Source organism: Oncorhynchus nerka, linkage group LG28 (genome assembly GCF_034236695.1).
Source record: "Oncorhynchus nerka isolate Pitt River linkage group LG28, Oner_Uvic_2.0, whole genome shotgun sequence".
NCBI classification, from domain to species: domain Eukaryota; kingdom Metazoa; phylum Chordata; class Actinopteri; order Salmoniformes; family Salmonidae; genus Oncorhynchus; species Oncorhynchus nerka.
In genome coordinates this window covers 39530990-39603078 of record NC_088423.1, presented here as the reverse complement: position 1 = coordinate 39603078, position 72089 = coordinate 39530990, and the positions used below count along the sequence as shown (strand labels likewise).

The 72089-nt window shown below is 41.2% G+C and overlaps 1 protein-coding gene and 1 long non-coding RNA gene across 4 annotated transcripts; both read left to right on the top strand.

Moving 5' to 3' along the window:
- Positions 1–17317: 17317 nt before the first annotated feature.
- Positions 17318–53713, top strand: LOC115113222 (phosphatidylinositol 3,4,5-trisphosphate 3-phosphatase and dual-specificity protein phosphatase PTEN-like). Of its 2 annotated transcripts, XM_029640617.2 has the most exons (10): positions 17318–18332; positions 39656–39740; positions 39969–40013; positions 40112–40155; positions 40275–40513; positions 40744–40885; positions 42688–42756; positions 43271–43437; positions 47483–47767; positions 47883–53713. In XM_029640617.2, exons 1-10 carry the CDS (start codon positions 18254–18256, stop codon positions 48066–48068), a joined length of 1341 nt encoding a protein of 446 aa, XP_029496477.2. In that variant the 5' UTR covers positions 17318–18253; the 3' UTR covers positions 48069–53713. The 2 variants fall into 2 exon arrangements, with proteins under 2 accessions (XP_029496477.2, XP_029496478.2); XM_029640618.2 differs by lacking the exon at positions 42688–42756.
- A 10504-nt stretch (positions 53714–64217) lies between these two features.
- LOC115112694 (uncharacterized) lies at positions 64218–71858 on the top strand. Of its 2 annotated transcripts, XR_003861000.2 has the most exons (3): positions 64221–69901; positions 70310–70554; positions 70661–71858. It is a non-coding gene; the product is annotated as an uncharacterized LOC115112694 (long non-coding RNA). The 2 variants fall into 2 exon arrangements; XR_003860999.2 differs by having other exon boundaries at positions 64218–70554.
- Positions 71859–72089: the final 231 nt, after the last annotated feature.

The following is a 72089-nucleotide window of genomic DNA, read 5'->3' as shown; positions in this document are numbered from 1 at the left end:
GCGAAGCTGCTGGATATTGGAAGGAACTGGAACACACTGTCGTACACTTCGATCCAGAGCATCCCTAACATGCTCAATGGGTGACATGTCTGGTGAGTATGCAGGCCATGGAAGAACTGGGACACTTTCAGCTTTGTGTACAGAACTCTGTACAGATCCTTGCGACATGGGGCTGCGCATTATCATGCTGAAACATGAGGTGATTTCAGTCGATGAATGGCACGACAATGGGCTTCAGGACCTCGTCAAGGTATCTCTGTGCATTCAAATTGCCATCGATAAAATGCAATTGTGTTCGTTGTCCGTAGCTTATGCCTGCCCAACTCCACACCCCACCATGGTGCACTCTGTTCACAACATCAGCAAACCGCTGGCCCACACAACACCAAACACGTGGTCTGCGGTTGTGAGGCCGGTTGGACGTACTGCCAAATTCTCTACCACGACATTGGAGATAGCTTAAAGTAGAGAAATGAACAGTCAAATTCTCTGGCAACAGCTCTGTGGCATTGTGTTCTGTGACAAAACTGCACATTTTAGAGTGGCATTTTATTGTCCCCAGCACAAGGTGTACCTGTGTAATGATCATGCTGTTTAATCAGCTTCTTGATATGCCACACCTGGATGAAATACAAATTTGTGCACAAAATTGAAGAGAAACAATGTTTTTATTATAGAACATTTCTGGGATCTTTTATTTAAGCTCGTGAAACATGGAGCCAGCACTTTATATGCTTTGCATTTATTTGTTTGTTCAGCATATATTCTTATTACTATAACATCATATAATATAAAATACAGGGACCGAATTAATGCTAGGCTAAGACTTACTTGGGCCCCCGAGTGGTGCAGCGGTCTAAGGCACTGCATCGCAGTGCTAGCTGCGTTACTACAGATCCTGGTTCGATACCAGGCTTTGTCGAAGCCGGCTGCACCTGGGAGACCCATAAGGCGACGCACAATTGCACAGCGTCGTCCGGGTTAGAGGAGGGTTTGGCCGGCCGGGATGTCCATGTCCCATTGCGCTGTAGTGGCGAGCCGGGCGCATGTACGCTGACACGGTCGCCAGGTGTACAGTGTTTCCTTTGACACATTGGTGCGCCTAACTTCCAGGTTAAGTGTGCATTGTGTCAAGATGCAGTGCAGCTTGGCGGGGTTGTGTTTTGGAGGGTGCACGGACTTGGGACTCTCCCGAGTCCGTACGAGAGTTGCAACGATGGGACCAGACTGTAACTACCAATTGGATATGACGAAAAAGGGGTTGAAAAATATATGTTAAAAAAACGAATAGTTATTTGGCAACTTTAGTTGTGAATGATACAAACCTTAAAATGTCTTAGAAATCATAACAAATATGGGTTGCATGATGACACTAGGCCAGTGGTCACCAACCGGTCTATCTTCAAGGCATTCTTAGTCAACGATAAAGGCATAAAGGCTTGTTCTACTTTGTTTCCCCCTGTGTTGCGAGGTTGTTGGTACATGTACAATGATGGAAAAAAGTATTTGATCCCCTGCTGATTTTGTATGTTTGCCCACTGACAAAGAAATGATCAGTCTATAATTTTAATGGTAGATTTATTTGAACAGTGAGAGACAGCATAACAAAAAAAATCCAGAAAAAAGCATGTCAAAAATGTTATAAATTGATTTGCATTTTAATGAGGGAAATAAGTATTTGACCCCCTCTCAATCAGAAATATTTCTGGCTCCCAGGTGTCTTTTATACAGGTAACGAGCTGAGATTAGGAGCTCCTAATCTCAGTTTGTTACCTGTATAAAAGACACCTGCCCACAGAAATAATCAATCAATCAGATTCCAAACTCTCCACCATGACCAAGACCAAAGAACTCTCCAAGGATGTCAGGGACAAGATTGTAGACCTACACAAGGCTGGAATGGGCTACAAGACCATTGCCAAGCAGCTTGGTGAGAAGGTGACAACAGTTGGTGCGATTATTCGCAAATGGAAGAAACACAAAATAACTGTCAATCTCACTCAGCCTGAGGCTCGATGCAAGATCTCACCTCGTGGAGTTGAAATGATCATGAGAACGGTGAGGAATCATCCCAGAACTACTGGCTTCTCTACACTTCCACTCGTGCTGCAGCTATAATGAATGAGTAGCCAAGTGTTTTGAAAGCCTTGTGTTTTTATTATTATTAGGAGCTAGTCAAGTCTATTTTAATATCGAGGAGTATTTCACTTTCTCTGGTCATAGAATATGTTGGTGTAGCACTTGTGAGGCACAGCTGAGCCTAAATTCAAATAATTAGCTTTTTTTATTTTACTGGACTGATGGTACCTGCATCTGATGGTCATGGTGCTTTCAAGACAACTGGGAACTCTGAAAAAACGAGGTCAAATCACGATGTCAGTGAACATCAGGTCGGAAAGTCGGAGCTTTGGAAAGATGTCTGAGTTTCAGAGTTGGGTGACAGCCCCCCCCCCCAAAAAAATAAATTAGTTTTCGTTTTTTCCCCTGAGTTCCCAGTTGTCTTGAACTCACTGAAGTCGTAGATTTCCCGAGTTCCCAGTTGTTTTAAAGATGGTATTAGTCTCAACGAAGGGAGCGAGACAGCAGTAGAGGGTCAGCCACTCATGGTCCCTGCTCTCTCCTTTCTTCCCTCCGGTGAGACTGACCAGAGAGAAAGGACACAGTCTTCTAACCTACCTGTCCTCCAGGACACCTATAGTACCCGATGTCACAGGAATGCAAAAAAGATCCAAGACAACAAACACCCGAGTCACTGCCTGCTCACACCCCCACCACCCAGAAGGTGAGGTCAGTACAGGGGCATCAAAGCTGGGACTGAGAGACAGAAGCTGTTCTTCATTCTCAAGGCCATCAGACTGCTAAACAGCAATCACTAACTCAGAGAGGATGCTGCCTACATGGAGACCAATCACTGGCCACTTTAACAAATGGATCACTACTCACTTTAAACAATGACATTTTAAATAATGCCACTTTAATAATGTTCACATATCTTCTATTACTCATATCATATGTATATACTGTATGTTAAACCATCTCTTGCACCTTGCCTATGCCGTCCGGCCATCGCTCATCCATATATTTATATGTACATATTCTCATTCACCCCTTTTATATTTGTGTGTATTAGGTAGTTGTTGGGGAATTGTTAGATTACTTGTTAGATATTACTGCACTGTCAGAAGCACAAGCATTTCACTACACTCACATTAACATCTGCTAACCATGTGTATGTGACAAATAAATGTTTATTTGAAACCAAATTGTTATCAGTAAAAACACAAACTAATTGGTAGGTCTAGGGCTGTGGCGGTCATGACATTCCAAATCACTGCCAGTCTCACAGTAATGGACCGTTAAATAAGAAACATGTTTAGCAATTTAAAATATAGTCTAATAAATCCATTTAATACACACCAAAATAAATCCATTATTTATTTTAGGCAGGTCTAAAGAAACATTATGATCTCAAGAAAATGAACCGAATAGGAGTCGGCCTACTGGACGTTATTTGGCTATGCGCCATGCCATAGGCTATAGGCTAGTGTATTTAGCAGACAAGATATGCTTATATGTCCCATGCCATAATTTTATATGATTTTATATTAAGAAAAATATAATTGAACTTAGTTGAATAAACATGCGCATATGAAGTGGCTATGTTGAGCGTAAACATGATCATTTGAAGCCTATACACTAGATTTAAAGTTATTAGGCTGATTTAGTTGTGAATTATACAAACCTTAGAATGTCTTAGAAATCAAAACATATATGGGCTGCATGATGCGGCTATAGGCTACTGATGATTTGAAAAAAAGTTGCAAAAAAATCTTGCGCTCTGTTCCTTGCACACCTGTTGCACACCTGTTCTCTCATCAAGTGATCATATTTTCACCCATCAGACTATTCTCAATTTAATCTTATCTTTACTATTATGTTACATTCGTTTCAATTTAGAATGGCCTATTATGAAATGGTACTAACAGGGAAAAATGAATGCACTCGAATAGCGGATGGAGGCCGCTTGCACTCAACTCTGTATGCAATAGGCTCCCAAACCATGTTCCTGCAGCTAACCAGTGCTTAATTTGGGAAACCAAGTGAAATATGTACATAGATAGTTTTCACAACTAAACATAGTATTTAATTAAATTGTTGACAGCCCCTTTCTCTGTGTGCTTGAGAAAGGAATGAAGGAGAGAGAGGAGATGGAAACGCACAGTGATGAGATATTCTGTAGCTAAAGGTAATGTGCCTATTATACGGAACAAAATATAAACGCAACATGTAAAGTGTTGGTCTCCATGTTTCATGAGCCAAAATAAAAAATCCCACAAATGTTCCATTCTCACAAAAAGCTAATTTCTCTCAAATGTTGTGCACACAAATTTGTGTTAGTGAGCATTTCTCATTTGCCAAGATAATCCATCCACTTGACAGGTGTGGCATATCAAGAAGCTGATTAAACAGCATGATCATTACACAGATGCACCTTGTGCTGGGGACAAAAGGCCACTCTAAAATGTGCAGTTTTGTCACACAACACAATGCCACAGATGTCTCAAGTTTTGAGGGAGCGTGCAATTCAAATCAAATTTATTTATATAGCCCTTCGTACATCAGCTGATATCTCAAAGTGCTGTACAGAAACCCAGCCTAAAACCCCAAACAGCAAGCAAAACTCCCTAGAAAGCCCAAAACCTAGGAAGATATCTAGAGAGGAACCAGGCTATGAGGGGTGGCCAGTCCTCTTCTGGCTATGCCGGGTGGAGATTATAACAGAACATGGTCAAGATGTTCAAATGTAGAAGCACGGTGGCTCGGAAAAACTCCCTAGAAAGGCCAAAACCTAGGAAGAAATCTAGAGAGGAACCAGGCTATGAGGGGGGGCCAGTCCTCTTCTGGCTATGCCGGGTGGAGATTATAACAGAACATGGTCAAATGTTCAAATGTAGAAGCACGGTGGCTCGGAAAAACTCCCTAGAAAGGCCAAAACCTAGGAAGAAATCTAGAGAGGAACCAGGCTATGAGGGGTGGCCAGTCCTCTTCTGGTTATGCCGGGTGGAGATTATAACAGAACATGGTCAAGATGTTCAAATGTTCATAAATGACCAGCATGGTCAAATAATAATAATCACAGTAGTTGTCGAGGGTGCAGCACCTCAGGAGTAAATGTCAGTTGGCTTTTCATAGCCGATCATTAAGAGTATCTCTACCACTCCTGCTGTCTCTAGAGAGTTGAAAACAGCAGGTCTGGGACAGGTAGCACGTCCGGTGAACAGGTCAAGATTCCATAGCCGCAGGCAGAACAGTTGAAACTGGAGCAGCAGCACGGCCAGGTGGACTGGGGACAGCAAGGAGTCATCATGCCAGGTAGTCCTGAGGCATGGTCCTAGGGCTCAGGTCCTCCTCCGAGAGAGAGAAAGAAAGAGAGAAAGAGAGAATTAGAGAGAGCATACTTAAATTCACACAGGACACCGGATAAGACAGGAGAAGTACACTAGATATAACAAACTGACCCTAGCCTCCCGACACATAAACTACTGCAGCATAAATACTGGAGGCTGAGACAGGAGAGGTCAGGAGACACTGTGGCCCCATCCGATGATACCCCCGGGCAGGGCCAAACAGGAAGGATATAACCCCACCCACTTTGCCAAAGCACAGCCCCCACTCTCTGTTATGTCCAAGTTTAAAAATAGAAAGTTTGCAGCCATCCACTTCCTTATGTCTTAAAACACAGGCTTCTAGCGAGGGCAATTTTGGGGCATCACCATGTTTCATTGAAATGTACAGCTGTGTGTCATCCGCATAGCAGTGAAAGTTAACATTATATTTTCGAATGACATCCCCAAGAGGTAAAATATATAGTGAAAACAATAGTGGTCCTAAAACGTAACCTTGAGGAACACCGAAATTTACAGTTGATTTGTCAGAGGACAAACCATTCACAGAGACAAACTGATATCTTTCCGACAGATAAGAAACCAGGCCAGAACTTGTCCGTGTAGACCAATTTGGGTTTCCAACCTCTCCAAAAGAATGTGGTGATCAATGGTATCAAAAGCAGCACTAAGGTCTAAGAGCACGAGGACAGATGCAGAGCCTCGGTCTGATGCCATTAAAAGGTCATTTACCACCTTCACAAGTGCAGTCTCAGTGCTACGATGGGGTCTAAAACCAGACTGAAGCATTTCGTATACATTGTTTTTCTTCAGGAACGCATTGAATTGCTGCTTAACAACTTTTTCTAACATTTTTGAGAGGAATGGAAGATTCGATATATGCCGATAGTTTTTTTTTTCTGGGTCAAGGTTTGGCTTTTTCAAGAGAGGCTTTATTACTGCCACTTTTAGTGAGTTTGGTACACATCCGGTGAATAGAGAGACGTTTATTATGTTCAACATAGGAGGGCCAAGCACAGGAAGCAGCTCTTTCAGTAGTTTTGTTGGAATAGGGTCCAGTATGCAGCTTGAAGGTTTAGAGGCCATGATTATTTTCATCATTGTGCCAAGAGATATAGTACAAAAACACTTGAGTGTCTCTCTTGATCCAAGGTCCTGGCAGAGTTGTGCAGACTCAGGACAATTGAGCTTTGAAGGAATACGCAGATACGTAATTTGCTTTCTAATAATCATGATCTTTTCCTCAAAGAAGTTCATGAATTTATTGCTGCTGAAGTGAAAGTCATCCTCACTTGGGGAATGCTGCTTTTTAGTTAGCTTTGCAACATTATCGAAAATAAATTTCGGATTATTCTTATTTTCCTCAATTAAGTTGGAAAAAAGGATGATCGAGCAGCAGTGAAGGCTCTTCGATACTGCACGGTACTGTCTTTCCAAGCTAGTCGGAAGACTTCCAGTTTGGTGTGGCTCCATTTCCGTTCAAATTTTCTGGAAGCTTGCTTCAGAGCTCGGGTATTTTCTGTATACCAGGGAGCTAGTTTCTTATGACAAATGTTTTTGTTTTTAGGGGTGCAACTGCATCTAGGGTATTGCGAAAGGTTAAATTGAGTTCCTCAGTTAGGTGGTTAACTGATTTTTGTCCTCTGACGTCCTTGGGTAGGCAGAGGGAGTCTGGAAGGACATCAAGGAATTGTGTTGTCTGTGAATTTATAGCACAACTTTTGATGCATGCAATTGGCATGCTGAACGCAGGAATGTCCCCCAGAGCTGTGGCCAGAATGTAATGTTCATTTTTCTACCATAAGCCGTCTCCAACATCATTTTAGAGAAGTTGTCAGTATGTCCAACCGGCCTCACAACCACAGACCACGTGTAACCATGCCAGCCCAGGATCTCCACATCCGGCTTAATCATCTGCGGGATCGTCTGAGACCAGCTACCCGGAGAACTGGTGAAATTGAGAACCATTTCTGTCTGTAAAAAAGCCCCTTTGAGGGGAAAAACTGATTCTGATTGTCTGGGCCTGGCTTCCCAGTGGGTGGGCCTGGCTCCCAAGTGGATGGGCCTATGCCCTTCCAGGCCCACCCATGGCTGCGCCCCTGCCCAGTCATGTGAAATCCATAGATTAGGGCCTAATTTATTGATTACAATTGACTGGTTTCCTTATATGAACTGTAACTCATTAAATAATTGAAATTACTACATGTTTTGTTTATTTTTTTGATCAGCATATATGTACAGTTGAAGTCAGAAGTTTACATACACTTAGGTTGGAGTCACCACTCCACACATTTCTTCTTAACAAACTATAGTTTTGGCAAGTCAGTAAGGACATCTACTTTGTGCATGACACGAGTAATTTTTCCAACAATTGATTACAGACAGATTATTTCATTTATAATTCACTGTATCACAATTCCAGTGGGTCAGAAGTTTACATACTGTGCCTTTAAACAGCTTGGAAAATTCCAGAAAATGATGTCATGGCTTTAGAAGCTTCTGATAGGCTAATTGACATAATTTGAGTCAATTGGAGGTGTACCTGTGGATGTATTTCAAGGCCTACCTTCAAACTAGTGCCTTTTTGCTTGACATCATGGGAAAATCTAAAAGAAATCAGCCAAGACCTCAGAAAAATAATTGTAGATCTCCACAAGTCTGGTTCATCCTTGGGAGCAATTTCCAAATGCCTGCGGGTAGCACGTTCATCTGTACAAACAATAGTACGCAAGTATGAACACCATGGGACCACGCAGCCGTCATACCACTCAGGAAGGAGACGCGTTCTGTCTCTTAGAGATGAACATACTTTGGTGCGAAAAGTGGAAATCAACCCCAGAACAACAGCAAAGGACCTTGTGAAGATGCTGGAGGAAGCGGATACAAAAGTATCTGTATCCACAGTGAAACGAGTCCTATATCGACAGCTCAGCAAGGAAGAAGCCACTGCTCCAAAACCGCCATAAAAAAAGCCCGACTACGGTTTGTAACTGCACATGGGGACAAAGATCGTACTTTGTGGAGAAATGTCCTCTGGTCTGATGAAACAAAAATAGAACTGCTTGGTCATAATGACCATCATTATGTTTGGAGGAAAACGGGGGTGGCTTGCAAGCCGAAGAACACCATCCCAACTGTGAAGCACGGGGTGGCAGCATCATGTTGTGGGGATGCTTTGCTACAGGAGGGACTGATGCACTTCAGAGAATAGATGGCTTCATGAGGGAGGAAAATTATGTCAATATATTGAAGCAACATCTCAAGACATCAGTCAGGAAGTTAAAGCTTGGTGGCAAATGGGTCTTCCAAATGGACATTGACCCCAAGCATACTTCCAAAGTTGTGGCAAAATGGCTTAATTATGGACAACAAAGTCAAGGTATTGGAGTGGCCATCACAAAGCCCTGACCTCAATCCTATAGAAAATGTGTGGGCAGAACTGTAAAAGCGTGTGAAAGCAAGGAGGCCTACAAACCTGACTCAGTTACACCAGCCCTGTCAGGAGGAATGGGCCAAAAATCACCCAACTTATTGTGGGAAGCTTGTGGAAGGCTACCCGAAACGTTTGACCCTATTTAAACAATTTAAAGGCACTGCTACCAAATACTAATTGAGTGGATGTAAACTTCTGACCCACTGGGAATGTGATGAAATAAATCATTCTCTCTACTATTATTCTGACATTTCATATTCTTATGAAATGAAGTGGTGATCCTAACGGACCTAAGACAGGGAATTTTTACATTGATTAAATGTCAGGAATTGTGAAAAACTGAGTTTAAATGTATTTGGCTAAGGTGTATGTAATCTTCCGACTTCAACTTTATACACACAGTGCATTTGAAAAGTATTTAGACCCCTGAATTCTTCCACATTTACGTTACAGTCTTATTTTAAACGTGATTCAATTCATTGTTGAATTTTTTCCAAATGTATTAAAAACAAAAAAACTGTAATATCACATTTACATAAGTATTCAGACCCTTTACTCAGTATTTTACTGAATCACCTTTGGCAGCAATTACAGCCTTGAGTCTTCTTAGGTATGACGTTACAAACGTGGCACACTTGTGTTTCGGGAGTTTCTCCCATTCTTCTCTTCAGATCCTCTCAAGCTCTGTCAGGTTGGATGGGGTCTATCCAGAGATGTTCGATTGGGTTCAAATTTAGTCTCTGGCTGGGCCACTCAAGGACATTCATTCTCCCATCTCCACAGAGGAACTCTGGAGCTCTGTCAGAGTGACCATTGGGTTCTTGGTCACCTCCCTGACCAAGGCCCTTCTCCCGCAATTGCTAAGTTTGGCCGGGCAGCCAGCTCTAGGAATTGTCTTGGTGGTTCCAAACTTCTTCCATTTAAGAATGATGGAGGCCACTGTGTTCTTTGGGACCTTCAATGCTGCAGATTGATCAGAAAAATTTATAATTTAATAGATTTTAGAATAAGGCTATAACGAAACAAAATGTGGAAAAAGGTCAGTGGGTCTGAATACTTTCCGAATACACTGTATGGGTAATACAGGAAGGCACAATTTTATATTCCAATATTTACAAGTTCTGGGGATGGGGGATTGGGGGGGAAGTGTTTAAATTGTGCAGTACTGTACTGTACTGTGTGTGTGTGTGTGTGTGTGTGTGTGTGTGTGCGCGCGTGCGTGCGTGCGTGCGTGCGTGCGTGCGTGCGTGCGTGTGTGAATGTGTGCTAAGTTGGTTTTTCCAGTGCAGGTGGTCAGACCAGTTCAAGTGTTCAGCAGTCTGATGGCTTGTAGATATAATCTGTATCTGAGAGTGTTAGCATCAGACTTCATGCTCCGATACGGTCTGTCCGATGTTAACTTGGTGTCAGGGGGCAGTATTTTCACATCCGGATGAAATGCATGCCCAAATTCAACTGCCTGCTACTCATCCCTAGAAGATAAGATATGCATAGTATTAGTAGATTTGGATAGAAAACACTCTGAAGTTTCTAAAACTGTTTGAATCATGTTTGGGAGTATAATAGAACTTATGTAGCAAGCGAAACCCTGGGGAAAAACCATTCAGATTTTCTTTTTTGAGGTCACTCTCTTTTCAATGGATTTTCATTGGGAATCCAGATTTCGAAGGGACCTTCTTGCAGTTCCTACCGCTTCCACTGGATGTCACCAGTCTTTAGAAATTGGTTGAGGTTTTTCCTTTGTGTAATGAAGAAGTAGCCTTGTTCAAAACGAGGGTCACTTCAAGTGTATTATTTGTTAGATGCGCGTGACCAGAAAGGTATCATCAGTTTGTTTTCTTCCTGTATTGAACACAGATGATCCCGTCTTCAATTGTATTGATTATTTACTTTAAAAAATACCTAAAGTTGAATTACAAAAGTAGTTTGAAATGTTTTGGTAAAGTTTACAGGTAACTTTTGAAATATTTTGTAGTCACGTTGCGCAAGTTGGAAACTGTGTTTTTCTGGATCAAACGCGCTAAATAAATTGACATTCTGGATATATATCGACGGAGTTAATCGAACAAAAGGACAATTTTTTATGTTTATGGGACATAATGGAGTGCCAACAGAAGAAGCTCATCAAAGGCAAGGCATGATTTACATTTTTATTTCTGCGTTTTGTGTCGCGTCTGCAGGGTTGGAATATGGTTTCTCTCTTTGTTTACGGAGGTGCTACTCTCAGATAATAGCATCGTTTGCTTTCGCCGAAAAGCCTTTTTGAAATGTGACATGTTTGCTGGATTCACAACACGTGTAGCTTTAATTTGGTATCTTACTTGTGTGATTTCATGAAAGTTTGATTTTTATAGTAATTTATTTGAATTTGGTGCTCTGCATTTTCTCTGGCTTTTGGCCAGGTGGGACACTAGCGTCCCACATATCCCAGAGAGGTTTTTAAAGGAGTGAACAGCTCGTGGCTGGAGTGTGTGGAGTCCTTGATGATGCTGCAGGACTTCCTCAGCTACCGTTTCAAGAAGATATCCTAGATGGGTGGGAAAACGTCCCCATTGATGTACTGGGACATTTTCACCACATGCTGGAGGGCCATGCCGCTGTGGATTGAACAATTCCCATACCAGGCTGATGCAACCGGTCAAGACGCCCTCAATGGTGCAGCGGTAGTATTTGGAAAGGACCCAGGGTGGCATGCCAAATTTCTTGGGGTGAATTTTCATTTAATTTTTTAAGGACTGAGAAGCTCAGTTCTGGTGACTTTTCAAAAGGACATTCTACTCCAAAATGAATGAAAATATAATTTCTACCTCCAGAAATGACCCCAAAAATGGTAAAATTATTTATACATATTGGACCATAAATATAGCTTATCCATAGGCTGGCCATGGTCCACATTGCCAGGTATGCTATTATCAATAAGCATTATCACCTGTAGCCCAACTGTTGCATCATAGTTGCTATAAATAAATAGGGGTGAGGTTGCCTCTGTGAGGACAGACGCTGGGAGACGAGAAGCAAGTACAGGGAGTGAATGTTTAATAAATAACCGACATGAAACAAAACAAGGACAGCGTCTGGACAGGGGGAACAAAATCAACATTAACGCTGGCACAGGGATGAAACTAAGGAATAGACAGATATAGGATAGGCAATCAATAAGTGATGGAGTCTAGGTGAGTCCGATGAAACGCTGATGCTCATAACGATGGTGACAGGTGTGTGTAACGATGGGCCGCCTGGCACCCTCAAGAGCCAAAGAAGGGGAGTGAAGGCAGGCGTGACAGTACCCCTACTCTAGGGGAACCACCCCTGACGTCCCAGCCCGACGAGTTGGCTGAGGCGTGGGAGCCCGATGAACCGACTGAGGTGTGGGAGCCCGATGAGACGGCTGAGGTATGACTTGGGATGGGAGCCTGCCGAGCCAACCGAGGCAAGAAAACCTCTCGAGCCAGTTAAGGCATGGAAGCCTGTCGAGCCAGCTGAGGAATCCCCGGTTCCTTCGGCAGAGGGACCCGAATCTGACGTCACCAACAAAAAACTCCCTGATGCTTCCAATATTGTGATGTCAGCATTCTGTGAGGACAGACGCTGGGAGACGAGAAGCAAGTACAGGGAGTAAATATTTAATAAATAACTGGCGTGAAACAAAACAAGGACAGCGTCTGGACGGGGAACATAAACGACATTAATGCTGACTCAGGGATTAAACTGAGGAATATACAGATACTGTATAGGGGAGGCAATCAATAAGTGATGGAGTCCAGACGAGTCCAATGAAGCACTGACGCGCGTAACGATGGTGACAGGTGTGCGTAATGTTGGGCTGGAGCAGGAGCAAGTGTGACTGCATTTACACTATTGTGTTAATCATTAGCTAGAGTCCAAATGTAATATTTTAACTAGTTAGCATTCTATTGATGAAATATACAGTACCAGTCAAAAGTTTGGACACACCTACTCATTCAAGGGTTGTTCTTTATTTTTGCTATTTTCTACATTGTAGAATAATAGCAAAGACATCAAAACTATGAAATAACACATATACATTAATGTGGTAACCAAAAGATGTTTAAACAAATCAAAATACATTTTAAATTGTAGATTATTCAAAGTAGCCACCCTTTGCCTTGACAGCTTTGCACACTCTTGGCATTCTCTCAACCAGTTTCATGAGGTAGTCAACTGGAATGCATTTAAATTAACAGGCAAATCCAGGGTGGCCCTAACGCTTAATCGCAACAGTAGAGGATAGACACGCATAATCCACTGAGAAACCTTTGACTGGACATAATGTCAGTTTTTTTTGGTACTGCAGGCCCATTCTATAAGATGATTTCCAGTTAGCATTATAGATGGATCAGATTGTTTCATCTGCTATGTCCCAGGTAACTCCATTTAGATCTGATAACTGTACCGTCAGTATTTTGTAGGACTTCCAACAGGGGAACTGCACATCAAAATGTATATATCATGTCCAGTCTAAAGGAGAACTATAGCCCACCACAGCACATCCTCCAGACCAGCTGTCAGCAATGATTGGGTTGCTTGTTGAAATCCTATATATTGTGTCACACCCTGATCTGTTTCACCCATCCTTGTGATTGTCTCCACCCATCCAGGTGTCGCTTATTTCCACCAGTGTATTTATCGATGTGTTTCTTGTCTCTCTGTGCCAGTTCATCTTGTCTGTTTCAAGTCAATCAGCGTGTTTTTCCTGTGCTCCTGCTTTTGCTATTCTCTCTTTTTCTAGTCCTCCCGGTTTTGACCCTTGACCCGTACCCGCCTGCCTGCCCTGACCTCGAGCCTGCCTTAGTACCTCCTGGACTCTGGTTTTGACCTTTTGCCTGTCTGCGACTATTCTCCTGCCTACCCCTTTTGGAACTAATAAATATCAAACACTCAAACCATCTGCCTCCCGTGTCTGCATCTGGGTCTGGCCCTGAGCCCTTTTAACATGCTGTACTGCAGGGTTTTGTTCACAAGCCAGAAGGATTTGGAATATGTGACGACCCTCCCACTCTGTCTGCCGAATTCTTTCTCTTTGCTCTTGTTTTCCTTAATACGATGTCGGTGGGCGGAGCTGGGAGGGTCGTCAGCGAAATGGGACACACCTGGGCTCGGGTGTGTCCCGGGGTGAATACACCTTTTCCCCATTCATTGAGGAGACTCTCTCCATGCAGACACACTGTCAATTTTGGTTGTGGCATTTTTGTGTCCGTTTTGTTTGTCTGCGTTGGCACCTTTCAACACTCCTCAATATCACATCTACTGTATGCACGCAACCACTCACGTATACTACTGATTACTGACTACACACACCTTTGTTAATTGTATTTAAGTTGCTTCAGTTAATAAATATATTGTTGTTATTCCTTATCTCCACATTGTCTCCCTTTTTGTTACGGAATTCGAGGCGGTTCGTGACAAATGTTCCACAATGGTTTTTGATAACCGATGGTTGATCAGCCACAGTTTCAGTTTTAAGGGTGTAACACCAAAATGCATACAAATTTGAGAAATTATGGTTTACAAGTTGCAACAGGGATAAAGCATCTAGCACAGAATCAGAGAAAATGCCAAATTGCCTTCTAAGCAGGCCCTTTTATCCTAACCTGAAAACACTGCTGTTCTATCATCAACAAATGGTTATAGAAACTTAGAGGAAATACAAATGAGGTAGTGACCTTCATCACCCGCTACAAAGTTATAAACATCAGCTGTTACATAGTTATAAAACTGTAATAAAGGAATGACAGAAATCAAAGGATCATTGTTTCTCAATCACATCAAACAGTAGTATTCAAATCAAACAGTAGGCCTAAACTTATCAACTAAAAATAGGGCTAACATATCGTTTTCTCCTTTCAATGGGAAAACACGTGTTGGTGTCTACCTGCTCCTACTCACACCAGACACCTACTCACACCGGGCTCACAAATGGTTCACAGTATATGATCAATGGAATACAACAGTGAAAATAATCTGAACTCAAATACAGAAAACCAAGTGCGTAATGCACCCCATAAATCTTAGGGGGCACAAAAGACATAAGGATAGCTAGGGGGTGGCCTGGAGAGGGGCCTAGGTAAGATCATTTTTTTCATTTTCCAAACACCTGAAACAGCTTTTTCCTGCAATCTATAGCTTTAATCAATATGCTTAATTATATGCCAAAAATGTCTATTTTTCTGAATATCTAAGCATACCTCTTGAGCTGTCTGTATCCTCCTGATTGGTGGTTCTTATTTTAAAGGAACTAAATATGGTACTTTGAATCTCTGCTAAAATCTGGGTAAAGGATTGAATGGAATATGAGTCTTATTCAGTACATCTTGTTATTGTTTGCTCTTCTAGTTTACCAAACCTGCCAGCAGGTATGCCAGCTAAAATAGTTAGACAAGCTAGCTACTCTAACTTGATTCATAGCCTGAAATGGCTTATTGGGAGCTAGTTATGAGGTTGGGAGATCGGGAACCTGTCTGGGTTAGCCAAAGCCAACTTCATAACATTGCTAGGTGGCTAGCAGTATTAGAGAGAAACAACAACACAAACATTAAAAAAGACAAATATGAGGGGGCATGACGCCGCTGCAGAAAATAATTAACACAATTATTTTCCACTTGCCTACCACCTGAGATTGACTCATTTAATTTCCAAAGTGATGTGGCCTAATTGCTACAGTCACAGTTGTGATAACATTTATTCCCACATACACATATTACAGATTTCTTCTTAAAGTGTGAATCATTGTTCCTTTGCCACATTTCTGGTGGCCAAACATATATCCAAAAATACACACGGCCATAGATAACCTCATTTCACTTCCAGGTTCCAAATCCTCACCTCTGCCATCTGCTTCTCTTTAACATACAGAAGAATAAGAAACCAGATGTGAAGTGCATTGAGTGTCATGAGAAAAAGCAGTATTTACATTTAATAGAACTTCATAGGTTTAATTTAAAACATGTGTAGTTTATTCTAACTGAACACATTCACTGTGCCTTACTCAAAAGTATGTTTATTTATTTATTTTATTTAACCTTTATTTAACCAGGTAGGCTCGTTGAGAACAAGTTCTCATTTGCAACTGCGACCTGGCCAAGATAAAGCAAAGCAGTGTGACACAGACAAGTTACACATGGAGTAAACAATAAACAAGCCAATAACACAAACAAGTCAATGACAGTAGAAAAAAATCAACTCTATATACAGTGTGTGCAAAAGGCATGAGGAGGTAGGCAATAAATAGGCCATAGGAGCGAATAATTACAATTTAGTAGATTAACACTGGAGTGATAAATGAGCAGATGATGTGCAAGTAGAGATACTGGTGTGAAAAATAGCAGAAAAGTAAATAAAATAAAAACAGCATGGGGATGAGGTAGGTAGATTGGGTGGGCTATTTACAGATGGACTATGTACAGCTGCAGTGATCGGTTAGCTGCTCAGATAGTTGATGTTTATAGTAGGTGAGGGAAATAAAAGTCTCCAACTTCAGTGATTTTTGCAATTTGTTCCAGTCATTGGCAGCAGAGAACTGGAAAGAAAGGCGGCCAAATGAGGTGTTGGCTTTTGGGATGATCAGTGAGATATACCTGCTGGAACGTGTGCTACGGGTGGGTGTTGTTATCGTGACCAGTGAACTGAGATAAGGCGGAGCTTTACCTAGCATAGATGGCCTGGAGCCAGTGGGCGAAAAACATTTAGCAAGGGCCAGCCGCCTACAACATACAGGTCGCAGTGGTGGGTGTCTATGTCCAAAAAGGAAAACGGGATAAAATGTGGATTGTAATGTCTTGTCAATGGCTATGTGGGTAAAACTTATGCAAAGTATGTCTGGGTCAAAGTTATCACCTCAGAAGTGGAGACATTTCAATTCAAGGGCACCGTTTCTTCTGAGACACCACCAAAATCTGAACCAAACCATGTCTAAAAACGTATAAACATCAAATATAAGTCATCATCATCCCCATTGTAAACATCAGGTGAACAGTTTGTACCATTTGATCCAGTCAAATTGAGACACTGGTGAGTGACAATATGTTGTTTTGAAATAATTAAAATTGCACTGTAGGCCTATCATTCTAGTCCTGACACTCCCATGAGACTGGGTGGAAGCGGAGGACGTTTCCCCTCAAGTTTTCACCATCAGAACAGTTTTTCTACCTATCAGTTGGCCTTTCATCCTAAACTTCAGGCAGGGAGAGTTGGTCTAAGCCTTTGAATTGAGCAGATAATATGTTTGCCGTTATTTGTATCTAGGAATACAACTGATAGACACCCCTACTTCCACACCCCACTCTAGTCACACACACACACACAAACAGAGATATCCCCCCTGTCAATTCAAGGACTCAATTGGCCCACATGGATAAATGCAATAAGGTACACTAGAAGCGAAAAAATGACATGTTGGAAACGTTCATAATTACAAAAACACGTGATCACTTTGACAGAGGAGAGACTTGCATGAGCTCTGATGTGTCCTTCCGCTGCCAACAAAAGCACTAGCTAGCCGACTACAAAAAAACGGCAATCGGAAAAACGTACACTGTAAATCTTCTGCAATGAAACAGCTTTTCTAAGAATTCACATGTATTTATTTAATAGAAACTTTTTTATTTCTAGATCTATATATTTGTGGCGGTAGGATATATATATTCTAAACCTCTACATATATATATTTTTCCTCCGTTGGAAGCCATGATGGAAGCGTGAGAGAAACGCAAAAAGAAGATGCTTCCCGGGACATATGTCAAACGAGTCTGTGCAAATAGTTGGTCTTTGTATAGCCATTATACATGCACATTGGAGCCTGACACTTTTTCGCGTGTATTTTGGCAATCCATCGGCGAAGATGTTGATTCGCTAGGTTTTTGGATTTTTTAAAAAGTGGGTAGCTATTGCAGCTCGCTAGATGGCTAGCTAAGTCTGAGTGGATACGGTAACTAATTACTCCTGGGCTTTCCAAGGGCCGGTAGTCTTCAAATTCGAGCGAGCGCCGGAGAGTTATCTCCTCGCTGGTCGGTCAATCACGGCAGCTTCGGTAGATCAAGAGATTCCGACCGTCTTATGCCTTACGGTTAGGCGGGAGGATTATTGTATGTATTTTTCAAGGGGGAGTTGCAAGACAAATTCCAGTATTGGGAAAGTTTGGCCTGCGCGGAAGAGCAGAGCAAGGCCCGTCTCTATGATCCAGAGAAAAAGCCATTCTAGCTAGCTAACGCGTTAATCCTACTCACGACGACGACCACTGCTGGCTTGTCTCACTGCGAGGAAGGAGCTGCAAAATCAAAAAAGCAAAGGGCGATCGAGAGGCAAAGCCATTGCAAACCGAAGCAACGGCAGCTAGCTAACTTTTCATAATTTGAAACCCACAGACTCCTATCACTAGCCAGCAAGCTAGTTAGCTACAATGGCTGCGATAATAAAAGAAATGGTCAGCCGGAACAAAAGGAGATACCAGGAGGATGGGTTCGACTTGGACTTAACATGTATCCTTTTCTTAAATAACTAACGTTATCATACAGTAAACTAGCTAACTAGCCACGTTAGTACACCTACTGTTGTCAATGGAATATCGTTTATTGCTAACTAACGTTAAGGTAGCTAGTTGGCTAATGTTTGCTAATTTATTGATACGACAGAATAGAAAGCATGTTTGAAAGGTGGTGTGGAGCTGTCAAATGTCACGAGGTTAAGTTACTACACATCTTTATAGGGTTAATGTTCCCACACAGCCATATCCCCATGTTACAGTACTTGTTTACATTAGACAGACGGACATAGCCTAGGCGGCCTCCTTTTTACATTTAGCTAGCCAAGTTAGCTATGTAGTGTGCAAGAAACTGGTAAGGAAGTGTATTTCCTCAACTGGAGGCACACGTAGTGTATGGATCTGTGCAACACTTTAGCAGTTTAAAAAAATCTATATTTCTCGCACACATGAAAGATAAGGGGCATATCAGCGTCTTTCGAAAGTTTTTTTAGGAAGCGATGATTATTGATGAATCTAAACGTTGGAAGAGTGTCGGAATTGTAGTTCACATGGAGCCAACCGTGGGCGAATGCAACCGCTGAAAACCCTACATACAGAGAAGGGTTTAAGAGCTTGGTTCCGATTAGCAGCCAGTCAATATTACATAACTTTATTGGTTACAAATAGTCCATCTCTAGACATGACTACTTTTCCATTAGGTAGCTACTGTAGCTTGCTAAAGTAAAACGTGGTTTCTTATTTGACAGTGCAGGGAAGATGGTTGGCTGCGTTATTAATTTGACAGTGCAGGGAAGATGGTTGGCTGCGTTATTAATGTTTTCTTATCTAGCTATGAGGCATCAAACTAACTAGTGAACCTAGCTATTGATCAGCTAACTAATAACACATAGAGGCTGCATTTACACAGGCAGCCCAATTTTGATATTTTGCCCAATTATGAGCAATGGGTCAAAATTTGGCTAGTGTGTAAATGTAGCCTGATAGTTCTGGCACTATGGCCCAGAGGCCAATTTTATCATGGATTTAATTATTTGGCATGTTGGGAAGCAATCAATTGAATGTTTAAGACCATGCAATGCACCTTTCAAATGTCCTGCTATCCTGATTGAAAGATACAAAATATGGTCTCATGAATTGGTCAATCTTGTGCCATGTGCTGCTAGCTGTCAAATGTGATCTAAATTAGGGTAGTGGTAATTTATCTGGCATCCTTGGTTAAAAAATATTTGAACACTAGCGAATTCCAAAAGGGCCTCAATGCAGTTCTTTATGCACATGTTATAGCTGAGAAGATCTTAACCCAACCCCCTCCAAAAGACACACCTACATATACAGGTTGTGGGGGGGTTAAGTGTCTTGCTCAAGGGCACAACGGTAGGCAATGGCATCTAGGATTTGATACTAGCAAACCTCCGGTTGCAAGCTCACTTCACTAAATATTTTTCCAGTCGGACCCGGAATCCAATAGGCAACATCCCGGACGCTGGCTCTCCTCTCCAACCGCTAAGCTACCTGCCGCCCCACATTCACACTAATCATTTCTAGAGGTTAACTTCAGAACATGCGCATATATACTGTCAAGTGAAGTTTGTGATCTAGACCTATATCCATTTTGTTAACCCATAGGATGGTAGTCCCTTGCAGCACATCTCAAACCTGGCCAACCTGGCCCTGATATTGAAGACCAGTTCAAGCGAGTGCACTGAATGGGCGTGTGCTTGGAATCAGCTCGGTATGGTAAAATACCTTGGCAGGGGAAATGCTGGAGCAACGACAGAAGACTGTCTTACAAGCTGACATCAAAGGTCAAGTTGTGACATCTTCTACCTGGCTGTTTTTTAAAATGTATATTTTAATGTGTTTTGACACTTGAGTTCATGTTGGAAATCAGGGGAGACAGGCAAATGGGTGAGACAGTGGGAAGGGTGGACACGGATTGAACCCTGATCAAACGACTGAAGTATTGCATTCATTTCATAGTTTTCTCTGTTGACATGGATAATTTGGAGAATGGTGATGCCTTTCAGAACAACTTACGCTGAACAAAAGTATAAAAACAATATGTGAAGTGTTAGATGTTTCATGAGCTGAAATAAAATATCCCAGAAATGTTCCATATGCACAAAAGGCTTATTTCTCTAAAATGTTGTGCACAAATTTGTTTACATCTGTTAGTGAGCATTTCTCCATTGCCAAGATAATCCACCCACCTGACAGGTGTGGCATATCAAGAAGCTAATTAAACAGCATGATCATTATACAGGTGCACCTTGTCCTGGGGACAATAAAAGGCCACTAAAATGTGCGGTTTTGTCAAGCAACTCAATGCCACAGATGTCTCAAGTTTTGAGGCAGTGTGCAATTGCCATGCCGGCTGAAGGAATGTCCACCAGAGCTGTTGCCAGAGAATGTTAATTTCTCTACGATAATCGTTTTAGAGAATTTGGCGGTGTGTCCAACCGGTCTCACAACAACAGACCAGGTGTATGGCGTGTATTTGCTGATATCAACGTTGTGATCTGGTATGTGGTTATGGTATGGGCAGGCATAAGCTACAGACAATGAACCGATTGCATTTTATTGATGGCAAAATGAATGCACAGAGATACTGTGACAAAGTCCTGAGGCCAATTGCCATGCCATTCATCTGCCGCCGTTACCTTATGTTTCAGCATGATAATGCATGGCTCTGTCGCAAGGATCTGTACAGAATTCCTGGAAGTTGAAAATGTCCCAGTTCTTCCATAGCCTGCATATTTACCAGACATGTCACCCATTGAGCAAGTTTGGGATGCTCTGGATGAACATGTACAACAATGTGTTCCTGTTCCCAGCAACTTCGCACAGTCATTGAAGAGGAGTGGGACAACATTCCACCGGCCACAATCAACAGCATGATGAACTCTATGCACAGGAGATATGTTGTGCTGCATGAGGCAAATGGTTGTCACACCAGACACGGACTTGTTTTCTGATCTATCCCCTACTTATCTTTTAAGGTATCTGTAACCAACAGATCCATATCTGTATTCCTAGTCACATGAAATCCATGAATTAGGGCCTAATGAAAAATATTTAATTTGACTGATTTCCTTATGAACTTGTAACTCAGTAACATCTTTGAGATTGTTTCATATTGCGTTTTATATTTTTGTTCAGTTTAGTTCTGAGGCTAATGGCAGTCCCTACAGGATTTCAGTGTCTCTTTGATATTTGCGGGTAAAAATGCTTGATATTTCTGTAGCAATTCAGACATTTTCAATAGCAATTTGGGACGATTGTGTCCATTTTGTCACGTGCTGATGGGGGAGGGCAGTTTGGCTTGACTGAACCATTCATTTTCTGCAGTAAAAGTTCATTGGTTAAAGGCCCTCTTTTTGTAATGCTACGATCAGACAGTTTTATGCGGTAATATGGCAGTGATTACTGTTGTATGCCATAATAGTAATGATGCACCGATATGACATTTTTGGCCAATAGTGATATCCAATATTTTCCTTGCCAAAAAAAACAATACCGTTAACTGATAATTAAAATTTTAGTGGCCTTTTAAGTACAGCCTTTTAAGTTCTAGTACAGTTAAATGGTTAACACACACACATGAAAGCATCGGTTTAAGGCACTGCATCACAGTGCAAGAGGCGTCACTACAGTCCCTGGTTCGAATCCATGCTGTATCACATTCGGCCGTGATTGGGAGTCCCATAGGGCAGCGCACAATTGGCCCAGCGTCGTCCGGGTTTGGCTAGGGTAGGCCGTCTTTGTAAATAAGAATTTGTTCTGAACTGACTTGCCTAGTTAAATAAAGGTTCCACACACACACCACACTGACCAAAAAGTTATTTTGTTGGCATTTACATATGTCTCCATTACCAGTAAAACACAATCAAAACCTATTTATTTTACTTACTTGCTGTGCTGTTTCATTGTTCAGTCGTTTCATTCTCAACCAGGATTTCTATGGAACACTGTTTGGGTCTTTGCATGTCAATAAAGATACATGTCAAATAACACTATTTGACATGTTAAATAAGCTTGTTGACCAATCAGAACCTGAATATGACTGCACTTCACATAATAATGTAATGCGATCATATTTTTTCACACATATATTACACATTGATTACACTATCACTCGTATTTCATATGTCACAACGATTCATCAATACGTATGCTAAGATACTGGTAAAGTTGTCTTGCACACCTACAGTGCTGTTCATAAAAAGAAGCTAGCTAGCTCAAGGATGCAAATCATGTTCTTCCCCAAAAACATAGCTACTGAAACAGATGTCTTTTTGCTATCGTTAGCTAGCTAACTATATAGCTAGGTGTCATCTAAAATAACCCTGATTTATAAGACAGTTGTTATTTGATTTATGGTGGTCAGACCCATCTATGTGAAGCTAGCCACAATAAGGATTAACAACAATAGTGGACTTTGCGGTTAGCCTTCAAAATAAAAGTATGTCATTGACAGTGATGCAAATGAATACAAATAGTAGAATTATGCCATAATTGAGTAGATCAAGCTAATCGAGGTTGGAATGTTATATGCACCTGTACATAGCCCATATGTAAATAGCCCACCCAACTAACTCATCCCCATATTGTTATATTATTTTTTCTGCTTCTTTGCACCCCAGTATCTCTACTTGCACATTCATCTTCTGCACATCTATCACTCAAGTGTTTAATTGCTAAATTGTAATTATTTTGCCACTGTGGCCTATTTATTGCCTTACCTCCCTAATCTTATCTCATTTGCACACACTGTATATAGACTTTCTATTGTGTTATTGACTGTACGTTTGTTTATTTCATGTGTAACTCTGTGTTTGTCTCTTTGCTTTATCTTGGCCAGGTCGCAGTTGTAAATGAGAACTAGTTCACAACTGGCCTACCTGGTTAAATAAATTTAATAAATATATAAAAATCAACAAAAGATAATAATTTGTTAATTTGACAAATCAATTAATCACACTGGATGTATTATACTTTATAATTGCATTGGGGGCATACTTATTTCACTGTACAGTCTAACCTATGTATTGTGGATCAATGACATGGGTTATCAGTCTACTCAGTGACACCCAGAGAACATTAGCATCATAGCTCTTATTGCCCGGCTGTGAATCAACTGTGAATTGAGCCACATTTATTGTCAACCTATGTGTATTGAACACTATTCCAGAGGAAAAACAATACTGCATGGATGTCTTGGAGTCTGATAACTGAGGAGGACGTTGGGAAAAAATATATTGAATATTGAGTATATTGTTACCCAATTTCGTTGATCCCGAATCCTTAGGTAAAGCTGTACAGTGCACTATGAATGTCAATACACACAATAGGCTGACTGAGGAGGTGATTTCACATTCACAGTCCCGTGATAATAGCTACAATGCTAATATTTGCCGAAACTCTTCACAGTTCTGTGGGGGTCACCGAGTAGGCTGATACCCCATTTCATTGCTTCACATTCCAACCTTGTTTAACATTGTCTCGCCTAATATGGCATGGTTCCACCAATTTGTAACCTTCTGCATCACTTTCAAAGAGGTACTTTTATTTTGAAGGCAAACTGAAAATTTGACTTGTGCCTAATCCTTATAGCTTCACAACACATAACCCGGTGTGGTCGAACCTCACCAGCCAGATGAAGCTAGCTGGCATGCTTATAACGTTAGCTTTGGGCAACAGGGTTAAGTAGCTGGCTAGAAATTTATTTTCATGAACTGAAGTTCAATTTCAGTAGGCGAACAACAAGTGGCTACCTAGCTAATACTTACTCACAAGGATTCCTAAATCATTGCTAAGAAGAGTGAAAATGAGTGCAGTTTCTACTGGTCATTGTTTTCAGGCTGGTTGTATTGGTGCTAGCAAGGTACCAAGCTAAAGCTAGCTAGCTACCCCAGAAGTTGCTGTCGAACAAATAATGCTTCATTACCAAAGCGGTATTGTAAACACATCGTTTGTGGCTGGTGTTTGCTTGTTTGCAGACTTTTTTGTACAGCTTTGACAGTGCTACTGATAGTAGTGGTGGCACTTGGCTTGCAGGTGCAAATTCAGAACACACAACATTCTATAATAGAACTGTGTTATTTGACTTGTCAAATTTTAAGCTTATTTAACAAAGTGTTATTTGACGTGTATCTTTTTTGACATGCAAAGACCCAAATGGCGTTGCATAGTATGTCGTGAATCTAATAGCAGTGACACTATTACTGTGTAACTCCGGTTGAGCAACATCTGAAAAATAGCGCGCTTGGTAGTGTGTACCTGTGCTCGACTAGTCACGAAAGCCAACATCGCCCACGGCAGAGAACGATTGATTGTCAAGGGCAATGCATTCCATTATCTTGGCGTTAATGGATTTCGCTTTTGAGTTGTCTTGCGGAAATGTTCTTAATCTTTCAAATAACTGCTCGACTTGACTGCTTGATCCACACAGCAGGCGTTGTGGGCTAGGTTAGGAATGCTGTTTTGCACGTGTAGCACAAACTTTTACGTGGCGTCATTACATCATGTACCTACGTTATATAGGTATGCACGTCAGCTTTGATGTCGGTTTTTCACATCAGGCCGATACCGATGTTGGCATTTTTAGCTAATATCGTCCGATTCCGATATGTTCACCAACTATATCGTTTATCCCTAGATAATAGTGCAGGGATTGTTCAAATTCCAAGCCGTCATAAATATGCAGGGCTTTGTTGATTAAAAATAAATAAAGGGACTGTACACACCTTATCTATTGTGTGGTAGGTGTTTAGCCTAATGAACTGGCTATACATGTGACGGTTTACTGAGGAATTTGTTCAGTTAACCTACTTGTGTGACTGAGCAAATGTTCCCATAGTCTGTGTTGGGGTAGGCTATATAGTATTAAAATGTAAAGAGACCATGTTGCTGTAACGTTTTATCGGATTTGGCATGTTGTCTTAAAGCAATATAGGCATTTTACAGTTATGTAATGCAGTATAAGAGTTCTGGGAACAATCCTTAAAGCACCAGTGATATTGTATCAGCAATGCTGCCTGTGAGGGCTCTTCTCTAACCCACCACCTTTCCATTTTCCATAGCACCCTTTCTTTCCTGCATTCTCCACCCTAACACTTCCCATATCATTTGCTCTCTTTCCCGCTCCTCTCTTTATCTCTTTTCCACGTTTTCCCCATCTACTCTCACTCTTTTTCTGGTGCTCCCAGCTGTGGAGTTGGCTAGAATAGGGCCCTATAAAATTCAACAATATTCAATATGTATTGTAGGTAATTAACTACATGTATTGAACTTATTAGAAAATGAATGAATTTGCTCTGTCATAAGACATTAACAAAATGCATCAGTGATTTGTATTTTCCTGCAAAGTTTTGAAACTGCACAGAATGTTAACGATGATGCTAATGATATCGGTCTTCTGGTAAACATGCAAAGGCTTTCTCAATGAAATGTCGCCTGGCAGAATGATATCATGATTTTTTGCATCAATCCAGTGTCCATTTGTTTTGAAAACTCTGCAGTCACATGAGTACTACAGAAACATTGCTAACCAAACAACGGTCTGTAATCCGGCAGAAATTAAAAGAGATTTTCTAGGGCCCTACTAGAGCAGAGCTGAGGAAGGACCGCTGAAAACTCCAGAGCGTTTCCGTCTGGGGTCCTGCATGTGCGTTTCGTCGCAGCTGCAGAACGCCATTCCCCCCTGCTCCCTGGGATGTAACTACCCTGGGAGCTTTTTAAACACTTAGTCAGAGTGCAATGATTTTGCCCGTAGGACCCGAGACATTATATCCGGGTGTGAAAAGGAAGGCCCGAAAAATTGTTAGACTTAGGTGGCTGGAGTCTAACAGAATGGCTACACAGACTGAGATGATCCTTGTATGTTATTTACATTTCTGGCCTGTCTCTAGGCTCACTCACAGGACTGTACACACAATATGCACACATATTGATACTGACTCTCAAATACACATATTTAGCAGATGTTAGTGAAATGCTTGTGTTCCTAGATCCAACAGTGCAGTAGTATCTAACAATTCACAACCATACACTCATCCAGAAGGCGAGGTCACTGCAGGTGCATCTAAACTGGGACCGAGGGACTGAAAAACAGCATTCTATCTCAAGGCCATCAGACTGTTAAACAGCCATCACTGAGTGGCTGAGTGGCTTCTGACAACATACTGACTCAAATCTCTAGCCACTTTAATAATTAAAGATTGGATGTAATACATGTATCACTGGTCACAGTATATCTCGTATGTATATACTGTACTCTATACCATCTACTGCGTCTTGCCTATGCCCGCACGGCCATCGCTCATCCATATATTTCTATGTACATATTCTTATTCATTCCTTTACACTTGTGTGTATACGGTAGTTGTTGTAAAATTGTTAGATTACTAGATTATTGTTAGATTATTATTGCTGTATATTACTGCACGGTCGGAACTAGAAGCAAAAGCATTTCGCTACACTCGCATTAACATTTGCTAACCATGTGTATGTGACCAATAAAATTGGATTTGATTTGACATCTGAAAGTAAAATAATGGAATTAAGAAATATATACATATTAGATAGAGCAATGTTGGAGTGGTGTTGACTAAAATACAGTAGAATAGAATACAGTGTATAGAGATGAGAACTAAAGCCCTATGTAAACATTATTAAACTGTATGTATATAGGGTAGCAGCCTCTAAGGTGCAGGGTTGCGTAACCGGGTGGAAGCCGGCTAGTGATGGCTATTTAACAATCTGATGGCCTTGAGATCTTAACAGTTTTCAGTCTCTCGGTTCCAGCTTTGATGCACCTTTACTGACCTCGCCTTCTGGACGATAGCGGGGTGAACAGCACGTGGCTCGGGTGATTAATGTCCTTTGATCTTTCTGGCCTTCCTGTGATATCGGGTGCTGTAGGTGTCCTGGAGGGCAGGTAGTTTGCCCCTGGTGATGTGTTGGGCAGACCGCACCACCATCTGGAGAGCCCTTCAGATGCGGGTCGGTGCAGTTGCCATAGCAGGCAGTGATACAGCCCGACAGGATGCTCTCAATTGTTCATCTGAAAAAGGGTCTTAGGGGCCAAGCCACATTTCTGCAGCCTCCTGAGGTTGAAGAGGCACTGTTGCGCCTTCTTCACCACACTGTCTGTACATTGTTTGTATTCTGCCATATTCCTTGTCACTTTACCATTGTTAAATGCAGTAGTTCACGCTCTCAGTGTTGCGCGAATGCATCTATCTACGGTTTCTAGTTTGGGTTGGTTTTTATAGTCACAGTGGGTACAACATCTCCTATACACTTTTTGATGAACTCAGTCACCGTATCCATGTATTTGTCTTTGGTATTCTCAGAGGCTACCCGAAAAATATTCCCAGTCCGTGTGATCAAAACAATCTTGAAAAATTGATTCAAATTGGTCAGACCAGCGTTGAATAGACCTTATCATGGGTACTTCCTGTTTCTGGCTATACATTTACATTTAAGTCATTTAGCAGACGCTCTTATCCAGAGCGACTTACAAATTGGAAGGGAGGAGCAAAATGGAGTCGTGATCAGATTTTCCGACGGTAGGACAGGGGAGGCCCTGGAAGGCATTTCGAAAAGTTGAGTAGCAGTCTTCCAACGTTTTTTCCAACGCGAGTACTACAGTTAATAAGTTGATAGAGCTTCGGTAAATTTGCTTTGTTAAAATCCCCAGATACAATAAATGCGGCCTCAGGATATGTGGTTTCCAGTTTGCATAAAAGTCCAGTGTAGTTTTTTGAGGGCCGTCATGGAATCGGTTTGAGGGGGAATATACACGCCTGTGACTATCCAAAGATAATTTTCTTGGGAGGTGAACAAAAGAACTTGAGTTTCTGTATGTTATCACAATCACACCATGAGTAGTTAATCATGAAACATACACCTCTGCCTTTCTTCTTCCCTGAGAGTTCTTTATTCCTGTCAGCGCAATGTACTGAGAACACAGCTGGCTATATGGACGGGGACAGTATATCCCAAGAGATACATGCTTCCTTAAAACAAAGAATGTTACTATCACTGATGTCTCTAGAAGGAGATCCTCACCTTGAGCTCATCTACTTTATTATCCAGAGACTGAACATTAGCGAGTAATATACTCAGAAGTGGTGGATGGTGTGCACGCCTCCTGAGTCGGACTAGAAGTCCACTCCGAATACATCTTCTCTGCTGGTGGTTTTGGAGCAGCCTTTTGAATAGTTAAAATTCGCTGTGGGGTACCAACAAAGGATCCAATTGGGGAAATATTCCGTATTCCTGGTCGCAATGCCGGTGAGTTACTGCCGCTATGATATCCAAATGCTATTTCCGGCTGTATGCAATAACACCAAAACAATTCTGGACTAATAATGTAAGAAATAACACACAAGAAAAACAAAATACTACAAAGCTGCTGCCGCCATCTTGCAGGGATACTGGAGTAACTCATGCAATCACCTTTTACACAGCTGCTTTTCTTTTTATTATATATCCTGATGCCTAGTTACCTTACCCCTATACATATCTACCTCATACTACACCAGTATCACTGCAAATTGTAAATATGGTATTGGAACCGACCCTGTATATAGCGTCTTACTTTCTCGTGTTCTCATTTTTGTTTATGTGTTTTTTGTTCTACCTTCCGTTGATTTTAGTGCTAAATTGAAATAGATTACTGAATTGTTGGGTTTTAGGCATGAAAACCCCAATTTGGCCCAGTTAAATTTGATCTTGTGTTAATTACATTTATAGATCCTGCCATAGTATTGTTTGTGTGCATGCACCATGCAGAAATGAGATACAGTTTAAGTGAGTGAAATTGTCACCTTTCGCACCAGAGCTGTCAGTGGTGTCAAATCTTTAAGACAAGTTTTAAAATAATTTGCGCTCAAAGAAGTTCTGCTAGAAACGAAGGCGACAGGGTATCCAATTAGAACTGTTCAGCTTTCTATTTCTGACACCGTAACACAGGAAATGTACTAAAAGGGTGCCCTTTTGTCAGTGGTTAAAGTGAAAAATCCCACCGCTTATGTTGCATGCAGGCTTCAGGATGTCAGTTACAGGCAGGAGTTAATATGTGCAATTCAAAAATTGATGGACATATAATTGATGGAAATTGATGGACATATACAGTTGAAGTCGGAAGTTTACATACACCTTAGCCAAATACATTTAAAGTTTTTCACAATTCCTGACATTTAATCCTAGTAAAAATTCGGATTAGGATCACCACTTTTATTTTAAGAATAATAATAGTAGAGAGAATGATTTATTTCAGCTTTTATTTCTTTCATCGCATTCCCAGTGAGTCAGAAGTTTATGTGCACTCAATTCATATTTCATAACTTGGGTCAAACGTTTCAGGTAACCTTCTGACAGGGCTGGTGTAACGGTGTCAGGTTTGTAGGCCTCCTTGCTCTCACACGCTTTTTCAGTTCTGCCCACAAATTTTCTATAGGATTGAGGTCAGGGCTTTGTGATTGCCACTCCAATACCTTGACTTTGTTGACTTTGTTGTCCTTAAGCCATTTTGCCACAACTTTGGAAGTATGCTTGGGGTCATTTTCCATTTAGAAATCCCATTTGCGACCAAGCTTTTACCTTCTGACTGATGTCTTGAGATGTTGCTTCAATATATCCACATAATTTTCCCGGCTCATGATGCCATCTATTTTGTGAAGTGCACCAGTCCCTCCTGCAGCAAAGCACCCCCACAACATGATGCTGCCACCCCCGTGCTTCATGGTTGGGATGGTGTTCTTCGGCTTGCAAGCCGCCCCCTTTTTCCTCCAATCTTAACGATGGTCATTACGGCCAAACAGTTCTATTTTTGTTTCATCAGACCAGAGGACATTTCTCCAAAGAGTACAATCTTTGTCCCCATGTGCAGTTGAAAACTGTAGTCTGGCTTTTTCATGGCGGTTTTGGAGCAGTGGCTTCTTCCTTGCTGAGCTGCCTTTCAGGTTATGTCGATATAGGACTTGTTTTACTGTGGGTATCGATACTTTTGTACCTGTTTCCTCCAGCATCTTCACAAGGTCCTTTGCTGTTGCTGCTTTTCGCACCAAAGTATGTTCATCTCTAGGATACCGAACGCGTCTCCTTCCTGAGCGGTATAACGGCTGCGTGGTCGCATGGTGTTAATACTTGCGTACTTTTGTTTGTACAATTGAACGTGGTACCTTAAGACGTTTGGAAATTGCTTCCAAGGATGAACCAGACTTGTGGAGGTCTATAATTTTTGTATGAGTTCTTGGCTGATTTCTTTTGATTTTCCCATGATGTCAAGCAAAAAGGCCCTGTGTTTGAAGGTAGGCCTTGAAATACATCCACGGGTACACCTCCAATTGTCTCAAATTATGTCAATTAGCCTATCAGAAGCTTCTAAAGCCATTACATAATTTTCTGGTATTTTCCAAGCTGTTTGAAGGCACAGTCAACTTAGTGCATGTAAACTTCTGACCCACTGGAATTGTGATACAGCGAATTATAAGTGAAATAATCTGTCTGTAAACAATTGTTGGAAAATTGACTTGTGTCATGCACAAAGTAGATGTCCTAACCGACTTGCCAAAACTATAGTTTGTTAACAAGACATTTGTGACCTAAGTGTATGTGAACTTCCGACTTCAACTGTACAAGGTTATGACATTTTTAATCCAGAGACCGATATTTTTCAGTAGTTTAAAAGCTAAAAATCCTTTTTTGGTGAAACTGCCACATCCGTTTGTGATATTACAACAGAGGTTACTGCAAACAACAAACAGTTTTTATTTTAAAAATGTACATCTTTGAACGCGCAATAAAACAGCAGAATATGTACTGCAACCGCTCTGCCTGACGTTCTTTGGCTCTGTTTCATCAACAAAATTTGCACTCAAGGAGTGTGTTGGTTTAGCAGTGCTCCAGACACATTTTCCCCCCTGGTGGCACTGTTGCGCATCACATTTTCAGTTAGTAGCACCAGCCCGTTGATTTGGTCGCCCCAAAAAATTTGCTACATCGCGAAATGGAAAAAAGAGCCATAATCTTATAAAGTCATTCACAGTGCTACTGAGATGGTATGATTCAATAAATGTTTAATCTAAACCAGTGATTGTCATGAATTTTGGGGTTACGATTACCATATTTTTTTGCTATATTTTACTTTCAAATTAGGCCTCCGGAAATGCAGTTGTCTTTTATTCAATGGAGATTTGCTTACATATTTTGTGTGAACGCTACAAATAGGCTACCACATAGGCTAATTATTTTCTGGCCAATTCACCATGTGAGGACGTAGAAACAAACATGTTAGCTAGATCGTTAAATATAATATGCTGCTAGTTAGAATGGTTAATCTAATAGTAAATGTAATGTCCTAAAAACCTTTCAGCATGCCTAATCATGTCTCTATTTGCCTATGCATTCACCGCAAATGGCACTTTCTAGGGCTTGGCGGTAGACTGTATTTTACGATATACCGGTATTGATGCAGGGACCGGTTTGGGTTTTTACTTGACCTTCTATAACGGTATTTGAATGTTTGGTTTCTTAAATGTGATATGCCGTGTGTAAGGTCCGCTACTTGAGTCATCGCTCTCCGCTCTCTCTCCATGTTGCTTTCCACACAGACCTAGACCCCGCCTGTGTCACTGAAGGAGCGCATTTGTTGTTGCTTGACCACATTTGTTGTTGCTTGACCATGAGACACTTGCTTTCAGTCTGCATGGTCAATGCAGCATATGCAACAATGTTGATGACAATGATGCTGTTTCCACTTTGTGTCTTAACCTCTCTGGGATATTCGGGACGGTAGCGTCCCACCTCAACAACAGCCAGTGAAAGTGCAGGGCACCAAATTCAAAACAACAGAAATTTCATGTTTAAAATTCCTCAAGCATACAAGTATTTTACACCATTTTAAAGATACCCTTCTCGTAAATTCAGCCACGGTGTCCGATTTCAAAAAGGCTTTACAGCGAAAGCAAACCGAACGATTATGTTAGGTCAGAAAAACACAGCCATTTTTCCAGCCAAAGAGAGGAGTCACAAAAAACACAAATAGAGATAAAATTAATAATTAACCTTTGATGATCTTCATCAGATGACACTCATAGGACTTCATGTTACACAATACATGTATGTTTTGTTTGATAAAGTTCAGTAGTTCCAAAACATCCAGTGATTTTGCAGAGAGCCACATCAATTTACAGAAATACTCATCATAAATGTTGATGAAAATACAAGTGTTATGCATGGAACTTTAGATAAACGTCTTTATCTAAAGACTTCTTTGCCTGCCATATGAGTTATGTTATACTCACAGACATCATTCAAACAGTTTTAGAAACTTCAGGGTGTTTTCTATCCAAACCTACTAATAATATGCATATGTTAGCAACTGGGCCTGAGTAGCAGGCAGTTTACTCTGGGCACCTTATTCATCCAAGCTACTCAATATTGCCCCCCAGTCCCAAAGAAGTTCATTTAAATCCACATTTGTTTTATAATTATACTTAATTACTGTTTGTTTACATCTGCAAACAGCTAGTTTATTTTCTTAGCAAGTTGTGTCTAAATCGTGTTAGCTGCTAATGCTAATTCTTATTTAGCTGGCTAGCTAGCTAATAATGTACTGTCAGACCAAACATAGCTAGCTATACAACCTGATACCAGTGATGGTGTAAGCCTAAATCAGCATGTTTTGTGCAACAGTATCTTCTAAACCAGAGAATTAGGTGAAGCATGAATGTTACCAACATGAAGTAACTAAGAGAGAACATTTTAACGTAGCCAAATATTACAGGGTCCCCTAGGAAACACTGGCCAACACTTTGGTTCCTACACTGTCACAATAACTCCTCCCTTGCATTTTCACTCTATTCAAAGTGCCCACTATTATATTTTAACTATGGAATTATAATAATCAATCTTTTTCCATGATTCCAACATTTCACCCAAGTGTTTACAAATCAAAGTTTATTTGTCACGTGTGCCGAATACAACAGGTATAAGTAGACCTTACAGTGAAATGCTTACTTACAAGCCCTAACTAACAGTGCAATTTTTAAGTAAGAAATAGGTATTAGGTAAACAATAGATAAAAAAAAAACTGTAAAATGACAGTGAAAATAACAGTAGCGAGGCTATATATATATATGATGTTTTTCATCGGCAGGGACTGGGGAACTGGTCAGAATTGAAGGAATGACGGATGGCGCTAAATACACTGAAATTCTTGAGGGAAACCTGTTTCAGTCTTCCAGAGATTTGAGACTGGGGCGAAGGTTCACCTTCCAGCAGGACAATGACCCTAGGCATATTGCTGAAGCAACCCTCGAGTGGTTTAAGGGTAAACGTTTAAATGTCTTGGAATGGCCTAGTCAAAGCCCAGACTTCAATTCAATTGAGAATCTGTGGAATCACTTAAAGATTGCTGTACACAAGCGGAACCCATCCAACTTGAAGGAGCTGGAGCAGTTTTGCCTTGAAGAAGGTGCAAAAATCCCAATGGCTAGATGTGCCAAGCTTATGGAGACATACCCCAAGATACTTAAATGTTGTTTTTATTTCACCTTTATTTAACCAGGTAGGCCAATTGAGAACAAGTTCTCATTTACAACTGCGACCTGGCCAAGATAAAGCAAAGCAGTGCGACAAAAACAACAACACAGAGTTACACATATACAAACGTACAGTCATTAACACAAAAGAAAAGAAAAATTGAACATTCTATGTGCGGTGTGTGCAACTGTAGAAGAGTAGGGAGGTAGGCAATAAATAGGCCCAAGAAGCGAAAATAATTACAATTTAGCATTAATACTGGAGTGACAGATATGCAGATGATGTGCACGTAGAGATACTGGGTTGCAAATAAGCACAAGGGTAAGTAATAATGTAGGGATGAGGTAGTTGGGTGTGCTATTTACAGATTGGCTGTGTACAGGTACAGTGATCTGTAAGCTGCTCAGACAGCTGATGCTTAAAGTTAGAGAGGGAGATATAAGACTCCAGATTCAGATTTTTGCAATTTGTTCCAGTCATTGGCAGCAGAGAACTGGAAGGAAAGGCGGCCAGAGTAAGTGTTGGCTTTGGGGGTGACCAGTACCTGCTGGAGCGCGTGCTACCGGTGGGTGTTTCTATGGTGACCAGTGAGCTGAGATAAGGCGGGGCTTTACATAAGCAAAGACTTAAAGATGACCTGGAGCCAGTGGGTTTGGGGATGGATTTGTAGTGAAGGCCAGCCAACGAGAGCATACAGATCGCGGGGGGGCTTTGTTGATAAACCGATGGCACTGTGATAGACTACTTCCTGTTTGCTGAGTAGTGTTTGGGGCTATTTTGTAAATGACATTGCCGAAGTCAAGGATCGGTAGGATAGTCAGTTTTCCAAGGGTATGTTTGGCGGCATGAGTGAAGGATGCTTTGTTGCGAAATAGGAAGCCGATTCTAGATTTAATTTTGGATTGGAGATGCTTAATGTGAGTCTGGAAGGAGAGTTTACAGTCTAAATCAGACACCTAGGTATTTGTAGTTGTACACGTATTCTGAACCGTCCCGAGTAGTGATGCTGGTCGGGCGGGCAGGAATCGGTTTAACAGAATGCACTTAGTTTTATTGAAATGGGCTATATTTTCTTCATATTATGCTTCTTTAGACCTGCTTAAAATAAATGATTTATTGTGATGGTGTAAGCTATGTTTAATGGATTTATTAAACTTTTTTAATGTAGATGTTCCAAAGGCACACATTGGTGACTTGTTGGTATGCGTGGAAGCCAGAGATGCGAAATGTGTTTGTTATTAACGGTCAATTAACGTAAGACAGGCAGTTATTTGAATGACAATCACCGGCTGACAAAATGTCATGACCGCCACAGCTCTAATCAAAAAGCATTTATTTCCATCTGCTCTTCCACAAGCCTCTCTGAGCGCACAGAGAGAAAGGGCACAGGGGCAGGGCAGACACTTTCATGCAGGGATAAGGAAAATCATGCACTTTAGGCTACTGTTTGACCAAATACTGTAATGTATCCCAACAAGACTTTCCTTGGCTGTTGAGACAGTGTCCTCTTTACCCTTGCGTTTGATATGTTGAATATTCCATGTGATTCAACTGGGGCTGTAGGAGAGTTAAGCCCAACATTTGCAATGATCTCAATATAACTTGGGCTCTATAAATACATGCAGGTCAAGCTATAGAGATTCTCAGAGTGCACCCACATGTGGGCCCTGCTTGATAGGAGTTCTCCGGTCCTTTCGGCCTCTAGCCCTCACACGGTCAACTCCAACTTTTACACTAGTGATCCCAACCCTTCTGCCCTGCACTCTACTTACCCATCACTGTACATTGCTACACACCCACATAGTTATATAAATGTCTATTTCCCTATCTGAATGCATCATGATGATCTTTGCTCAGAAGACATGTTATTGTGATATGATTGCCTTGTAAACTTTAGGTTTTAGAATTGTATGAGTTATTTATTTGAGTCTATATATATATACATATATATATATATATATATATATACATATATATATACATATATACACTGCTCAAGAAAATAAAGGGAACACTAAAATAACACATCCTAGATCTGAATGAATGAAATATTCTTATTAAATACTTTTTTCTTTACATAGTTGAATGTGCTGACAACAAAATCACACAAAAATTATCAATGGAAATCTAATTTATCAACCCATGGAGGTCTGGATTTGGAGTAACTTTGATGTAATGTCCTTAAAACAAGTCAAAATGAGGCTCAGTAGTGTGTGTGGCCTCCACGTGCCTGTATGACCTCCCTACGCCTGGGCATGCTCCTGATGAGGTTGCGGATGGTCTCCTGAAGGATCTCCTCCCAGACCTGGACTAAAGCATCCGCCAACTCCTGGACAGTCCGGTGCAACGTGGCGTTGGTGGATGGAGCGAGACATGATGTCCCAGATGTGCTCATTTGGATTCAGGTCTGGGGAAAGGGCGGGCCAGTCCATAACATCAATGCCTTCCTCTTGCAGGAACTGCTGACACACTCCAGCCACATGAGGTCTAGCATTGTCTTGCATTAGGAGGAACCCAGGGCCAACCGCATATGGTCTCACAAGGGGTTCTCATCTCGGTACCTAATGGCAGTCAGGCTACCTCTGGTGAGCACATGGAGGGCTGTGCTGCCCCCCAAAGAAATGCCACCCCACTGTGCTCGGTGTGAACCTGCTTTCATCTGTGAAGAGCACAGGGCGTCAGTGGCAAATTTGCCAATCTTGGTGTTCTCTGGCAAGTGCCAAACGTCCTGCACGGTGTTGGCACAACCCCCACCTGTGGATGTCGGGCCCTCATACCACCCTCATGGAGTCTGTTTCTGACCGTTTGAGCAGACACATGCACATTTGTGGCCTGCTGGAGGTCATTTTGCAGGGCTCTGGCAGTGCTCCTCCTTACACAAAGGCGGAGGTAGCAGTCCTTCTGCTGGGTTGTTGCCCCCCGTCTCCTGATGTACTGGCCTGTCTCCTGGTAGTGCCTCCATGCTCTGGACACTACGCTGACAGACACAGCAAACCTTCTTGCCACAGCTCGCATTGATGTGCCATCCTGGATGAGCTGCACTACCTGAGCCACTTGTGTGGGTTGTAGACTCCGTCTCATGCTACCACTAGAGTGAAAGCACCGCCAGCATTCAAAAGTGACCAAAACATCAGCCAGGAAGCATAGGAACTGAGAAGTGGTCTGTGGTCACCACCTGCAGAACCACTCCTTTATTGGGGGTGTCTTGCTAATTGCATATAATTTCCACCTGTTGTCTATTCCATTTGCACAACAGCATGTGAAATGTATTGTCAATCAGTGTTGCTTCCTAAGTGGACAGTTTGATTTCACAGAAGTGTGATTGACTTGGAGTTACATTGTGTTGTTTAAGTGTTCCCTTTATTTTTTTGGACAGTGTATATACACAGTACCAGTCAAAAGTGTGGACACCTACTCATTCCAGGATTTCTCTTTATTTTTACTATTTCCTACATTGTAGAATAATAGTGAATACATACATTATGAAATAACACATATGGAATCAAGTAGTAACCAAAAAGGCATTAAAGAAATCAAAATGTATCTTATATTTAAGATTCTTCAAAGTAGCCACCCTTTGCCTTGATGACAGCTTTACACACTCTTGGCATTCTCTCAACCAGCTTCATGAGGTAGTCACCTGGAATGCATTTCAATTAACAGGCGTGCGTTGTCAAAAGTTAATTTCTGGAATTTGGGCCAATCAGTTGTGTTGTTACAAGTTGTGTTGTTACAGTTGTGTTGCTCTATTTGGTAAAAGACCAAGTCCATGTGATGGCAAGACCAGCTCAAAAATAAAGTCCATCATTAGTTTAAGACATGAAGGTCAGTCAATCTGGAAAATATCAAGAAGTTTATTCAAGTGCAGTCGCAAAAACCACCAAGCGCTATGATGAAACTGGCTCTCTTGAGGACCGCAACAGGAAAGGAAGACCCAGAGTTACTTCGGCTGCAGAGGATAAGTTCATTAGAGTTACCAGCCTCAGAAATTGCAGCCCAAATAAATGCTTCAGAGTTCAAGTAACAGACACATCAGCATCAACTGTTCAGAGGAGACTGTGAATCAGGCTGTTTTCTTGGCCTCGAACTGCTGCAAAGAAACCAGTACTAAAGGACAACAATAATAAGAAGAGACTTGCTTGGGCCAAGAAACACGAGCAATGGACAAGACTGGTGGAAATTTGTGCTTTGGTCTGATGAGTCCAAATTTGAGGTTTTTGGTTCCAACCGCTGTGTCCTTGTGAGACGCAGATTAGGTGAACAGATGATCTCCGCATGTGTGGTTCTCACCGTGAAGCGTTTGGGTGCTTTGCTGGTGACACTGTCAGTGTTATATTTATAATTCAAGGTAAATCATGGCTACCACAGCATTCTGCAGTGATACGCCATCCCATCTGTTTTGCGCTTAGTGGGACTATCATTTGTTTTTCAACAGGACAATGACCAAAACACACCTCCAGGCTGTGTAAGGGCTATTTGACCAAGAAGGTGAGTGATGGATTGCAGCATTAGATGACCTGGCCTCCACAATCATCCGACCTCAACCCAGTTGAGATGGTTTGGGATGAGTTGGATCGCAGAGTGAAGGAAAAGCAGCCACCAATTGCTCAGCATATGTGGGAACTCCTTCAAGACTGTTGGAAAAGCATTCCAGGTGACGCTGGTTGAGAGTGCCAAGAGTGCAAAGCTGTCATCAAGGCAAAGGGTGGCTATTCTGAAGAATGTCAAATATATTTTGATTTGTTTAACACTTTTTTGGTTACTACATAATTCCATATATGTTATTTCATAGTTTTGATGTCTTCACTATTATTCTACAATGTAAAATAAAGAATCTGTTGAATGAGTAGATGTCAACATTTGACTGGTACTGGTGTGTGTGTGCGTGCGTGCGTGTGTGTGTACTCGACATGTAAAGTGTTGGTCCCATGTTTCATGAGAGGAAATAAAAGATCCCAGAAATGTTCCATATGCACAAAAAGCTTATTTCTCAATTTTGTGCACAAAATTGTTTACATCCCTGTTAGTGAGCTTTTTTCCTTTGCCTAGATAATCCGTCCACCTGACGGGTGTGGCATATCAAGAAACTGATTAAACAGCATTAACATTACACAGGTGCACCTTGTGCTGGGGACAAAAGGCAGTTTTGTCAAACACCACAATGCCACAGACATCGCAAGTTGAGGGATCGTGCAATTGGTATGCTGATTGAAGGAATGTTTTCCGGAGCCGTTGCCAGAAAATGTAATGTTCATTTTTCTACCATAATCTGACTAAGTCATTTTATGGAATTTGGCAGTATGTCCAACCGGCCTCATAATCGCAGACCACGCTAGCCCAAGACCTCCACATCTGGCTTCTTCACTTGGGGGATCGTCTGAAACCAGCCACCCAGACAGTTGATGAAACTGAGAAGTATTTCTGACTGTAATAAAGACCTTTTGTGGGGTAAAACTCTTGTTATTGACTGGGCCTGGCTCCCCAGTGGGTGAGCATTGCTCTGAAGTGGGTTTCCTTATGCCCTCCCAGGCCCACCCATGGCTGTGCTCCTGCCCAGTTATGTGAAATCCATAGATTAGGGCCTATTGAATTTATTTTAATTGACTGATTTCCTTCTATGAAGTATAACTTGGTAAAATGGGTGAAATTGTTACGTTTTATATTTTTGTTCAGTGTGTGTGTGTGTGTGTATATATATATATATATATATAGGATTTTCTTCTATGTATGTTTTATGTGTCCTTGACCCACTGGTGACCACAGATATCTATCCAAACATCATTGCTATGGGCTTTCCTGCAGAACGACTCGAAGGAGTGTACAGAAACAATATAGACGACGTTGTACGGTGAGTAACGGCCGCTCATGACCTCGTCTGGTGAGGAATCTGTAATGAATGCGTCTATAATATATTTTGTGACTAACATTAGACAAAACAATACAAGTTCATAAAGTATCCTGAGGTGTAGTGTCAAATATTTTGCGCCGTTGTCTATTTTGTAGCATGTCATTAAATGCATTACGTTGTCAATTTCTGTAGTTGTGTAATGTTCTGAATGTAACTGCGCCTCAACAGGTTTCTTGACTCAAAACATAAAAGCCATTATAAGATTTACAATCTGTAAGTATACCACAAAACACTGGCATGCTAATATCAATGTTTTGTTTACAAATTAATTGCTCCTTCATGACCACTGACTGAAATCCTTCCCATTTCAGTTGTGTAGAACGACACTATGATGCTGCCAAATTTAACTGCAGAGGTACGCCATCAAAAACATCCCTGACACTTCACTGTCACCTATCTCACATTTAAGTTTTTAGAGCCAGGTGGCTGAAAGGGAACTTTGTGTATTTATATTTTTCTCTCTCCGCCCTCCAGTTGCACAGTACCCCTTTGAAGACCACAATCCGCCTCAGCTAGAGCTCATCAAGCCATTCTGTGAAGATCTGGACCAGTGGCTGAGCGAGGATGACAATCATGTGGCGGCCATCCACTGCAAGGCAGGGAAGGGCCGCACTGGGGTGATGATCTGCGCCTACCTCCTGCACCGCAGCAAGTTCCAAGAGCCCCAGGAGGCCCTCGACTTCTATGGGGAAGTGCGGACAAGAGACAAGAAGGTCAGTGACTTGCCGTGGTCCATGACTACGCTAGTACTCAGTGCGGGAAGTCATAAAAGCAGAATAGGTCTAGATCTTCTTTGTTTTGTCCTATACCTGCCTTTATGTCCATACTTCATTTCCAAGACATATTTTATATTTTTTACAATCTGTATATCCTACTGTGGTAATTATTAAATTATGAGTTCATTCTCTTGCATTGACTGTTTTTGTTTGTTTTTCCTTTTCAGGGAGTGACAATCCCGAGCCAACGGCGCTATGTGTACTACTACAGCCACCTGCTGAAGAACAAGCTGGACTACAAGCCAGTGGCTCTGCTCTTCCATAAAATGGTTTTTGAGACGCTGCCAATGTTCAGCGGAGGCACCTGCAGTGAGTCACTCTCATGTTTAACTTCACCTCTGACCCAGGGCGTAACTCTTTAAACGGATTGGCAGGCTCTGAGTGTGCATAAGTTCACCCACGTTGGTAGAGAGACATTATATACTTGACATTGAAGCCAAGCTCTTGATCAGTTACTTGTGCTCTTTAAGAAAGATGGTTAGTTATTAATAAGAGAGAAAATAGATGACAATCTCTACTCCCAACTGCATTCATCAAGGCTGGGTTTTACCTGCGTATCCAAGTTGTATGTTTTTTTCTGCAGCTCAGAGGATGAATGCAGTATGTCTCAATTTGTTTCAAAATAACAAGTCACCAAGGACCTCTCACAGAGATTATATTTGATAGTTTTTTAAATTCTCAATATTTGCTCTTCTTGAAAAAGAACTGCGTTTATTATTGATGTTCAAGGATTTTCAGAAACTGCACAAATTGGTTCGTACAACTCCTAGCTCAAGTAGACAGATTTTCACCACCAATCTTTAATCAAACAACTCCAATGATCTATCCTATGTCTTTCATCTAATTGAATATGTGCATTTCTAATCATGTGCATCTACTGTATGTAATTTGCTTGGATAAACTTCTCTGTGAAACAATTATTTTAATATTTTTCCACTTTTTCTGGTTTAATGTGCCTGAGTCACAGATCATCTTTCCTTTTGGGGATTATCAATACGTCACTTGTTTCCTCCTTGAGTTCTCTGTGATGCTCTCACCTAACACCTGAATGTGCTCAACTGCTCTGCACACACTCTTCTCTTTCCTTCTAATACTCCCTAAAGAGGGCCCTATTCTGAGTTTGACGTTCCCTTTTTATGTAGACCTAGATAGTTACATAATGTTACTTGTTAGCACTCAATCTAAAGTGTCAGCTAAATGCTGAGGTGTATTGAGTGAGAAGCTAATTAGGAGAAGACTAGACTTTCAATGGGACTAGCATATAATACTAACATATAAGACATTTCTCATTGGTGAATGTACATTTTTAGAAACAAACAGGCTAGATGCAGCCTTCTGCAATGGGGATTTGAGACGACCTTGGACTATCTAACGTTAGTCTGAAGTTCCCACATTTTTTTCTTCCTGTGAATCATTAACCATGTGTCCTGTGTCTTGTTGACTAGTTTTAAGTTATCTCCATTTGAATGCCAAGTATGTTGTTTCTAGATGTGTGGCTGCGTATGTACATAATTGATAATCTAGCATATACAGGTAACCGCCAAAATAAAGGAAACTCCAATATAAAGTGTCTTCTCAACACGGCGTTGGGCCACCACGAGCCAGAACAGCCTCAATACATCTTGGCATAGATTCTACAAGTGTCTGGAACATTATTGGAGTGATGCTACATCTTTCTTCTACGAGAAATTCCATAATTTGGTGTTTTGTTGGTGGAAAACGCAGGTGCTGCTCCAGAATCTCCCATAAGTGTTCAATTGGATTGAGATATGTTGACTGAGATGGCCAGGACATGGTTTACATAGTTTTCATGCTCATCAAACTATTCAGTGACCACTCGTGCCCTGTGGATGGTGGAATTGTCTTTCTATGGAGGTATAGCCATGGTAGCCAAAATAATGGCCTGCCCAGCATTTTTATACATGACCCAGGAACCACACCTGTGTGGAAGGACCTGCTTTCAATATACTTTGTATCCCTCATTTACTGAAGTGTTTCCATTATTTTGGCAGTTGCCTATATATTTACTGATATAAGTGTTCCTGCTGTGTGCTGAAGCCCCAGCCAGCCCAGCCAGGCTGTGTGTTAATCTCCTTCTCTCTCTCTGTAAGGGGACAGTACCATTAAAAACAGGAGCGAGCCGATCCCTCTGGGCTTCAAGAAAGGGAATTGGAATTGGGGTAAATGAGCCTTTCATCCATTTTGATGTACTTCCGTCATACACTGTTCATTTGGACCCAGTCCCAACAAGAACTAGGTAGATGCTCTTCTAGTGAAGGCTAGAAGAAGATGTAGTGTTAAGACATTGCAGTGTGGAGGCATATAAAGACCAACCAACCCAACCACCTTATGAGTAGTTTCAAACTCTAATAAATGTAATGCAGTCTGTTTGTTATTGACGGAAGTGCAACAGTCATCAGAATAGGGTCCCATGGCTTTGGTTTTGGTTCTTTTGGGGTGTTATTTGTGGTCTGGTTCTTTCCCTCACTCCTTCTTTATGGGATTACACTGTTTTCAAGAACTCACAACTAGGGTTTTCTTTAACTGTCCAACTGTCCTGCAATGTGGACATGGCAACAACTCCAAGAAACTAACATTTGTATTTTGTCTTGTTCTTTCTCTACCTCTGTTACCCTTCGTTGCCACCTCTCCCTGTCTCTGCCCCCTGTCTCTGAAACACTCACGCCTCTCTAGATCCTCAGTTTGTGGTGTATCAACTTAAAGTCAAGATCCACACATCCAACCCGGCTCACACACGGAGGGAAGAAAAGCACATGCTATTTGAGTTTCCCCAACCGCTGCCCGTGTGTGGAGACATCAAAGTGGAGTTCTTTCACAAGCAAAACAAAATGATGAAGAAGGTTGGTTTGTTCCACCCATCACGAGTATCCCTAGTTTCCCCCTGGATTCCCTTGGCTTCAACCATTTTCAATGGCTGTTTTTTCAATGAATTGTGGTTAATAGAGATGAGCATTTTAAATTATTTCACTATTTGAATAATATTTCATATTTTTACGGATATGTACAAAGTCGAAATACATGTTTTAAAGAAAGTATACATATTTTTTAATCACGCTACTCGAGAGAGAGCTGGTGCTCTGCTTGTATCAGCAGAAGGGTGGGGGAGGGGCGGGTGTGTGTGACAGACTGTGTGTGGCACAGAGTGAGAGAGAAAGTAGCTAAACTGACTCGCGCTACTTGTCTACAACATATGAAACAACAGTCTACCCAGGGGTTAAAGTTCTCCATAACTGCTACCGATTTCCATCATATGGATTCTGGAGAGGTTGTTTTTGAGATCAGTGTACAGCCACAATAAAAGTCTCTGGGGGGTAGGGGGTCTGGTTTGGAGATGTCATAGCCTACTACAGACAGAAGTATGTCTGTTCCCAAATAAATGTATTCTCAACTATTTTATTTTCTCTTATGATGTGTCCATTGAACTGACATGAATGATTGTTGATGCGCACCAAAGCAGCGCTGCTATTTTTGCCAGTGGTGGAAAAGTACCCAATTGTCATACTTGAGTAAAAGTAAAGATACCTTAATAGAAAATGATTTCAGGAAAAGTGAAAGTCAACCAGTAAACTTCTACTTGAGTAAAAGTATTTGGTTTTAAATATACTTAAGTATCAAAAGTAAAAGTGTAAATCATTCAAAATTCCTTATATTAAGGAAACCAGACAGCACCACTTTCTTGTTTTTTAAATTTACGGATAACCAGGGGCACACATTTATAAACGAAGCATGTGTTTAGTGAGTCAGCCAGAACATAGGCAGTAGGGATGGCCAGGGACGGTCTCTTGATAATTGTGTGAATTTGACCATTTTCATGTTCTACTAAGCATTCACAATGTAATTGGTACTTTTGGGTGTCAGGGAAAATGTATGGCGTAAAAAGTACATCATTTTCTTTAGGAATGTAGTGAAGTAAAAGTTGTCAAAAATATAAATAGTAAAGTACAGATACCCCCAAAAAACAACTTAAGTAGTCTTTCAAGTATTTTTACTTATGTGCTTTACACCACTGATTTTTGCCATGTAATATTATTCAAACAAAATCAGACAACCTTATTGTAGAATAGTTTACCTATTTACCTAGTCGGTGTTCTATGTGTGATAAATATTCCTTGAGGCGCATTCAAGTTGCGAGAGCCAGGAGGGAGGGAAACATGTATTCTGACAAGCAGTTAATAGGCAACCATTCTTAATTCAGTCATATGAAGAAGAAAAAATTAAAGCAGTTTTGGCAAATGTATTTTGAATGCAGATTTGGCATTTGTTAAGAGGGGATCCCAGTTTTACATTGCTACTATGTAAATATATCTATATTATTATTATTTTTTACAAATGCACTTTTGCAACCAGAGTTCCAAGCATGGTTTAGGCACAGCTGTGCAACAGAGCTCTTAAAAGGGGCAATGTCATCTTAAAAGGGCAATTTCATGCTTTGTAAAAAAATTAATGGAATGTTTTGAGTGAAGAATCATTATTTATAATAATAATAATGACAACAATCTGGATGTTGTGTCCAATGGGGTAAATGCAGATGGACAAACCCCATGCTTCAGCATATTTATTTACAGCCACTATTCTGCATCAGTTGGGCTACAGGTGTTGATCAAATCAAATGCATTTTTATTGGTCACATATACATGGTTAGCAGATGTTAATGTGAGTGTAGCATAATGCTCATACTTCTGGTTCCGACAGTGCAGTAATATCTAACAAGTAATCTAACAATTCCACAACTACCTAATACACACAAATCTAAAGGGGTGGAATAAGAATATGTACATATAAATATATGGATGAGCGATGACCGAGCGGCATAGGCAAGATGCAATAGATGGTTTAACATACAGTATATACATATGGGATGAGTAATGCAAGATATGTAAACATTATTAAAGTGGCATTATTAAAGTGACTAGTGATCCGTTTATTGAAGTGGCCAATGATTTGAGTCTGTATGTAGGCAGCAGCTTCTCTGTGTTACTGATGGCTGTTTAACAGTGATGGCCTTGAGATAGAAGTTGTTTTTCAGTCTCTCGGTCCCAGCTTTGATGCACCTGTGCTGACCTCGCCTTCTGGATGATAGTGGGATGAACAGGCAGTGGCTCAGCTGGTTGTTGTCCTTATTTATCTTTTTTTGCCTTCCTGATAGTTTTCCCCCGGTGATGCGTTGTGCAGACCACCCCACCCTCTGGAGAGCCTTGCTGTTGTGGACGGTGCAGTTGCCGTACTAGGCGGTGATACAGCATGACAGGATGCTCTCAATTGTGCATCTGTAAAAGTTATTCAGCCTCCTGAGGTTGAAAAGGTGCTGTTGCGCCTTCTTCACCACACTGTGTGGGTGGACCATTTCAGTTTGTCCGTGATGTGTACGCAGAGGAACTTAACTTTCCACTTTCTCCACTGCTGTCCTATGGATGTGGATAGTTGGGTGCTCGCTCTGCTGTTTCCTGAAGTCCACGATCATCTCCTTTGTTTTGTTGACATTGAGTGAGCGGTTGTTTTCTTGACACCACACTCCGAGTGCCCTCACCTCTTCCCTGTAGGCTGTCTCGTCGTTGTTGGTAATCAAGCCCACTACTGTTGTGTCGTCTGCAAACTTGATGATTGAGTTAGAGACGTGCGTGGCCACGCAGTCATGGGTGAACAGGGAGTACAGGAGGGGGCTGAGCATGCACCATTGTGGGGCCCCAGTATTGAGGATCAGTGAAGTGGAGATGTTGTTTCCTACCTTCACCACCTGGGGGCAGCCCGTCAGGAAGTCCAGGACCCAATTACACAGGGCGGGGTTGAGACCCAGGGCCTCAAGCTTAATGATGAGTTTGGAGGGTACTATGGTGTTGAATGCTGAGCTGTAGTCAATGAACAGCATTTTTACATAGGTATTCCTCTTGTCCAGATGGGATAGAGCAGTGTGATGGTGATTGCATTGTTTGGGGACCTGTTGGGGCGGTATGCAAACTGAATTGGGTCTAAGGTGGCCGGTAAGGTGGAGGTGATATGATCCTTGACTAGTCCCTCAAAGCACTTCATGATGACAGAAGTGAGTGCTATGGTGCAATAGTAATTTTGTTCAGTTATATTTGCCGCCTAAGGTACAGACACAATGGTGGCCATCTTGAAGCATGTGGGGACAGCAGACTGGGATAGGGAGCGATTGAATATGTCCGTAAACGCGGCTAGGGATGCCGTTTGGGACAGCAGCCTTGTGAGGGTTAACACGTTTTAAATGTCTTACTCGTGCTTATTGCTAATAGTGTATTTATCTGACTTAATGAATTGATTCGAAGTCTCCCACTTGCTACACATGGAGCCTCTTGACTGTAGCGCTGCTTTGATTGACTGACGAACAAGCTACACGTGTGAAGGCTACCGGTGCGTCTTTTTTTATGTGGTGCACTCAAATAAACTCAATTGTTGTTTTACGATTTTTTTTAAATGTAAACGTCTATCCTTGTAGGCTATGCAGCAATGTCACATACATATAGATCTTTTTTAGACTGTCTTTTTATTGTTAAAATAGGCGTTTTTTAAATATATTTTTTGGTATATTAATACTGAAGTAATACTAATGTTCTTTCAGATATTCGAATAACCGTGCCCATCCCTAGTGTTTCATTGTGTGTCTTCTATTGTATCATACATGATCGCCCTAATGATCATCCTAATGAACAAAAGTTATAAACAGCACTCGGAAGTTATAATTGGCTAGCTTACCTGGAAATGTGTTGAATCATCTTACTATGAATAATTGACTATTTTCACACCTATGTACTGTAATTGTTTAGTTTTTCTAAACCCGGCATTAGTGTGGTGAATATAACCACGATGATCTTCAGACAGACTCCATTACAGTTAGTCAGTACCTCACCCTCTCCCTCCACTGTACAGGATAAGATGTTCCACTTCTGGGTTAACACCTTCTTCATTCCTGGGCCATCGGAGGAGAGCATGGAGAAGGTGGAGAACGGGTCGGTGGTGGTGGTGGTGAACGACATGGAAGGGGTCCAGAACCAGCCCCCGGGCGGCCCCCATGCCCAGCCCCCCCAGAGCACCAAGCGCAGGGACAGCGGCAAAGACAGTGACGGGGACTACCTCATCCTCGCACTGACCAAGAATGACCTGGACAAGGCCAACAAAGACAAAGCTAACCGCTACTTCTCACCTAATTTCAAGGTGAGCCATTCAAACTAATGGTGGTTAAATTAATGAGGAAGGTACTACAAATCTTTACATCTTTTACAAGGTTCCCTTTTCTGATAACCCTTTTTTTTTTTTCTCGCTGCTTTAGGTGAAGTTGTATTTCACAAAAACCATGGAAGATTCTTTGAATTCCGAGGTGAGCACTTCGACATCCGTCACTCCGGACGTTAGCGACAATGAGCCTGACCATTATCGATATTCCGACACCACTGACTCTGATCCGGAAAATGAACCTTTTGACGAGGAACAGCACACGCAAATCACAAAAGTGTGAACTTTTTTTAACAGGAAAAAGATGTACACCAGAGGAAAAAAAGGAGAGAACTTGAATATGAACTCAAAAGAAGAACCTTTGTCCCCCTACCTCCCCCAAAATGGCAATAGAGCATCATCATGTCAAATGCCAATTTTAGTTTAAAAAATTATTATCCTGACCAATATGTTTTTATTATTTTCTTTGGCGCGGCCGTGTACCATGCGCAAAGTATTGACACTGTTGGCCCATGGGGAAAGGTGCTTGTGTGTGTGTATATATGTGTGTGTGTGTGTATGTATGTATGTATGTATGTATATATATATATATATATATATATATATATAAAAAGTTTGGACACCTACTCATTCCAAGGTTTTTCATTTTTACTGTTTTATACATTGTAGAATGATAGTGAAGACATCAAACTATGAAATAACACATATGAAATAATGTAGTAACCAATAGTGTTAAACAAATCCAAATATATTTTATATTTGAGATTCTTCGAAGTAGCCAACCTTTGCCTTGATGACAGCTTTGCACACTCTTGGCATTCTCTCAACCAGCTTCATGAGGTAATCACCTGGAATGCATTTAAATTAACAGGTGTGCCTTGTTAAAAGTTCATTAAAGTTAATGCGTTTCAGCCAATCAGTTGTGTTGTTACAAGGTAGGGTTGGTATATGGAAGATAGCCCTGTTTTGTAAAAGACTAAGTCCATATGATGGCAAGACCAGCTCAAATAAGCAAAGAGTCCATTACATGCTACAGTCCATTATATGAAGGTCAGTCAATCTGGAAAATCAAGAACTTAAAGTTTCTTCAAGTGCAGTCGCAAAAACCATCAAGCACTATGATGAAACTGGCTCTCATGAAGACCGCCACAGGAAAGAAAGAAAGAGTTACCTCTGCTGCAGAGGAAAGTTCATTAGAGTCACCAGCCTCAGAAATCGGCAATTAACTGCACCTCAGATTGCAGCCAAAATAAATGTTTCACAGAAATCAAGTAACAGAATGTGTTCTTAACTGACTTGCCTAGTTAAATAAAATAAATAAACAGACATCTCAATATCAACTGTTCAGAAGAGACTGAATCAGCTCTTCATGGTCGAATTGCTGCAAAGAAACCACTACTAAAGGACACCAATAAGAAGAAGAGACTTGAAACACGGGCAATGGACATTAGACCGGTGGAAATCTGTCCTTTGGTCTGGAGTCCAAATTGGAGATTTTTTATTCCAGACACCATGTCCTTGTGAGATGCAGAGTAGGTGAATGGATGGTCTCTGCATGTGTGGTTCCCACCGTGAAGCATGTAGGAGGAGGTGTGGGGATGCTTTGCTGGTGACACTGATTTATTTAAAATTCAAGGCACACTTAACCAGCATGGCTAACAAAGCATTCTGCAGCGATATGCCATCTCATCTGGTTTGGGCTCAGAGGGACTATCATTTGTTTTTCAACAGGACAATGACCCAAAACATACCTCCAGGTCAAAAAGGGCTATTTGACCAAGAAGAAGAGTGATGGTGCTGCATCAGGGGCGGCAGGTAGCCTAGTTGGACCAGAGTGTTGGGCCAGTAACTGGAAGGTTGCTAGATCTAATCCGTAAGCTGACAAGGTAAAAATCTGTCGTTCTTCCCCTGAACAAGGCAGTTAACCTACTGTTCTTAGTCCGTCATTGTAAATAAGAATTTGTTCTTATCAGACTTGCCTAGTTAAATAAAATTAAAAATCAGAAGACCTGGCCTCCACAATCACCTGACCTCAACCCAATTGCGATGGTTTGGGATGAGTTGGACCACAGAGTAAAGAAAAATCAGCCAACAAGTGCTCAGCGTAGGTGGGAACTCCAAGACTGTTGGAAAAGCATTTCAGGTGAAGCTGGTTGAGAGAATGCCAAGAGTGTCAAAGCTGTCATAAAGGCAATGGGTGGCTACTTTAAATAATCTAAAATATATTTTGATTTGTTTAATACTTTTTTTGGTTACTACATGATTCCATATGTGTTATTTCATAGTTTTTGTGTCTTCACTATTATTCTACAATGTAGAAAATAGTAAAAGTAAAGAAAAACCTTGAATAAGTAGGTTTGTCCTAACTTGACTGGTACTGTATGTCTCTCACTACATGACCAAAAGTATGTGGACACGTGCTCATCGAACATCTCATTCCAAAATCATGGGCATTGATATACATTTGGTCCCCCCTTTGCTGCTAATACAGCCTCCACTCTTCTGGGAAGGCTTTCTACTAGATGTTGGAACATTGCTGCAGGGACTTGCTTTCATTCAGCCACGAGCATTAGTAAGGTTAGGCACTGATGTTGAGCGATTAGGCCTGGCTCGCAGTCGGCGTTCCAATTCATCCAAAGGTGTTCGATGGGGTTGGAAGCACAGAATCGTCTAGAATGTCATTGTATGCTGTAGCATTAATATTATCTTCACTGGAACTAAGGAACATTATTCCTCCTCCACAGAACTTACAAGTTGGCACTATATGCATTGGGGCAGCTACTGTTCTCCTGGCATTCTCCAAACACAGATTTGTCCGTCAGACTGCCAGGTGAACGCGTTTCCACTGTTCCAGAGTCCAATGGTGCTGCGCTTTACCCCACTCCAGCCAACGTTTGGCATTGCACAGGTTATTCTTAGGCTTGTGTGCGTGCGGCTGCACAGCCATGGAAACCCATTTCATGATTCTCCCGACGAACAGTTCTTCTGCTGATGTTGCTTCCAGAGTTAGTTTGGAACTCTGTAGTGAGTGTTGCAACCCAGGACAGATGACTTGTACACGCTTCAGCACTCAGCGGTCATGTTCTGTGAGCTAGTGTGGCTTACCATTTCATGGCTGAGCCTTTGTTGCTCCTAGACATTTCCACTTCACAATAACAGCACTTACAGTTGACAGGGGCAGCTCTAGCAGGGCAAAAAAATTACTAACTGACTTGGTGGAAAGGTGGCATCCTATGACTGCCACGTTGAAAGTTACTGAGCTCTAAAGTAGGGCCATTCTTATGCCAATTTTTGTCTCTGGAGATTGCATGGCCGTGTGCTCTATTTCATATACCTGTCAGCAACAAGCGTTGCTGAAATAGCCGAATCCACTCATTTGAAAGTGTGTCCACATACTTTTGTATATATTGTGTGTGCGGTGCTTAATTTGCGCTGGATCAACTCTGTTTTGGACTATTTTGTTTCCGGGAAAATATTTGGCCAGATCCAGTAACTCTCAGTTGCATGACAAATAATTGTACATTTTTGCAATGTTAAAATTCGAACAAAAGCGCTAAGTTCATCCGAGTTGCCAATTCGTTAATTATCCTGCCCCAACAATGTAATGTGACAAATAACATTTTCAGCTCCGGCCTAATATTCTAAGAGTAGATTCGGTTTGGGCCGCCCAGGGTTTATGGTTTGTGCAACATTGTAACCTATGTTTGAGACCAACGCGTGGCAATGGCTCCGTGAGAAGCAGGCCAATGTCTCTTACATAACTACAATGAGATTAACTTTATATGATCTCTCTCCCTCTCTGCTGTGATAGATGTGAGCCTGCAACTCATCTCTCCAGTGTTGCACTTCATCATTTATTTCCTTATAGAATCGTACGAAGGGTTCTGAAGCAACTGCAGCACCCTTGATGAATTTAGATATATTTGCCAAAGTTATATAATCACTGCTGTCTGTTCAGAAATAAATGAAATAATTCAGAACAGCCTACTGCACCACGAGAAGGCCTATTATTTAGCTACAGAGGATCAATAGCTTCTTTAAAAAAATAACCTAGCTGTGGATTGTAGCCCAATAACAAGAAATAGCCTACAGTCGGGAACGCGCAGCAAATCTGTCAGTGAAAAAAACGAATGCAGACAAAACAGGCCTTTCACAATATTTAAAGTACAATCGAGGGAAAACACAAGTTGGAAAGCAAATGGCTCATGGTGAAAATAGGAGACTATGCTGTAGGCTACCAAAATATTTGATCAACTTCCAAATATTGTATTACAAGGTAAAAGGGAGAGAGGCTTTTGGCATGAGCGCTTCAGCCATCACCAGGGAGTGAGCTGTGCATCACTGGGTGAGTCAGTAACACTGGAAATCATTTTTAGGACTATTATTTCCTCATATTGTAGCCTACATTATGTTTCTCCACACACCTAGGCCTAGGCTATTGATGGATTTAAGGCAGGGTCGTTTTTATTGATCTCAGATTCTCAGTTTGCTGGTGTCCAAGTAGCCTGCCATTTTTATCATTTGTGTGGTATTAAAAAATATTATGCCAAAGTCTGCAGTCATGTAAAATTTACTTAGAATTGCATGAAATGTGTTTATGAAAGGCCAAATTTTTCCAGGACCCTAGGCTACTAAAAATGCTATCCATGTGTGCAACTTCTGTAAGTGCCTCTGCTCTATGGCACTTTTTCTCATGCGTTCCAGAACCTCTGAACTCCCTAGGTCACCCACCTCTCTCTGTTTTTGTTCCGGCACCTCCCGATTTACAAATTAAGCTGTGTGTGTGTGTGTGTAAACAGACTTTGTGTCAAAGACGATGGAAACGAGTAACAATCAGGACTACGCTCCTTCTGTCAAAACCAAGGCCAGTGCTGCAGTCACTTTGTTTCTATTCCTGTCTTCTCTCTCCCCTTTTCCTCCTCCTACCCTTGCCCCCACACCTTTTCCTCCTACCCACGCCCCCACACCTTTTCCTCCTACCCACGCCCCCACACCTTTTCCTCCTCCTACCCACGCCCCCACACCTTTTCCTCCTACCCACGCCCCCACACCTTTTCCTCCTCCTACCCACGCCCCCACACCTTTTCCTCCTCCTACCCACGCCCCCACACCTTTTCCTCCTCCTACCCTCGCCCCCACACCTTTTCCTCCTCCTACCCACGCCCCCACACCTTTTCCTCCTCCTACCCACGCCCCCTCACCTTTTTCTCCTCCTACCCACGCCCCCACACCTTTTCCTCCTACCCACGCCCCCACACCTGTTCCCTCATCCTCCTTTACTGTGAATGCTTCTCGTGCCCTTTGCAGGCTGTCACGCGACGAGGACTTTTGGCCTTTGAAGCTGCATGAAGGCGGTGCGTTGGGGACGTGGTAGAGTTATGAAGAGGCTAATGTCTAAAGCATTGCCATTCCTTTTCCCACTGTGTATATGTTTAAATTATGCAGAACAAGGCATCCCATTTAATTGTCAATGTTTTTTTGTTTTTTTCTAAAATAAAAAATATAATCCACGAAACAGCAGGGAGACAAGCGTTGCAATGTCAACACTTTATATACATTTAAAGGACTGTGGCAGTGTGCATGTATTGGAATTTAGCGTCCATCCCTAATAAATGAATGCAATGTATTTTCTTGCAGAAACACGTTTTCCAATGTAAGCGCTCAAGTTATCCTGTGGATTGACTGGTCTTGTTGGGGTGAATTGCATCATGGAGGGGGGAGAGGAGAATATGACATGAAAGCTCATCCAATAGCAATGCAGTGTGGACCACCACTGATGACAGACATGAGCTCTTGGCTCCTTTGATCTTGTCCCACACTGGGCTACCATTATAGAGGTCTAACTCACATGCAACTACACTGAACAAAAATATAAAGGCAACATGTATTGTTGTTTCATGAGCTAAAATAAAAGATCCCAGAACTGTTTCACATGCACGAAAAGCTTATTTCTCTCAAATGTTGTGTAGACATTTGTTTACACCCCCCTTTTGGGGAGAGGGAGGCATTATCTAAAATGCTCTTTGAAGAAGTAGTTTTTTTTGGTGCTTTCGAAAGATAGGCAGGGACTGTGCTCCAAGCTTCAGGGGGAAGCTGGTTCCACCATTGGGGTGCCAGGACAGAGAAGAGCTTGGACTGGGCTGAGTGGGAGCTGCCCTCCCGTAGGGGTGGAGGTCAAGAGAACTGAGGTGGCAGAACAGAGAGCTCGGGTTGGGGTGTAGGATTTGAGCATAGGTAGGCTGAAGATAGGGGCAGTTCCTCTTGCTGCTCTGTAGGCAAGCATAGTCTTGTAGTGGATGCCAATTTTCTGAACTATAAGCAGTTGATTTCATACCCAGCTATCATTATGCCAGTGGGCTGTCTGCTTTTCCAGGTTTTCTCCATCCCAGCAGCTGAAACATAGAAAACTCCACGACTTCTTGGTAATTGAGACGCAGCCCTGGAGAGAGAGCTGCCTGGGTAAAGCTTCCCACATACTTTTTTCCCGCTCCCCACACTTCTGTGGCTCCCCAAATGAAAGAGTAACAGGATTAAGTACCATGTCACTGATAGGAAGCAGGACCCTGGCTAAACGCGTGACCACTTGTCCTCTGACAACAAAATAGAATATGAATTAGAGGTCGACCGATCAATCGGAATGGCCGATTAATTAGGGCCGATTTCAAGTTTTCATAACAATTGGAAATCTGTATTTTTGGATGCCGATTTGCCGATTTTTTTACAATTATTATTTTTATACCTTTATTTAACTAGGCAAGTTAGCTAAGAACACATTCTTATTTTCAATGACGGCCTAGGAACTGTGGGTTAACTACCTCGTTCAGGGGCAGAACGACAGATTTTCACCTTGTCAGCTCGGGGGATTCAATCTTGCAACCTTACAGTTTACCAGTCCAACGCAATAACGACCTGCCTCTCTCTCGTTGCACTAAATAAGGAGACTGCCTGTTACGCAAATGCAGTAAGCCAAGGTAAGTTGCTCGCCAGCATTAAACTTATCTTATAAAAAACAATCAATCATAATCACTAGTTAACTATACATGGTTGATGATATTACTAGATATTATCTAGCGAGTCCTGCGTTGCATATAATCTGACTGAGCATACAAGTATCTAAGTATGTGACTGAGCGGTGGTAGGCAGAAGCAGGCGCATAAACATTTATTCAAACAGCACTTTCATGCGTTTTGCCAGCAGCTCTTCGTTGTGCGTCAAGCATTGCGCTGTTTATGACTTCAAGCCTATCAACTCCCGAGATGAGGCTGGTGTAACCGAAGTGAAATGGCTGGCTAGTTAGCGCACGCTAATAGCATTTCAAACGTAATTTGCTCTGAGCCTTCTAGTAGTTGTTCGCCTTGCTCTGCATGGGTAACACTGCTTCGATGGTGGCTGTTGTCGTTGTGTTGCTGGTTCGAGCCCAGGGAGGAGCGAGGAGAGGGACGGAAGCTATACTGTTACACTGGCAATACTAAAGTGCCTATAAGAACATCCAATAGTCAAAGGTTAATGAAATACAAATGGAATAGAGGGAAATAGTCCTATAATAACTACAACCTAAAACTTCTTACCTGGGAATATTGAAGATTCATGTTTCATATGTTCTCATGTTCTGAGCAAGGAACTGAAACGTTAGCTTTCTTACATAGCACATATTGCACTTTTACTTTCTTCTCCAACACTTTGTTTTTGCATTATTTAAACCAAATTGAACATGTTTCATTATTTACTTGAGGCTAAATAAATTTTATTGATGTATTAAATTAAGTTAAAATAAGTGTTCATTCAGTTTTGTTGTAATTGTCATTATTACAAATACATTTTTAAAAATCGTCCGATTAATCGGCATCGGCTTTTTTGGTCCTCCAATAATCGGTATCGGCGTTGAAAAATCATAATCGGTCGACCTCTAATATGAATAAAGTATATTTTTTTTAAGTGTTCCCACCCCAGGGACAGTCAGTCACATAATCCCCCTCTGCTCTATAAAGAGATGCTCCCCCGGTCTGATCAAAGACACGCAGCTCGCCAGTGAATGAGTGGCAGGAGTCGCTGGGGCCTTACTGTAATTGGCTAGAGCGATGGAGAGTGGAGTCCCTAGTATGTTAGATTATTACTGAATGGGTTGGTTTGGGAGAGATGCCTCAGCCCTCTATGGGCAAATAAAGACAGAAGCGTAATACACTGGCCTCTGGAAGATTCCAGTTCAAGCTGGCAACCCACATGTTGTTTTTAATTAGGCCTTCATCACAGTGATATATAAATAAATAAATATGCAGCATGATGTTGGTGTAGCGAATAGCTCTTCTAATATACTGGGTTTCTTATGGTATTTCCTTGTGTATCTCTCTGGCTTCACCATCTTATATACATTCACAGAACTGTTACTGTTAATGTGAGGGGTAGAGCTTACATCAAACATATAGATTCAAACACACTATTATGATTAAATAGGGCAGTTGCAAAGTATGGCTCAGCACAGCAGGACCTGGCAACCCTCCCCCACCCCAAATCTGCCTGGCTGAACAGCTGTGTTGCGTTTGTATTAGGCCAATAATAAAACAGGAAGTTAACATTATAAAAAAAAAGCTTTAAAAAACACAGGAGCTGTAAAGTTACCAAAGACTGAGCGACTGAGCCTGTGGAAAAAGAGCACAGACATACAAACACACTACACACATTTACAGTATATTGAAAGCACATACAGTACCAGTCAAAAGTTTGGACACACCTACTCATTCCAGGGTTTTTCTTTATTTTACCATTTTTCTACATTGTAGAATAATAGTGAAGACATCAAAACTATAAAATAACACTTATGGAATCATGTAACCAATTGTAACTTATCCCAACAAGACTTTCCTTGTCTGTTGAGACAGTGTCCTCTTTACCCTTGTGTTTGATATGTTGAATATTCCATGTGATTCAACTGGGGCTGTAGGAGAGTTAAGCCCAACATTTGCAATGATCTCAATATAACTTGGGCTCTATAAATACATGCAGGTCAAGCTATGGAGATTCTCCGAGTGCACCCACATGTGGGCCCTGCTTGATAGGAGTTCTCCGGTCCTTTCGGCCTCTAGCCCTCACACGGTCAACTCCAACTTTTACACTAGTGATCCCAACCCTTCTGCCCTGCACTCTACTTACCCATCACTGTACATTGCTGCACAATGACACCCACATAGTTATATAAATATTTTCCTATGAATGCATCATGATGATCTTTGCTCAGAAGATACATTATTGTGATGTGATTGCCTGGTAAACTTGAGGTTTTATAATTGTATGAGTTATTTATTTGAGAATATATACAGTACCAGTCAAAAGTTTGGACACCAACTCATTCCAGGGTTTTTCTTTATTTTTACTATTTTCTACATTGTAGAATAATAGTGAAGACATCAAAACTATGAAATAACACATATGGAATCATGTAGTAACCCAAAAATATTAAAGAAATCAAAATGTATTTTATATTTGAGATTCTTCAAAGTAGCCACCCTTTCCCTTGATGACAGCTTTTCACACTCTTGGCATTCTCTCAACCAGCTTCATGAGGTAGTCACCTGGAATGCATTTCAATTAACAGGTGTGCATTGTTAAAAGTTAATTTGTGGAATTTCTTTCCTTCTTAATGCATTTGAGCCAATCATTTGTGTTGTAACAAGGTAGGGGTGTTATACAGAAGATATATTTGGTAAAAGACCAAGTCCATATTATGGCAAGAACAGCTCAAATAAGCAAAAAGAAACAATAGGCCATGACTGGCATGAAGGTCAGTCAATGCAGAACATTTCAAGAACTTTGAAAGTAATGTTCAGTCATAATGTTAACACAATTAATTCACAGATATATTTAGTCTGAAACATTTCACACCCCTACATGCACACAGACACACATGCATATTGCCTGTTGCTCACACCCACCCATACAGTATGGTCCACATGCGAAGTGCCTCACTGCCCCCCCTCTGGTCATTTATTGTAGTAGCTGATGAAGGGTATTGCAGCTAAAAAGATCCTCAAAATAATACATGGTAGAAACATCTGTGGAATATCGCTCCCCTCTCCCTGGGGGTCTTTCCCTACAGAGGCTCAGCGATTCAAATAATGCATTTGTTTGTCTTTTTATACAAAAGGTGTAATTTAGCTACTTCACTGAGTTGTCATACAATGAATGAATCACAAGAGAGAAAGGTGATAGATAAATATTATATTGTATATTGAGCCTATATGAAGTAGGTCTGACTTACAGATATCAAAGAGGAACTATAGAGAATGAGGTAGTAGAATAGAGAAGAACAAGGACTCTGTGGAACGAGGAAGAGCTCGGTTTTGTTTGTTTGGGAAGTTTGTCGTTTAAAACTATATTGGAAAGTTCTTGGTAGTTACCTAGCTTCTTATGTTGGATCTCGCAATGCAGTTGGCATCATTTGCTGGGACTGCTTGTATCTTTCCGGTGATCCTGCTGACCATGGACGGGTCTGAGGAGCTATTTGTCATCGCAGCTAGCCTAGCTGCTAGCTTGCTGGACCGCAACGCAGTTAGCCATTGTGGCTGGGACCGCACATTGTCCAGGGTTTGTGGCTGTCTAAATCCCTGCTGTTTGTTGTTTTAAATTTCCCCGTGACCTGCCCTGTCTGGAACTGCGAGGAGAAAACAGCAACGTACGTTGCTAGCTACCATGACAAAGACCAAAGCCGGCAGGAGTACCATTGAGGACAGTGCCAGTGGTGTCTCTCTATCACACGTGAAGGATCTTTTCAACGAACAAAAAGAGACCTATAAGCAGTTGTTACAACAACAAGAAAATAGTTTCAAGTGTTTTGTCCAAATACTCGTGGATTCTACTAATAAAAGAGTGGACGACCTGACCAGAGAGGTCCAGGATCTGAAGAACAGTTTGCAGTTCTCCCAGGGTCAGCTCGACGAGTTGAAACAGGAGAACAGCAAGATGACAGCAATCTGTAAGTCATTGAGAGAGGACATCAGTTCTGTCTGTGAATCCATGACAACAATGACATATAAATCAGACTATCAAGGGGAAGCAACATGGTTGTGGACGGAATTGCAGAATCTCCACATGAGACCTGGATGGAGTCTGAGGACAAAGTAAGGAAAATGATCTCTGAAAATAAATGGACCACAGGCAGTTTGAGGTAGAGCGCGCCCACAGGACTGGATAACCCAACACCGGCCCAGGTGATAGGCCCAGGCCAATAGTGGTCAAGTTCCTGAGGTTCAAAGACAAGGTAGCTGTTCTGGAAAGAGCCAAGAACTTGAGAGGAACGTATATTTTCCTCAAGCTGTGCGCCAGAAGAGGAAAGAACTGATCCCAGCCATGAAAGCTGCCAGAGCACATGGGGACATTGCGTACTTCCGCTACGACAGGCTCATTGTCCACCCTCCCTCCCAGAAGCCTGGAAGGGGTGAGAGAGCCAAGCCTATGGGTTCGTAGCCTCAAACCCACAGCACACACACACACACCAATTGGTTAATGGGCTGCTGAATGTATATTTGTTTTCTCTTGCTTAGTCAGCTCTTTTCAATAGTATGTCCATCTCTGATAAGCTACCCAGGAAAGCGCTGAATATAGCCCATATTAATTAATGTAGCCTTAGAAAGAAGGTTCATGAAATCAATAACTTGCTAACATCAGATAACATTCATATAAACTCAGCAAAAAAAGAAACGTCCCTTTTTCAGGACCTTGTCTTTTAAAGATAATTTATAAAAATTCAACTAACTTCACAGATCTTCATTGTAAAGGGTTTAAACACTGTTTCCCATGCTTGTTAAAGGAACCATGAACAATTAATGAACATGCATCTGTGGAACGGTCGTTAAGACACTAACAGCTTACAGACGGTAGGCAATTAAGGTCACAGTTATGAAAACTTAGGACACTAAAGAGACCTTTCTACTGATGAAAAAAAAGATGCCTTTTTTTTGCTGAGTTTAGTTCTGTCCTTGAGCTGTTCTTGTCTAATGATGTTCTGTATTATGTCATTCTGTATTGTTTCATGTTTTGTGTGGACCCCAGGAAGAGTAGCTAGCTGCTGCTTTTGCAAAAGCTAATGGGGATCCTAATAAAATACCAAATGGGAGCTTTAGAGTTGACATTTGGTAGGTGACACAAATCGGAGATACATGTGTGCATGTGTGCAGGCTTATACACAATATACCGCACAGGAGGTCGGTGGCACCTTAATTGGGGAGGACGGGCTCGTGGTAATGGCTGGAGCTGAATGGTATCAAAAAATCAAATGGTTTCCATGTGTTTGATGCCATTCCATTTACTCCATTCCAGTCATTATTATGAGCCGTCCTCCCTTCAGCAATCTCCTGTGATATACCGTATTAGAAAAAGCAGGCCCTGGGTTTAATAAAAGGCCACAAAGGTTAAATTAGAACTTATCCTAAGTGGCCTGGGGTGGCCTAGCGATCTAAGCCGCTGCCTCTGAAGTGCCTTTACGATGTACCGCTGCCAGCCTGGATTTAAATCCGTCCCACTGCTCTTTCAGCACCCTGTGCTTCCTTTTGTCTCGCTCCAATAAATATACAAATACTTAAAATTTTTAAAAAAAAGTATATTTAAACAAAAATACTGACCCTAAAATTGGTTACTTTCTCGAGAAGTATGTGGTGATGTATCCTGTTCTCCACCCTCCTTTTTAACCCCAAGGAAGGTCTGACAACATCTCAGGGTGTTGGGCCTTTTCTTTCCATTAATCTATTGTATAAACCAGGGGTGTCAAACTCATACCACGGAGGGCCTAGTTACTGCGAGATTTTGGTTTTCCTTTTAAATTAAGACCTAGACAACGAGGTGAGGGGAGTTCTTTACTAATTAGTGACCTCAATTAATCAATCAAGTACAAGAGAGGAGCGAAAATCCTGCAGACACTCGACCCTCCGTGGAATGAGTTTGACATGTGACATAAGCCATAGGTGCATCTGTTTTATAAATCGTGTGTGTGTGTGTAGTTTGCGTGTTTGTTTCAATGTAGGCCTATGCATTTGAGAAGCACATGGAAACAGTTGCTGCTGTCACCACCACTAACCCCCTACCTCAGTGTTTCCTAACTCTGGTCCTCAAGTACCCCCAACAGTACACATTTTTGTTGTAAGCCTGAACAAGCACACCTGATTCAACTTTACAACTAAACATCAAGCCCTCAATTAGTTGAAGGGAGATGTGTTGGAAAACACTGCCCTACCCAACACACACTAGCCTAGCACGTGCCCATCCATTCTCTAAAGTGTGTTATAAGTAGAGTTGACTGGTGTCCAGTGTCCATTGCATATTGAAAGGTATGCATAGTCACCAGCACATACTGTACATACGTACATGTCCATAAACAGTGTACAATTACAGTATAAATTATTCACACAGAAATAGTCTCCACACACACAGGAACTTGCATTTGGCTTGGCTCAGGGGTGTGGTGTTAAAGCGTCTCTCTACTAAGTTGTGTTGGCCAGCACCCTTTAGGGGAGATAAAGACCACATTTATCAGCTTTTACTGTGACATGTCCCTCTACCTGACTTTTACTCTGAAATCTTAGAGCCGGTGTAATCTTCCATCTCTCCTCTCCCTCTTTATCAAGTGTCAGCAGAAGGTAATATGAGGCATATGGCTGCTGATGACAGCCCTTAATCCTTACACTGATAACTGATTGTTACCCATCCGCTGTAGTCTCATCCCCATACCGAGAGGAGAGCAGCAGTGTGTGTGTGTGTGTGTGTGTTCTCATACGATAGCTACAGTATATCCTTCCCCTCACACTATAAAGGTGTCCTGACCACATATGAGTGTTGCTATCTGACATGATTGATATGCAGAGAGTTATAGGAAAAAGGTAGAGGTTTGTTAGATATTGAAATTATGGACATGCATAGGGGGATGTGAAGTGGGTTGTGTGTGTGAGAAGGGGTAATAGCATGAGGCCTCTAAATAAGATATACTGTACCAAGCATCTGAGAATTTTAGTGGGCGTACATCAATAAGTCTAGGGTAGGATATTGTGCGTGTGACTGTATATGCGTGTGGTGGTATGCTTGTGAATGTGCGTTAGTGGGTAGTGTTCATATCTTTCTGTTATCGTTCATGTTTCTTTGAAATAATGCACAGTTCATGTTTGTTTATGTGTAATATTACTTATGTTTCTTTGAAAAGGGTTTATTTGAAAAGAAAAGTACTATGGGTCTGTGCATGTGAGTGGCTGTATTACCTAAATACCACAGCTTCAAGGTGCTACATGTGTGCATAGGCTATACCGTACTATGCATGACACTCACGTGACAGTGTGCATGTGTCTTCTCATTTGGAGCCAGCCAGCTAGGCAGCCAGGGCTTTTTAATGGGCCTGTGATTTGACAGAATCCCGAGGGGGGAATGGGGATTAGGATTAGCAGCTGTGATACGCCACGTCTACGCTGCTGACGGCAAATTAATAGACGAATAGGACATGCGTGTGTCGTCTCAGATAATGCTAAAACCCACCCGATTCATAAATAACAAGGAATGTGTCCTTTTCTTGAACCCAGCTGTGTGAATCCACTGTCATACACATTCTACTGTCATACACATGGGCATGCACGCAGGCACACAGACACAGGTAGAGGGACAGGGAGAGAGTTGAAGGCATATTACTGCCGTGAGAAAGGTTTGAAACATAAAGTCTTTAATCCGAGAGCAGCACAAAGCCTGCCTACAGATTACGCTGCCTGCCTCTCAAACTACTTTGCAGCAGATCGACATGACCCACACTAAGACCCACAGAGACCGGGACTTCTAACCCCAACACACACACACACTCATATGTTTTGAAGCAAATAAACACATTAATTATTTGAAGAGACTACATTTCAACCGTAAAGTACCAAAATGCCAATGAAGCAGAGGATGATGGTGAGGTTGAGGACCCAGACGTCTGTATGAATAACATGGACTGATAGACATAGGCTTAAATTACTCTGACTGAAGAACTACCATCCCTCTAGCATGACCTGGATCCAGACAAACCATTTACAGATATCGGCTCTATTGATTACAGACCTGTTACAGAACTATTCAGCTGATTCTACTCTCAGTCACTGAACCCTGATGTACAAGACCAGCTGATGTTTCATGACTTTGTCAATGAACTTGTTCTGAATAAATCTAAAAAATTGTTTAGTGTTTCTTTATCAGTATGGACTTAAAAACATGTTTAAGTCCTTTGGGGTCATTTTGACCTCAGCCAAAACACCTAATCCAGCCTATGGTAGTTTGGTAGATAGGACCTTTTATTTGAATCTAGGTTTCTCTGCAGAAATAATAACAAGTTATCCAAACCACCATATTTTGACCAGATAGACAGATCATCAGCAAATATATAGCTCCCCATGTATTCAACTAATATTGTACTTTTCTATACCATGTGTTATATGGCTGTGTACAAAACTAAAGTTATCTTATTTTGTGCATAAAACAAAAAGCTGTATACAAAGGCTGCAAATGGTATAAATACGTGATAGAACTGCAAAACAGAATTCAGATATACTCTGAATCTACAAAGGGAGCTGTATTGGTGTGTGTTTCCTCCATAAAATGAGTTATTCTAGGGCAAATCTAAATCCAAATATCTAAAAAAGTATATTTGAATCCAGGTTTCTGTGGTTATACATATCCTCAACGTGTGGAGTGGGGCTTGATGGAGTGATCTTCAGATCACCTGCAGAGATGTAGCACCTATGCACTCTCTTATGGTTATAACTGGTTATAATTAGGTATGACCGTATACAAAGTAACTGTAGATATATGCTTAGTTGTGACCCTTTGAATGTACACATAGTGCTGCATTGAATAGGCCCTAACACTCCCATTGTTTCACTAACAGCGATGCTAATGCTGGCTGTGGGGTAAGTAAGTAATGAAAGCCACACCAAACTTTTAGTCAATGTCTCTCAGGATCAATGGATGAATCACTTGTTGTCAATCAAATTAAGTATATTTCAATTTTTTGTGTACTCCCCCCTTAAATTGCAATAGTTTTTACCATAATAAATATGACAACATTTATATTTACTTCAAAATTCAAAAAACTAAGTTATACTACAATACAATAATCTGAATCCACTTTTTTATACTAATGTGGATTGTATTTTTTTTTAAGTTCACATTTATGAGGGACATTTTATATTTTAGTTTCACAGAATATGGAAAATAATTTACATGTATAATGATGTTTTGATAAGAAGTAAGTTTATATTTTGCTATGATTGTTGCTTTTTCCAATAGTTTCTCCTAGGGGTCAAAATGACCCCAAGTTGGTAATGGATGTAAAATACACTGAATATACAGTACCAGTCAAAAGTTTTGACACACTTACTCATTCAAAGGTTTTTCTTTATTTTTTACTATTTTCTACATTGTATAATACAAATTATGAAGTAACACATACAGTATGGAATCATGTAGTAACATTTTTTTTAAAGAAATCAAAATAGATTTTATTTTTGAGATTCTTCAAAGTAGCCACCCTTTGCCTTGATGACAACTTTGCACACTCTTGGCATTCTCTCAACCAGCTTACCATGGAATGTTTTTCCAAAAGTCTTGAAGGAGTTCCCACATATGCTGAGCAATTGTTGTCTGCTTTTCCTTCACTCTGTAGTCCAACTCACCCCAAACCATCTCAACTGGGTTGAGGTCGGGTGATTGTGGAGGCCAGGTCATCTGATTCAGCAATCCATCCCGCTCCTTCTTGGTCAAATAGCCCTTACACAGCCTGGAGGTGTGTTTTGGGTCCTTGTCCTGTTGAAAAACAAATTATAGTCCCACAAAGCGCAAACCAGATGGGATGGCGTATCACTGCAGAATGCTGTAGTAGCCATGCTGGTTAAGTGTGCCTTGAATTCTAAATAAATCACTGACAGTGTCACTAGCAAAGCATCTAGTTAAATAGTTAAATAAAGGTTAATTGAAAAAATTAAATCACACCTCCTCCGTGCTTCACGGTGGGAACCACACATGCGGAGATCATCCATTCACCTACTCCGCATCTCACAAATACATGGCGGTTGGAACCAAAAACCTCAAATTTGGACTCATCAGTCTGAAGGACAGATTTCCACTGGTCTAATGTCCATTGTGCTTGTTTCTTGGCCCAAGCAAGTCTCTTCTTATTATTACCTTCAAACTCAGTGGCTCTTTGCTTGACATTGTGGGAAAATCCAAAGAAATCAACCAAGACCTCAGAAACAAATGGTAGACCTCCACAAGTCTGGTTCATCCTTGGGAGCAATTTCCAACCGTTTGAAGGTACCACGTTCATCTGTACAAACAATAGCACTCAAGTATAAAAATCATGGGACCACGCAGCCATCATACCGCTCAGGAAGGAGACGCGTTCTGTCTCCTAGAGATGAACGTACTTTGGTGCGAAAAGTGCAAATCAATCCCAGAACAACAACAAAGGACCGTGTGATGATGCTGGAGGAAACAGGTGCAAAAGTATCTATATCCACAGTAAATTGAGTCCTAAATGGACATAACCTGAAAGACGCAAGGAAGAAACCACTGCTCCAAAACCACCATAAAAAAAGCCAGACTACAGTTTGCAACTGCACATGGGGACAAAGATCTTACTTTTTGGAGAAATGTCCTCTGGTCTCATGAAACAAAATTAGAACTGTTTGGCTATAATGACTATTGTTATGTTTGGAGGAAAAAGGGGGAGGCTTGCAAGCCGAAGAACACCATCCCAACCGTGAAGCACAGAGGTGGCAGCATCATGTTATGGGGGTGCTTTGCTGCAGGAGGGACTGGTGCATGTCACAAAATAGATGGCATCATGAGGTAGGAAAATTATGTGGATATATTGAAGCAACATCTCAAGACATCAGTCAGGAAGTTAAAGCTTGGTCGCAAATGGGTCTTCCAAATGGACAATGACCCTAAGCATACTTCCAAAGTTGTGCACAAAATGGCTTAAGGACAACAAAGTCAAGGTATTGGAGTGGCCATCACAAAGCCCTATAGAAGATTTGTGGGCAGAACTGAAAAAGCGTGTGTGAGCAAGGAGGCCTACAAACCTGTTACCCCAGCTCTGTTAGGAGGAATGGGCCAAGATTTAGATTTACCCAACTTATTGTGGGAAGCTTGTGAAAGGCTACCTGAAACGTTTGACCCAAGTTAAACAATTTAAAGGCAATGCTACCAAATACTAATTGAGTGTATGTAAACTTCTGACCCACTGGGAATGTGATGAAAGAAATCAAAGCTGAAATAAATCATTCTCTACTATTATTCTGACATTTCACATTCTTAAAATAAAGTGGTGATCCTAACTGACCTAAGACAGGGAATTTTTACTCTGATCAAATATCAGGAATTGTGAAAAACTGAGTTCAATGTATTTGGCTTAGGTGTATGTTAAATGTCCGACTTCAACTGTACATATTACCTAAATTACCTTGACTAACCTGTGCCCCCGCACATTGACTATGTACCGCTACACCAGGTGTATGCACTGCATGCTTAGTTTAATGAACTGAAAACAAACTTAAAGATACCCCCAAAAATGTGTCCAATCAATGTTTCTAAATATCATCCATGGTACTGATTTCTGTCTGTGTGCGCATGCAAGTACAACAAAACATTATTACTCACCCTACTTGTAGACTAGTTGAACACTACTGCCTTCCTCCTCTCTTTCATCTTGGCCAAATGGTCTATGGATCTATCATACAGTACACTTTAAGTTTATGTTGTAAAAAGGTATCTAGCTAAAATACTTGCTATCCTAACTTCCTGATTCAGAGGGGTCGGGTTAAATGTGGAAGACACATTTCAGTTGAATGCATTCAGTTGTACAACTGACTAAGTATCCCCCTTTCCCTTCCTCTCATGGGTAACAATGAACCAGTTAAGTTAGCTAGCTAGTTAAAGTGAACCTACTCAGCTACATCTAGGCTACATATTGAACTTCAATTGTCTCAGGCCAGTGGCACAACATATTCATTCACGGTTACATCAGAATCTCCATCATAATCATTTTGTCTGTACAGAGAATTTAGCAAGCTAGCTACTGCAGGACAACACAACCAGACCAGAAACAGACACGTTTTTCTGAACAGTACATTTTGCTTAGGAAGTGATTTGATTGGGGAGGCTTTTGCTGCACCAGGACAGCCCACAGTTGAGCTCAGCTCAAAGCTGATTGGCAAATGATTTTATATATATTTATTTTGCCAGCAAGCATCAATCAATCAAATGCTACAGTGGCAATATGTTATACTTTTTTGGTTCAGACAGCATCAGATTTATGGGCTTCACATACTGAGACAGATATTACAAGTTCATAAATAACAGCTAAATTGCATCTAAATATGGTATATAGCTATAAATAGAACACTGCATCAGGAAAAAAGTCACTAGTAAGATAATGTTTTGAGGGTGGACTGACTGTATTATTTGGCATTAATAGACTGGTTTTCAGTACAACAACTTTCTATCCAAGCTGAGAGAGCATGCAATTATAGCTTGTGTCATGCAGGAACAGGGCCATTGGCACAACCCTCTGTGGAGTCTTGTGGTCAATAGAAACACACCCCACCCAGTTGGGGATGACACCTACAAAGACACAGGCACAATGTGTGTGTGTGTGTGTGTGTGTGTGTGTGTGTGTGTGTGTGTGTGTGTGTGTGTGTGTGTGTGTGTGTGTGTGTGTGTGTGTGTGTGTGTGCACACGTGTGTGCGCCTGCCTCTCACCTGACTCATTGACCCTTCCCTCTCACCTGACTCCACTGAGAGAAGGGGAAACAGTGTTCCAGCTGATGGTGAAACTCAAGTCGCACTGCATTAATTCTGCCTCATGCACCAATTCATGTTGTTACTCCTATGACCAGAAAATGTTAAATATTCTATACTCATTCATTGCAGCTGCAGCGCTGGTTGTAGCGTGAGTGGAAGTAGGAAGAACATACATTTTATGGCTTATAAAAATGTGGAACAAAGTGTTGACAGTGCTGAATAACAACCTAAACATTAACTTACAAATTAAAACAGCAGCTCTTTGCTGTATTCATTGAGTCCCTCTAGTCATGGTTTTAAAAGTGTTGAAATCTCACAGTATCAACTGTGCTGTGTGCTTGAGGCTTCTTTTTTTCTTTTTTTTTACAGCCTATGGCTCGAGGTGTGCAGACACGATGATCAGAGCTATCTAATTGGCCAACGGTAGGCCTAAAGGTGCACTTGATTTGCTCTCTGGGCCTGCCGGGTAGTCAGAGTTCTACCTTCAGACAAATCATATGGTTCAAAATGGGAACACTTTGCCTTTCTGGAACTAAGGCTGCTGAATCAAGGTCACCTACCGACAACAACAAAAACAAAACAAAAAAAAGAACAAGACTTTGTTGTTTTTACCGAAATGTTTGGTGGCCGATATGGTTGACCACTAATCTACATTGATAGAAGTGGATTTAATAAGTGACATCAATAAGTGATTATAGCTTTCACCTTGTCAGTTAATGCCATAGAAAGAGTAGGTGTTCTTAATGTTTTGTACACTCGGTGTACATGACAATGTGCTGCGGTTTCATGTCTGTTCACTTCCTCTGTGATTTTAGCAGAGCGTGAGAGAGAACAAAAGAACTAGCAAAAGAAGAATTCTTAAGACCTGCACTTGAATGCCCGCGACCACAAATAAATGAGTGTGATTCCTCACTTCCTTCCTATTGGGCATGAATAGCGCAAGAGCACAGGGTGTAAACTCTTTCCACCCCTTCTGTGCATGGATGTGTGTGTGTTGGTTTAGTGAAGTATTGTAGTATGTGGATAGGGACCCTGCATACATATACTATACATATACAGTATATGTATGTGTAGAGTGTGTAGACTGAAGAGGGACCGCTCCAGTTCTCCTGCAGACCTCCTATGCCATCTGGAATTTACAGGGCAGAAATGCAAATCAGCTGCATCCATATGATCCACCAGGGCCAGCTCTCTCCATTAGAGCAGCCCACACAACTAAATAGGTCAGACAGACCAGCAGCCAGCTGTGTGTGTGTGCGTTTGTGTTTGCGTGTGCGCATGGGAAAGACTGCACACATGCACGGTTCCTTTGTGTAGTGAGACGGTTGTGCATATGTGTGTGTGTATGGGGGGTGGGGGTTGGGTTGATATGTCAGTGAATAGAGGCCTTGTGTTATCTATCACATGTGTATGTGTGCGTGTGTGAATACCACTTAAAGATAAAAATAGTCATGTAAAGCAGCAGTACATACTCAGTCTGTTAGATGTAAACATTCTAACACACAACAACCTTACTACGCTAATCTTCAAAGATGTATTTTAACCATAAATTAACACAAAATGGCCACACACAGTATGTGACCAGACAGGGTTTTTAAGCAACTCAATGGCAAGTAATGCCGCTTATCTGAGCCTGAGCAGCAACACAACTGATAGGGAACCTATTAATGTTCTGAAAACCAAACACACAGGAGGATAATGCAATGATGAGGCAACACGTGTTATGCAGACAGACGTGACTCCTCTCAATTATAAATGAGGACTTTTTACAGCCATTGGCTTTCTTTATGCTCACAATTACATGTTTTCTTTTACTGGGACAATATCACTAAAAGTGTTATTTTTTTGTCCTTCAGATAAATCATTCAAAATTGTATATAAAAAAATATACACTGGATCAAATTTCAAAAGTGTTATCATTTGTATGCCTTCGTGATAATAGAAGCATAATGACATACATAGACTTCAAAGTACATTTTAGATTTTATTTTATTAAAGTTTAAGGAGGCAATTTTTCAATGTCCCAAGTGCTGCTAAATCAACTTCAATGAGAATAATTAGGAATAAAATTATACATTAAAAAATATATATTTTAAAATTTTCTTCATTAAATGTTATCTTATGTATAGTATTTTTATGTTAAATGCTGCACTTTTTATAAGAATATTGACTATTTTCTGTATGTCCTCAAAGTTGTTGTCCACCCTGTTACATTGTGGTTACTGGTACTTTAAGAAAATATATATTTTCTACAATGACATCACAAACAGAAAATGATGGAACTTTCTTGGCAGGAAAACAACTGTGGTGAACCTGGTGAGTATCTAGATTTCATACTATTCCATTTTCATCATTATATGTTGGTGATGTGATGTGGGAAAGCATAACATGTCCACCATGTTAAGCAAAAATACAACAGACGTTTCATAATATATTTGTCAAACAAGGAAAATGTATTTTCAAGCGACAGCCATTATCCTAGCCTCATCACGATCACTTGGAGCATAGTTGCTAATTTTAGCTCAAAATGTTCACCCTATTATTGTCCACCCTGTTATCCATGTACATGTAACAGGGTGGACATGCACTCAACAGGGTGGAGAAATGGATATCTTGCAGTAATGTGTTGCAAAATATGTTTTTGTTCATAAATGTTATTACATAATTATAAGTATATATAGCATGTATAGTATTTTAATAATAAATACATATCAATTGAATCAGGTCTTTCTGAAGGAATGGCACCTCCTCTTAGCGCAGCTGAAAGACAGCGGCAATACAGAGAACGACGTAATGCTGACTCAGAAAGAAGGAGAGAAATGGAGGAGAGATAGGGAAGTCTGGGAAGAAGAGGGCAATAGCTGAACTCAGTGACAGAGTGCACCGTTCAGAAAGGAAAGAAATGGAGAGATTCAAAAAGAATACTCAGAGCCAGGGCCAAGACTAGTCCATTGCTGCAGTCTACAGAGGTAACCCTTCTTCCTCCCCATACACACATACATACATTTTTATTGAAATGTATAAGATATTTGTTACTCTTTATATCGTATCATGTGCTATCTCTTCTCACCTCAGATGCCTGCCTTAGATGCCATGAAAGGAACGATGAAGATTCATCAGGTCATCAGTGTCTCACCAGGCCAGATAAAATACAGGGACATTACTTGTCTGTGCAAGACGGATAGTGGCATGTTGGACTGTCCTTATTTTCAGCTCAAAGAGGCAACTCTGGGTGAGCCTGCAGCATCTAACCAGCTCCCTGCATCTCATGACAAGGCTGACACCACATGGCGACCTGGCACCATTGAACTTAATCACGTAGGGGAGTGGTGTGTTGTCAATTACGACCATGAAGGATACCCTGTAGAGGAACATAAAATTAAGGTGAAGTGCATGCGCCGGAATGGCATCAACAAATTCTTCTGGCCAAGTCCAAAGGAAGATATTTGTTGGTACTCTGATGGACAGATCATTTGTCTGATGCCAGAGCCACATGCTGTTAATAAACGCTCTGTGCAGATGGGAAAAATCCACCTGGAAGTATGTGGAAGAGCATTTGGGGTGAAAGGGGGAGAGATGGAAAGAGGGGGAGAGGAAGAGAGGGACAGGAATGTGTTTAATTGCTAATTCCAATGATTTTGTACCGGCAATGTATTTTTGTGTTGTTGTTTTTCACAGTGAATATGTAACTAAATAGCAGTTCCAATGTTGTTACTACATGAATTACTATGTAGATGTCTATTCAGTGTTCAATATTCAGGGATTCATTTATTTTCTGTCCCGTTATAGCTGTCCACCCTGTTAAACCTTGTCCACCCTGTTATCATGTCATCTTTTTCAAATTAATTCAGTTACATTGTCAAATATCAATCATTTGAAATGTATTTTAAAGAGTTTGACACGACCAACACCACACAATTATAAACTTGGATAAAATATCAATACCTGTCTCAGTTTAGAAATATAAGGTGCAAGTTAGATTAAGTTCTGCATAGAACCACACATTGTTTTCAAAATGTGCTATTTCTTTATAATTTGACCAGAACAAATGGACAGGTTCGACAAGGGGCCACAATAGCTTTATGAAAATGTAAATATTATTAAAATAGTCCAATGAAGATAATTAAAGTCATATGGCTGATTCACTGAAAATGTGTTTATAATGATCTAAGTGCTAGAGCTTGGCCAACATGTTTTTCTACAAGTCTAATATTTCCTTTTTATAGTAAAACATAAAAGGAATACAAATTCTGAAATAAAATGTAAAAATGTGCATGGTCCAAATGGTACTGTTTTGTGATGTTGACCCTACTGTATTATTCTCAAATACACTATTATTCTCAAATACAATATCATCTCTGTCTTCAATGTGATTTGAGCTATTCTATTCCAATTATTTTTGATTAACTTTCTTCTCAGTCTTGATTGCATTTCTAAAGCCAGTAATTTATTTTGTTTTTTTGTTCTCGGATAGTCAAGAGTAGTAGTGTGGAGCTGCACTGCT

Coding starts and splice junctions, on each gene's coding strand:
- LOC115113222 (XM_029640617.2), top strand. CDS start 18,254: ATGGCTGCGATAATAAAAGAAATGGTCAGCCGGAACAAAAGGAGATAC. Junction 39,741..39,968: donor AATATAGACGACGTTGTACG/GTGAGTAACGGC, acceptor GCGCCTCAACAG/GTTTCTTGACTCAAAACATA. Junction 40,156..40,274: donor TGCCAAATTTAACTGCAGAG/GTACGCCATCAA, acceptor TCCGCCCTCCAG/TTGCACAGTACCCCTTTGAA.